At 44.8% G+C, this 61910-nt stretch overlaps 4 protein-coding genes across 14 annotated transcripts; all 4 read right to left on the reverse strand.

Annotated features, from left to right (window-relative positions):
• Positions 1-15829: 15829 nt before the first annotated feature.
• Positions 15830-28964, reverse strand: ZNF621 (zinc finger protein 621). 2 transcript variants are annotated; one of them, XM_088798250.1, is made up of 5 exons: positions 28818-28964; positions 28012-28097; positions 23381-23507; positions 22687-22791; positions 15830-21378 (listed from the first exon to the last, which is right to left on the reverse strand). In XM_088798250.1, exons 2-5 carry the CDS (start codon positions 28033-28035, stop codon positions 20321-20323), a joined length of 1314 nt encoding a protein of 437 aa, XP_088654376.1. In that variant the 5' UTR covers positions 28036-28097; positions 28818-28964; the 3' UTR covers positions 15830-20320. The 2 variants fall into 2 exon arrangements, with proteins under 2 accessions (XP_088654376.1, XP_088654375.1); XM_088798249.1 differs by having other exon boundaries at positions 28577-28936.
• A 3827-nt stretch (positions 28965-32791) lies between these two features.
• LOC109445314 (uncharacterized) lies at positions 32792-39166 on the reverse strand. The gene is made up of 3 exons (XM_088798852.1): positions 38993-39166; positions 38680-38815; positions 32792-34918 (listed from the first exon to the last, which is right to left on the reverse strand). Exons 1-3 carry the CDS (start codon positions 39164-39166, stop codon positions 34143-34145), a joined length of 1086 nt encoding a protein of 361 aa, XP_088654978.1. The 3' UTR covers positions 32792-34142.
• A 2037-nt stretch (positions 39167-41203) lies between these two features.
• On the reverse strand, positions 41204-50100 carry ZNF619 (zinc finger protein 619). Of its 10 annotated transcripts, none has more exons than XR_016021273.1 (6): positions 49897-50100; positions 49274-49359; positions 47282-47432; positions 46573-46689; positions 42437-44054; positions 41204-41875 (listed from the first exon to the last, which is right to left on the reverse strand). XR_016021273.1 is itself a non-coding variant. In XM_088798248.1 (6 exons), exons 2-6 carry the CDS (start codon positions 49295-49297, stop codon positions 41831-41833), a joined length of 1509 nt encoding a protein of 502 aa, XP_088654374.1. In that variant the 5' UTR covers positions 49298-49359; positions 49897-50100; the 3' UTR covers positions 41204-41830. The 10 variants fall into 10 exon arrangements, 9 of the variants coding, with proteins under 9 accessions (XP_088654374.1, XP_088654368.1, XP_088654367.1 ...); XM_088798248.1 differs by having other exon boundaries at positions 42883-44054; XM_088798242.1 differs by having other exon boundaries at positions 41204-44054; positions 46573-46686; positions 47282-47408.
• A 3260-nt stretch (positions 50101-53360) lies between these two features.
• On the reverse strand, positions 53361-59994 carry RPL14 (ribosomal protein L14). Its single transcript, XM_019727574.3, has 8 exons — positions 59988-59994; positions 59206-59404; positions 56665-56836; positions 56090-56191; positions 55369-55463; positions 53991-54090; positions 53856-53909; positions 53361-53691 (listed from the first exon to the last, which is right to left on the reverse strand). Exons 1-8 carry the CDS (start codon positions 59992-59994, stop codon positions 53410-53412), a joined length of 1011 nt encoding a protein of 336 aa, XP_019583133.2. The 3' UTR covers positions 53361-53409.
• Between the last annotated feature and the right edge of the window lie 1916 nt (positions 59995-61910).

The raw sequence follows: 61910 nt of genomic DNA on the forward strand, positions 1-61910 counted from the left end.
CTTGGGTATTCCTTCTTTGTCTGAACCCTCCTCCAGTGGCCCCATCACCTCTCTGACCCCATCTCTCCACAGGGTTCCTTCTACCACAAGGCGAAGCTGTCTGACAACCCAGAGCACGCCCTGCTTTCCCCATCCCGGGGTTTTACACAAGCTGCTCATCTGCCTGGAAGCCCCTTCGTCACTTGCCTGAGTCTGACTTGGCACCAAGCGCTAGCCCTGTACACATGGCTCTTCCCACTTCCTCCCCCTGTCCACACAGGCTGGGTACCCCTGCTTTGAGCTCCACAGCGTCTCCTACCAGCACATTCCTCTGATAACAATGTCACCTGCAGTCACTTGACCACTGCATCTGCCTGCATAGAATCCGGAAAGCACGTAGCAAATATTTGGTTGAGTCCCTAATCTCTTTGTATCTGGACGTGATTGCCCCTTTGTTCAGGGACCACATTTGCTGAATTGGAAACTAGGACTTGGGATCTGACCACAGGACAGTATAATTGCCTTTGGGATTGTCCTGGGAGACGAGGTTTCTTTCTGGCCCCGCTCACCCCACCCAGGGCACCAGGGAGCAGGGAGAGGATCCGACTTTATCATTCTAGTATGAGATGGCCAGCGGTGCCATTGGGCCCAAGGGGGAGTGGTCAACTCAGGGAGCTGTCACTGAGCCACAAATCCAGGTCCACTCCTGGCCTGTCTGACCCACTAGCACCAACTCCTCCTGGAAGGGTTGGCTGAGGTTGAGTCTATGAATACAGCTGGGAGCTGGAGGAAATAGTTCCCATAGCAGTTCAGCTCTTTTTGTTTGCTCCCAGAACTGCTGTCTGGAGAATGTGGCTGAGAGAAGCCTTGATTATAATTCCTGTATAAACTCTAAGGATAGTTGCACAATGTTGCAGTCATTTACACCTTAGTAAAAACAAATTAATGCAATTCGGTCATTGAATCCTAGAATCTTAGGATAAAAGGGGGCCTTCACAACGAGCACCCTTTCTGCTTAGCGGGCTTCCTTCCTTCCAATCAGCGATGGTGCTATAGCTTGACACATTTACAAAATACACCGCCTACCCCTCCTCTTCCCATATCCCTCTGCAATGCAGGGACTCAGCTCCCGCTCCCCACACAAGAAAGCAGGATATGGTGAGGCCAGAAAGGAACAACAACGGAGCCATAAATTCTCGCTGGCCGCCACTATCTTCTAGCTGGCAGCTGGGTTGGAGTCACAGGAAGGAGGAGCCACACGATCCGCAATCCACTATCCGCTTGCTAACTGCACTTGCTAGCCGCAATCCGCCATCCACTTCTCTGCCAACCAACCAAACCCCTAGCATAGCCACGGCAGTTATATTAGTGGCCAATGGCTAACTGGCAACAGCTGATGGCCACGCAGCCACAGCGATGGCCATCTGATTACAGCTGTTCGCTATCTAATAACTGAGCCAGCACCTTTCCGCGTGAGGCTGAGAGCCTGGAAACTGCTCTCCTGGCTCTGTCCCCACACTCCCCCATCTCCTAGATGAAGCCCTGTGACTTAGGAGGTGCCCAGACCCCTTGGGCCTTTGGGAGAGGAGAGGGAGGGAGGGTCCATCACCGGCCGCCTCACTGGTCAGAGGTAGGAGGTGACAGCACTAAGGTGAGGAAGAGGCTGCCAACCCAAGGAAAAAATGTCCTGTTTCCTAATTCTGCATGCCCAGCGTGACGCCAGTCAACAGGGTCCAAATGGGTTAATGACAAATACACCCTGAAAGTGTCACTATATCTAACAGAAGCCAAATGGTGCCTGGGGTGGGGAGACCCCTTACCTCTTTCACCTCCGCAGAGCAGGACACACAGAGAGCAGGGCAGCCCCACGCTGCTTTCCCATCTCCCATCAGCCTCCTCCTCTGTTCCACCCCAGCCCAGGAAGAACAGCTGAGCCCAAAGAGGGGCCTTGAGGCTGCAGGTGTGTGAAGGAGGTAAGAACCACAAGGGGAACGACTTTTAAGCCTTCATCTGAAAATAAATGAAAATGTGGACAATATGACACATGCTTTTTTCCTTTACAACAATTTGTCTTTGATCAGGAGAGGCCACCTGGGGTAGTCGTGAGGGAGGTACGTTTTGCAGCCACGAGCCTGGGTTGGAATCCTCCTCTGCCACTCACGGGCCTGGTGGGAATATCAGTGCCTTATCGGGTGTGGGGAGATTTTTGAATGATGAAGCCCTTAGAGCCATGCTTGGCACCTGATAAACGCTCTCCAGGAGCAGGACAGGAGTAAATAGCACAACAGAAGACTTGGCGCCATGTGGGCAGAGCTACAATTAATATACGTAGGGAGTAACATTACGGTTTGCAAAGCTCCCTTGGTTCTTCTGTGCTTTCATGTGATGTTCACAGCAGCTCTTCTAGGCACGAGCTGTCATTATCCCCACATTGCAGATGAGAAAACTGAGGTTTCAAAGTGCCAAGAGGCTTGCTTGTCAGCCACAAGGATGGCCCAGTGGACAGCAGAACAGAACACCAGAAAAGGAGACTAGGTGTGAGGAGGCCATCTGAAATTTCATCATCAGAGAATCTAGCAAGAGATTCCTTGCCAATTTGCACTGTGCATGTCTGGGGTTTTGTGGATGCAGGACTGAATTTTACACTTGTGGGAGAGGGGATGGGTAATCTTCCCAGAATCCAAATCCAGCTGCCTGTGGACCCTCCCCCCACCCCGGCCCCGCAGTTAAATGCAGACAGGGCACAGAGGAGAGCCTATGCTCCTGCTTCCAGCTTCCCTACTAGTTTCAGGGCCAACCGACCTCCTGAGGACAACAAGGATACACAGCCCTTGCGAATGGACCAAGGCAGATCAGATCTTGGCAGCCCCACAAGTGGAGATTGTCATCTTGCCTGTATCCGAGTCTCCCTGCTTCCATCACGGTTTCCATAAGCGACACCAACACATTCATCCACCCGCTGTGCAAGTGCAGCCCTGCAAAACCCTCAGTTGCCCGTTTGTGCCTGCATCCGAGCGCCACCTAGTGGCAGTTGTTGGGCATAGAGCCCAGGTGCGCTTCCCCACCCCCCCACCCCCCCCCAGAGCTGCCTTCCTACGTTGTTATTTAACGTAAAATGGACACTTTGAACTCATCAGCTCTGTGGCTCTGTCCGTATGAGACCCTGTCCATATAACCCCTGTGCTAGTCCCTTAGCTTTAGCCATGCTGGACAGCGTGAAGACACTAACCTGCTCATTGTAAACTTGGCCCAAGATGGCTTAGAGCATCCTTCCTCTTGCTCTCAAAGCCCACAAAGCTCTGATGTCCCAAAGGCTTGGCCAGGGATGAACTGGCAGCCACCGGGCATGGTGGAAAGAAGACAAAAGTAGGCATCCAAAGACCTGAGCTCCAATTCCCCCATTCCTCCCTGAGAGCTAGGTGGACTTGAGTAAGTCATCCAAGCACTCCAAATCCACCTGTCTGTCCCCACATGTGTAACCAGGATAAGACCCATCCTTAACGTCGCATCATGATGTCAAGGTGACAAACACATGTTATTTCTCTGCAAGAATCCAACAAATGAGCCGAGAGAATGTCTACACGTTTTTAAGAAATGGGTAGCAATCCCTGCTTTTCCTCGCCCTTGTAGATGCTGGCTTCTCTGTGTGGCCAGCTCCTCTCCCCCTCCTCCTGGCTAACCCCGCCCTCATACCGCCATCGCCCCCTCCAGAAAGCCCCTCCCTCACCCCAGCCCCAGGCTGAGCTGGGTCCCCCCACCCCCGGGCTCCCATGACACAGTTATGACTGTTGTCACACTTTGTTGTGAGCATTTGTTCCTGTATCTTCCTCCAACTAAGCAGTGTCCTCTTTGAGGCCAGGGACTGTCTCACTCTGGTATCCCTGCTGCCCAGCTCAGGGCCCAGGACACAGTAGGTTCTCAATCCTGCTCTGGGACGAGGACTGAAAACATGAGCTAAACAAACAAATGCGACTGCAGGGCCAGGAGGATGTTCTCTCTTCTGCCTGCGGCTGCCCTGCTTCAGAACTGCAATCCACCTCGATTCTCGTGTATGTGCAGAGGCAAAGACAGACTTTTTTTCATGTAGATATGCAGTCAGCCCAACACTTTTATTAAAACGACCATCCTGTCCACACTGCACTGCAGTGTCACCTCTGTCATAAATCAGGTGACTGTATATGAGTGGGGCAGTTTCTGAACTCTCTACTCTGTCCCATTGGTCACTTCATCATCCAGCTTCCTGAGGCAAAAACGCTGTTACAGGCGTCCTCTATGCAGATAAATGACAAAATGTAAGCCAACAAGTTTCAGCAGCACCATGCCCACTGGCGAGCCTGAGCCGGGGACAGAGCCAGAGGAAGTGGTGAGGCTGGAGTTGAGGCTGCCGGCAAGGAGCAACAGGTGAGCAGGTGGCCGGGACAGCGCTCCAAGGAAGGGAAGGTCACAGCCACTCTGTGCACCTCATGGGACCGAACGAAAGGTGGGCTGTCCCTGTAACAAGGACAGAAGCAGAAAGGCAAGCCAAGGCACCAAGTCGGGAGGAAACTCTTGTCTGAATCCCTGGCAGCAGCTAAGGGAACGTGTGCACCGTCCAGGGCTGCATTCACTGGTACCTACTGCTAGGGCATCTGGCTCGGGGCCCTGCAGGCAGTTCTCAGGGAAGCTCCCCGACCGAGCAACTCAAGGCTTCTAGAGGCTTCTGCCAGCTGGGACTATGAAGACTGCAGAGACTTGAGGAGACAGAGATGTTGAAAAATGCCCCAGTTCCTCTTTGCCCTCAGCTGGGAAACTCAAATGAATAAAGAGACCTCACATGGGGACAGTGGGGATCCAAACGGCACGTTGCCCTCCTACAGGGGCAGCTACCCCTCAACCAACTGCTGCCATGGGGATCTGGGGCCCAGAGCCACATAAAACACTACATCTACAGCGATATCTGATTGTATCTTAGTATTTGATTGGTATCTTGGAAATCAATAGAAACAAATTATTCTACCCTTGGATTTTGTTCAGATATTAGAAGGAGAATATGGAGGAGGTGTCCCTTTATGCTGAGACAACTTATTGTGAAGATGAGAAGAAATAAACATGGCCCCCCTGCTGGGTTACCTTTCCAAGTATAATTGCATTTTAGTAATCTGGGGCTAATTCTGAAGGTAGTAATTGTTTGGTTCTCACATTGGGTTTGTGTTGATTTTTGGAAAATGTGTTGATGCTTATTTTATTTTCCAATCTTGTACTACTTTAATGAAAATTCATTACCAACAGACCTTCTGAACTGGAAAGGAAGAAATTGAAAATATGCATCTGTATATAAATAAACAGACATGCTAAATAAATAAATTCTTTTTACATGCAGTATCTTGCCCAGCCTGAGGAAATATAAATAAGGGAATATTTCAGCCTTAGGAACACAACAAAAAAATTATGAAGAGTAAGTAAACGAAACACTATTATTTCAAGGACCATTTGGGACAACTGTGGTGTAGGAAGGAAAGCATTAAGTTGAGAATCATAAGATCTGGTTCCAGATTTTGCCCTTGCAGGTAAATTACTTAACCTCTGCCTTGTTGGAGTTATTTCTTTGGCCAAAAAACAAGTGAACAGAAGTGAATATGTCAACAGAAGTGAAGCTTCCAGAGCTGGCACAAGCTTTTTGCTACGCTGTCTTTTCGTGCTGACACGGTGACCAGCAAGCTTCCAGGTGACGGTCACTCTGTCACCCAGAATTCCATAATGAAAGCAACAATGATGCTGATCAGAGTCTCAGAGCAGCATCCACGCATACGGATGTGAGCAAGAAACAAACTGTCGTTTTAAGCCTTCGAAATCGGGTGGGATGCTTGTTACTGCAGCACGGCCAAGCCCATCACACCTGATACCTGTCTGTAAGCCTCATTCCTTACCTTAAAATGAAATTGACAAATTTAGAATGTGGAATGCATGTTACCTCGCCCAGCAATGAATACACTGAATTACTGCTGTTTCTACATATACCACATACCTCATGTCCTGTATTGCTCCTTATGTATTTTACACATAATATGTTAACACTTGCATCTATTATGAGTTTTCTGAAGATAGAAATTATGTGTTTTCATGTATACATCTCAAATAACAATAAAAAATTAAGCCAACAAACAAGGTGTATTTCTCTTAAAAGTAAAACAAAATGTGACCAGGTTGCATAACTGGCTAAAACAGGTTTTTCTCATTAGTCATCAAAGAAACGCAAATTGAAAACCACAATGAGATAATTTTGTGCCTATTAGGATGGAAAATCAAAAAGACTGGCAACGTAAAGCATAGACGAGAATGTGGAGAAAGTGGGATTCCACACGGTGCTCCCGGGAACGTAAGACCATCCAACCACTTGATAAAACAGTTTTAAAGATTCTTCAAAAGTTAAATATACACCTTCCATATGATCTAGTCATTCCACTGACAGAGAGTTATCCAAGAGAAATAAACGCACACGCCCGTGCTACTAGTTACCTACTGCTGTGTAACGTTACCACAAACTTACACAGCACATTATTTATTATCTCACCGTTTCTGTGGGTCTGGAGTCTGGATGTGGCTTAGCTAGTCTCTGCTTCAGCATCTCTCACAAGATTGCCATGAAGCTGTCAGCCAGGGCTGGGGTCTCATTTGGGGCTTGACTGGGGAAGGAACCCCTTCAGCTCACGTGGTTGTTGGCAGGATTCAATTCCTTGTAGGCCCTCCCTACATCAGTTATTTGATGGCTATTGGACAGAGGCTACTCTCTGATCCTTGCCACGCGGGCCTCTCCATAGGGCAGCTTGTTTCATCAAAGCCAGCAAGAAAACTAAGAGAGTCTGCTAGCAAGACGGAAGATACAACCTGATGTAACATAATCACAGGAGTGACATCCCATCACCTTTGCCGTATTCTATAGGTTAGGAGCAAGTCACAGGTCCTGCTCACACTCAAGGGGAGGAGTGTGCAAGGGCGTGAACACCAGGAGACAGGGCTCATCGCTGCCATCTTGCAGCCTCCTGCCACGCTCATGCAAACACTTGTACGGGAATGTTTACAGCGACTTTATTCAAAATAGTCTAGAACTATAAACAACCCACAGACCCATCAACAGGTGAGTGGATCAACAAACTGTGTGAAAAGACAACAGAACAACACTCAGCTATAAAAGGGAATGCACTGGGGCAGCCAGTTTGCTCAGTGGTTAGAGCACGGAGCTCATAACACCAAGGTTACCGGTTCGATTCCCACAGGGCCAGTGAGCTGCGCCCACCCCCACAACTAGATTGAAAACAACGACTTGACATGGAGCTGATGGGTCCTGGAAAAACACACTATGCCCCAATATTCCCCAATAATTTATTTTTTTTTAAAAAAGGGAATGGACTACAGATACACACAGCAACATGAATGGATCTCACAGACATGATAATAACTGTAAAAAAAAAAAAAAAGCCAGACACAAAAGCATTCATACTGTATTTATATAATATTCAAAAAATAGGCAAAACCAATCTATGGGGATAGAAACCAGAATAGTGGCTGCCTCTGGGTAGTGGGTATTGACTAGAAAGGGATAGGAGGGAACATTCTAGAGTGATGGGAATATTCTGTATCTTGTTTCGATGGTGATATACGGGCATATACAATTATCAAACTTCATCAAGTGATTAGGATATGTGCATTTCATTGTATGCTAATTATATTTCAACAAAAACTAGGTTTAGTCTCTTGCCATCAATCATAGTAATTACATTCTTTAGCTTGAAGAATACTTATTCTGGCCATCAACTAGAACAATTCCAATTTTTAAATATTCCCTTTTATTGAGAGGGGAAAATGAGCCAACATATAATAGCAAAGAAAAAAAAACGTTAGAACAGAATCCTCACAAAGATGTAACAATATAATTTATAGCTGTCTTTGAGCATTGAAAGACGATGTACTGCCAAGGGAGGGCCTGTTCAAAGATGGCCCTAAATATGTGGGGTATTTTTCTCTAATCGTTATTATTATTATTATTATTATTATTAAATGCAGAGCACAGACAGTATTTCAAGCTGGCATGGGCTTTTGCACCCAAAGCAATATACATCACTCACGGCACCTAAGAAATACTTCCTAAGCTCACCTCCACGCTCCAGAAAGAGAATGTATTTGGTGGGGGCTGGAAAGAGTCCAATCGCTGAACGGGCCCAACCGCAGTGCTAAACCACAGCCCAGCTTGAAGGGCCAGATGCAAAGGGGAGACCAAAATGAAAGCTATCAACAGAATAAAAGAACACACAGACAGAGAAACAGCAGGAGGGCTGCAGAAATAGAGGCAAGCACAGGGAAATAGACCAAGAACATGAAATGTGCTGTTCCTGATTTGCATGTTGGATTGGGCTGACACACAGCCTTATTTTAAATAGAAAATTTTAACTGAAAGAGTATATGTATTTTTTTTTTAATGAACAAGAAAAGATAGTATGCAGGCAGGTTCACAATAACCAGAGAGTGAGACCAATCTCTTTCAGTGAAAATTAAATTCCAACAAAAAAAGGAAGGGTGGGTATGTGAATAAAGACCCATTTTAAACAAAGAGAAGAAAAGGTATTTGCAGTTGAGAGACAATGTGTGTCCTAAGGCAGACTGGTTGAATCTTTAAGCAAATAAACACACTTGACAATAAATACTTCTTAAGGCATATGGTTCAGTGGCTGAAAATCCGTTAATAAAAGGCAAGCGTAGAAAACAGGGTATGTTGCCACCCACAGTCCCTGACGTTGTCACTCGTTCATTCCATGTACATTTAGCAAGCCCCAAGCCCCGGTGTTCCTGACCCAACCTGGACCGCAGGAGGACGTCATCTTCGTGCTCCCTGCTTCCCTGTGGCTTTCCCTTCCCCAGCACCCTACGAAGGGGTCATACATGCTTCCTTCCCATTCCACAACCCTCTGCCATGGTCAGGCCCTCAATCCCTCAGGTTTCTGTCTCAACGTGGACCACAGCCCCCAACATCGCCACCAGACCGAGGACCAGAACTATGTCAGAGCCTTTGTGATGATTTCTTTTAGATGTAATCATGGAGGGTCTTGTTAGACTACTTATCTTTTAAAGTTGCCTACTGAATATTTACCACTGAAATAATATGTCTGGAATTTGCTTCAAAATAATATTGGGGAATATTACACAGCAATTTTCAAAAGTGGCAACGACAAAGACGAATCTCACAGAAAATGCTGAGTCAAGAAACTAGACCCTCCAAAATTTCATTGTACCTGCTGTATGATTCCCTTCAGGAAGATTAAAAATAGGCAAAACCAACCTTTTGAGCTACAAGTTAGACTAGTGGGTACCTTGCAGGGAAAGGTGGGGATGGAAATCAGAATAGCACCTGCCTCTGGGTGGTGGGCACTGACTGAAAGGGAACAGCAGGGAACTTTCTGGGAAGACTGAAATATTCTATACCTTGTTTTGGTGATGGTACATAAGGGTATATCAAGGCACGCACATTTCATTGTATACTAACTATATTTCAGTAAAGACTGGCCATCATAGTAGTTATTAGCGTAAGGAACACTTATTCTGGCCACCAGATGACTTGATGACTAAGGCAATGGAGACTCCTTGTACATGAATCTTCGTACAAGCCCACGGGCATTAGTCGTCCTTGCCAGTGAAGAAATGAATGAAAATAACTGGACTGTTATTCAGCTGTGAGAATAATTCCGTCCTGGAGCCACAGATACTTAGAAAAGCCCGGCAGGATTTTGTCACAAACAAATCACCCAATGTGGGATCTTTTTTTGGAATCCACATTTTTCATTACAATGTATGTCAAGGAACCGCATCACACAGGATCAATGAATATAAAACAAACATTCTCTTTTGAGAGGAGTAAATGCACCATATGCAGGGAGCCAGAGGAAGCCCACACCCACCTGTGCTGGTGAAGCCAGCGACCTCTCTGTCCTTCAATGCCAGGCGCTGGAGGGACAGACAAATGTGAGCAGGACACATCGTCTGTTACAAGTCTAAGCATTCTTCATGAAGAAGTGAAGCTTCTCCCTAGGAAAGAACCTCAGCCTTGGAAACTAAGTATAGAAAATATGCAGTAACTCACAGAGGGATGAAGGGTCTTCCCGGCCCTAAGAATAATGGCGGACTGCCTGGCGGGTCACCCTCGTCGTGGTTCACCAGGCTCTGAGTAGCAGGAGAAAAGTGACCGAAGGACTCAGAGGCTTCAGTCTCAGCTTGAATTTATTCTTTCTTCCCTGGGCATTGTTTATAGCTCTGTTTAAAAATATCTGGCAGCTTCCACCGGATTGGCTTGTCTGTCAGTCTATTGAATAAACAGTCTGAAGTTTGCTGGCACTCTACAGCCATTTCACCTGCCAAGGATAATTTAATAGAATTATGAAACTTGATTCGGGTTCAAAACTTGATTTAGGGTCTGTCTTATGCTTCACAGATTATGCAGCTGGTATATATCACCAATATTTAAAAATTAGAGTATGATTCAGGCAAGAATATGTGAAAGCTTGATAAGGAACTGAATATTTACATAAGCCCAAAATAACTCCCACAAATGTACTTACCAACCACAAAAGGAAAAACAGTAACTTAACAGTGGAAAAATATGATGGATACCACCTGAACCAAACAGTCAGTGTTCTTATCAGCAATAATGAAATCAACCCACATTGTATGCCTCATAAGATGCACTGAGAACCACACAGTATTAGTTCTGGGATATTCTGGCCAAAATGCATAATCTGAATCTAATAATGAGGAAACATTAGACAAACCCAAGTTAAATAATGCCAAAGTCCTGAAAGGCAAAGGAAGGCTGAGGAAGTGTTCCAAATTAAAGGACCCTAGAAAGACAAGAAAACTAAATGCAATGTGTGATCCTGGATTAGAATGAAAAATAGCTATGCACGACATTAATGGGATCATGGGCGAAATTTGAACACAGGCAGACTATAAAGTAGGAAATAGTATTGGATCAATGTTAAATTTCATGGATTTGATAACTATATTGAGGTTACATAAGAACATGTCCTTCCTCTTGGATATACCCATGAAAGTATTTAGGGGTCAAGGGACAGGATGTCTACAACTTATTCTCAAATGGTTCAGGAAAAAGAAAAATGCGTGTGTGTGTGTGGAGAGAGAGAGAGAGAGAGAGAGAGAGAGAGAGAGAGAGAGAGAGAGGGAGAGAGAGAGAGAGAGAGAGAGAGAGAGAGAGAGAGAGAGAGAGACCAAATGTGGAAACTGTTAACAATTGGTGAATCTGTGTGACTCTTGTGTCAAATGGGGTGAAACTGAGAGTGGAGATGTGAACAGGGCTTAATCCTCTCTCTGCTTTACTAGCACCCCACAAAAGTCAGCAGACATCTCAGACCACAATAGGAACAAACTGAACTATTCTGGGGGTCTATATGTGTCCAGCTAGATGAACCAAAATGACTCAAATCATCTTTGTCTTTTCCCTTTGTTCCCATGGTTAATGCTGTGCTGACATGACAATACCATTTTTCTTAGAAATGGTACTTGCTAAAAATCTAGGCACAGGTAAAGTTGTAAACAATACCTATTTTTTCGCCTTCCTGCATTAACAAGGAAAGACTAAACTTGCTTCTTCTCACATTGTTCACTCCCCTTTTGCTAATGACAAACATTTATCTACCAATATATCATTTGTTTAATGTTTTAAGATCATTTTTGCTGCATGTCCTTAAAGTAATCCTATAATTATGGGAGTAGATTCTTCAATTTATAAACAAACTAGGGCCTGCAGATATTACTTGTCTGTATTTGAATATGTAGTGAGGCCTGTTTTATAATTTATAGCTCATGAATCTCTACATATTTACTGCTTGGCCTTCTGGTGACATTAAGCTACAGCTTGAATTATGATGAAGGCAATGACAATTTATACAAAGATGCTGTGGTTATTTATTCAAAAAGCACTTATTGAAAGCCTTCAACATATCAGGCACTCTGTCAGTTATTTGAAAACCAGATAGCTGTATGAATTAGACATGGCAGTCAAGCATAGATTTATTTACTTTTCTTATAATAAATAAACAAATAATAAAAACCATGATGACTACAAGTTCAAATGAGAACCAACAAGTGATGCCTCATAATCACCATCTTTCAGCACCAAGATCTATTGTGTCACTCAGCTTGGGTTTCCATATGAAGCAAGAGTTCAACAGCCCCACAGCCATGAACTAGACTACAGGTATCAAATCCCAGCCTTGGATAATCCATGTTCAAGATAACACAAGACACCTGGTTCCCAGCTCTTGATTTCTAAATATCATTCCCCACATCAGGGCTCCTGGGAGAAATGGTTGATTCCAGGGCTGGGGCTGGGAAGTCCCAGATAAGCACGGACATCACATTGTGCCAGAAAGCACAAAAATGTTTGTTTTTAATAGGAACTTTTCATGAAAAGGAAATTTATACAGTCAGAAAGTAGATTAGTGGTTTCTTGGGCAGGAGGATGAAAGTATTATCAAACAGATCTCCAGTCATATTTTTTTACCCTTCAGTGAAGTTACTAAAAATCACTGAATTGTATACTTGAAATAGGTGAATCCTATGTATGTAAAATATATCTCATAAAGCAATTTTTAAATAGTATCACTTTTTTTTTTTTTAAGCAGACTATACGAGACTGAACGACCAAATCCATGGAAAACCTTGATTGGATCCTGGATTGAAAAAAAAAAAAACAGTTTAAAAAACACACTCGGGGGATAGGGGAGTTTTTTTTTTAATGGACTGTAAATTAGATACTGCCACCAAATTATTGGTACATTTTCTTGGGTGTGAGAATGGTATTATGACAATAGGGGAGACTTTCCTTAAATTCTCAGGCCATGCAGCTGAAGAAGTTCGGGCTGAAGCATCTGATTGATGCCTGTGACTTACTTTCAAGTGATTTAGGAAAATATACACACGTACATACGAGGATAGAAAATGCAAATGCGAAACAATGTTAATAGTTGTTCAATCTATATGGAAGATAAACAGGTATTCATTGTACCATTCTTTCAACTTTTCTATAGGTTTACCAATATTCAAGATAAAATGTTAGGGTAAAATATTCCAAGGACCACATTTACTTGCTTTAGGGTAAAACTTAAAGAATCGCTGTTTAATGAGGAAGAAGTTGCAGGAGTAAAATGACTCCGGATGACGGTATTTTCTCCATCCCTCACTTATTACCGCAGCCACACTGGTTTCCTTTGGTTTTCAGGTGAGCGTGAGCCTTCGTAAGAACCTTTGCTTTTCGAGCTCAGGCCTTCCTCTGCCCTGGATTCTCTCACAACACCCCATACCTTTCCTGCAAGGGCTTACCAAAATGATAGTAATTTGTTAAATTATCTCTCCCACCATCATCTGTTAAATCATCTGTTCTACTGCTGTTTCCCCTGTCCTCCTACAGTGCCTGGCCTCTTACAATAGGCACCTAATAAATATTTTTAAAAGAATGTATTTGGACTCACCAAGGTGTCGCCAATTGTTATGAATCTCACTGGTGTTAGAGAAGCACCACTTTATCTTAGGTTTGTTTCTAAGGAACAGTTATCATTTTAGATTCAGGTCTACTGATGTTTCCTGGAGGTCTCCGCCAGCATTTCTCGGTATCTCCATAATGGATCCAGGTTTGGGGGGAGATAGAAAATCAAACAGAATGAGCGTGCAGTCATTTAAGGGGGAAATATGTTGTAAAGAATACAGTCAGTGAATCAAGTACAAGACAGAAAACATCATGCAAAGGCTCACTGAAGACTTACCAGAGCTTTCTGCAGTTTCTGGCATACCATGGATGTGGCAGGGTGATGAAGAAAGTGGGTTGTGATTTATTTTCTTGCTGAAATCTTAAGGAATGAACATTATCTTTTGCTCTCGTAGGAGAGTAAGCAGATAGCTCAGATACTAAAATCTGGATTTCTATCTTCCTACAGGGACAATTAATAAGTGTTTGTGTTTCTAAAAAAAAAAACAAAAAACTGCAAATTGGAGTGTCTACTGCCATGAAAACAATCCCTAAAAACAGGCATTTGCTATTAAGTTTATTGAGGGGATTAACTAGATGGGGGAGAATATGCAATGCAGGCTTTTAGTGTATCTGGTTGGGGAGGAGAATCTAGAATGAAGATGGTTGCTCCCCCAGGATTGGGAACAGAAGTGGGAGGCATGGGTCCATGAGTCGTGCATGAGGCTCAAAAGTGGCAGGACTCCAGGTGAGTTTTCCACTAGTCTTGGGAGGACTGAGCTGTAATAGCTGTAGTGTGGCAATCTCCGGGGATGGCACCTAGTAATCTGTGTTTAAGAACTCTTCCAGATAATTCTTAAGCACATGCAAGTTTGAGAAGCACTGGTCTATAGTCTTATCCCATTGGGGGTGTTAAAAAATTGTATGTGCATGTATGTATGTATGTATACACACACACACACACACACACAAAATCGCATTATACATACACACACAAACATGTGCAAAAAGAGCGGAATAATGTACACTCTGTTCATAGAAACGTCTGAAGGATTAAGATGGCAGAGTACAATTGTTTTTTTTAACTTTGTGTTTATCTTTAAAGATATTTCCAAAAGAAAATATAAGGTGTAATGTGAGCGGGGCTCCACTTCTCAGGGACTCTCTCAGCTCCACCCTCTGTCATCTTGTCTGGATCCCCTCTGGTTCACAAAACAGCTGCAGGAACTCTGAATACCACCTCCAGGCATGACAGTGCAAGAGTGAAACCTTTTTTTAATATAATGGACTCCATTTGGGGTTTATCTGGTGCTTCCTCAGTGTTAGATTCAGGATAGTCTTCCCTCACTAGAGTTCTCTTGAGTGACGTGCCTTTCTCGGGTCATCACATAAGGAGGACACACGTTCCATTTGCCCCTCACTGATGGCGTTAGTTTTGATCATCCAATCAAGGTGTTGGACAGTTTCTAGATAATTACTGTGCTTTCTCTTGAAACTAATCAGCTTTCCATGGATAGACAGTTGAAGACTGTACAAATACTCTGATCCTTATTAGATTTCTCCGTATTGAGCATCCATTGATGATTCTTACCTGAACTGATCTTTATAATGGTTGCAAAATGATTTTCCAACTCCAGCACTCCCAGTACGTGTACCAGTTAGCACCTGGCATTCTACTCGTGTCAATTTCCTTTTGGTGGGTTCTTGGGCTAGGAATGAAGTTTTAGGTTGAAAATAATTTTCTTCAGAATTCTGAAGACATTGCTCCACTATCTGAGAGCATCTCCATGTCATCCCATGTTACCATGGAGAAGTCTGATGTCACACTGACTCCAGTTCCTTGGTGTATGACCCATTCCCCATCCCCGGAAGCTCTTAGAATCTTTTTATCTTTGATGTTCAGATATTGTATAATGATGTGCCTGGAATTACAATATTTTTTGTCCTTTTTTTTTTTTCTGGTGGCCTAACTCCACCAGTTTTCCATCTTCCTACTCCAATTCGAACTGGTTGTTGCCCGGGACAGCTACACAACTACACAAATGTTGTCTCATCCCTTCACTATTCTGTGAATATTGGATCCTCCATTTCCCGAACTCTAAATCTCTTTTTTGGTTTACTCCCTCATTTTGCTGAACCACACATCCTCTAGTAATTTCTCTCAAGTGTTATATTAAGAGAAAAAAAGGGAAATTTCGGAATTATGAGAGACGAATAACTCACGGAAACTAATAGAGAATGACTGCACATGGTTGCACATAGCATAATTCTCCAGTTATTATGTATGGATTACCTCTGGAAAAACAATGAAAGAGGGAAATAAGGAGGGGAAGAATAAGAGAACCCTAGTGTATCAGAAATATTCCATTTCTTTTATTTTCAAAATATTTGTAGAAATAAACTTAAAATACAGTAAATCATGGCTGTGTCAATCATGTATGTACCAGGTTCATCAAAGTACTTAAAAGAGGTTCAAAATGGAAATATCCTAAATATTCAATAAAAGACTGGTTATGTAAAGACTATAAATCCATGCAACGTAATATTATGCAGCTATAAAAATATTATATATTACTTGTTGACTAGGACGTGGACATGATAATCTGCTGCCAAAAAAAGGAGTCTGTGATAGAACATGTATATATGTGTGCATGCATGTACATGTGTGTGTAATTGTGTGTGTTTGTGTGTACAGCAAAGTATTAAAAGTGGTGAAATTCAGACCTAGGTACTGATCTAGGTAAAATTTTGCTCTAAGCATGTATTTCTTTTATAAGTAGAAAATTTTTAAATTTTTCAATTTTGAATTTTAAATTTTAAATTTTTAAATTTTAATTAAATTTAAAAGCCACTATGGTCAAGAGGTTAAAAGCAGACAATCTATTCAAATGATGTAGACACCTCAATTGTTTATAAAACAATTAGGCAGCTTATTTATTAAAAAATGAGAGACTTGAAAAGTACAAGAAAATTGCCCTATTGCCAGCAGACAATGGCTGTAAACAGAACCTCCCATCTCAGGAACAAGAACAATTTGGTTTCAGATTCTGCTGCTTTCACATTTGAAACTCATTATTTACACTTTTACAATCTAATGGACATAACTCCTTGTATAATTAACCAATTTGCTAGTAGTCACTGAGGAACAAATTACAACTAAACTGCTAAGATTGCATGCAAAACAACAGCAAGAAAGAAGAAAAATCTACCCCATTGTATGTAATTACATGATACACTGAAAACTCCTGCTATACTTGAGACTGTTTTTCTTAGAAAGTTAACATCAGAGATGAAAGTGGGCATCAACAGACCACCGTGACCTTGAGCAAGGTCATCTACCATCCCTGGAGTTTCTTTCTACACAAACCTTAGACAGAAAAGCTAACTTGCAATGCATTGTGCTTAAATATGGAATGTTAAACAGTACCGGGAACGTATCTATTTTTAGCATTACTAAAATTGACGGGTGTTCTTGTAAAGATAGCAAAGTGGAGTAAATTGAAACTTTTGGGCCAATTAAAATTTCCTGTAATACCACAAATCCATTGTAACTAGTAAGTACATCTGCGGAAATGAAATTGTACCATTGATTACTGATTCATTTAGGAGAAAGATATGAGCCAGCCTTAAAATTGAGCTTCATGTAATAAAACTTTCAAAATATTTTCTTTAGCAATATATTCAATCATCTGGCTTTCAAAACGATAGGATTTTCAGGTTAAAGCAAGTTCCATGATTTCTTTCCGGATAGCCATGAAATAACATGTTAGTACTGATCTACTTACAGGGATGTTAAGAGACCATATTTTATAAAGTACTTTGAGAATCATTAATTCACAATATTTTAAAAACAAAGTATATGACTTCTATTGCTTACTTTCAGACAAGAAATGAGTGGCAAAGGTAGAGAGGGTGTTGAACAGCTGGTGGGCAGCATTTGGGCCTGGGTTCCTGGCATTTGAAAATAGGATGAAAATAGTAGGAAGAGAAGACAGGAGGTAGCAGAGGGACAGAAATCTCTTTCGTATTTTCTCAGCATATGCTACTGATGCTTGATCTCTAATTCACTAATTTTGCATTTTGTAGGTGTATACTTTTGCACAAAATATGTATATTCTTAAACAGTATAGATTTCTTAATTTATACAAATCTAATTCCGGTGTATCCATTTTTTTTATATATAACTTGGATTTTTTGGGTTTTGCTGTTTGTGATGTTCACAATACTTAATGTTTGGCAGCACACAATCTTCCGCCTCTTTCTTCAAAGTTGTCATAGCTAGTCTTTGTTCTTTGCTCATCTATATACATTTTAGAATGAGCTTGTCAGGTCTCTCTCTCTCTCTCTCTCTCTCTCTCTCTCTCTCTCTCTCACACACACACACACACACACACATACACACACCTTGACATTTTGATTGGAATTGCTTTGAATTGATAAATTCATTGGCAAAAACTAATGCTGATATTGACCTCCCGGATCCACGAAGGTCAGAGGGCGAGGGAGAGGACGTAGCATTCATTGCGGTGCCCCTACCTCCTCCAAAATACCTGTCTAACTGCTCTAGAGACTAGTGGGATAAGAGGTGCCCTGAGGCTCTGAGTGTTTCCAAAGACTTTTTAGCCAGTTCTGTTCTTAGCCCCACTGGCACTCCATACTTCCAGAGATACCCAAATCTTCAGTTCCTAAGCCTTTTTGGGGGTTCCACCACACAGGATGGCTGTTCAGCTTCCCCCAGTGTGACGTAGGATGCACCCTTCTCAGGTCTGCCGAGAGGTACAACTCTCACTTGCTTTTGAGCTTCCAAAATACCATCCTTATTGTCCTTGTGAGTTTATGCCTTTACTTTGTAATCTCTTGACTGCTTTAGTGGGATTTCAGGAGGGTGTGAATGCTGACATATTCAACCATCATCTTTACCCAAAACTCTTGGTGTATAACTTATTTCTGCTCAGTTTGTTTTGGATTTTCTTTCGGCCTGTTTGCTTGTGTTAATTTTTTTTCTTACTTTTTTTTGTTTCGCACCACCAAACAACACCCCCAGCTTTCTGAATCGCAAGCCTTCAAATTCATTTTCTAAAGAATGCATCCAAAACTGTAAACACTGCTCTGAACACCACCTTTGGCCACTGCTATGTGCTGTCCTGCTCTCACTGTTCTCAATCATCTGGAACATCCGTTTTGTGCTCTTGAACCCAAGAGCTATTTTCAAGTGTAGTAACTTTACATGAGAAAAAAAGTGCCCTCATTACTTCAGCCAACAAGCAAATAAATAGCAAAAGGTGGCCAATGTGAAACCCACAACCCTCGTAGCAGTGGAGACCTCAGAATTCTTCAGAGGCCAGGGCACACCTCTCTGCACCTTTCTTTCTTTCCCTACAGGCCAATGTTCATTTTTCTCTCTTCTGCCCTGACACCACCCACACTACTTTTAGACGTCTGTCTCCTGGAGATCCATTGTGAAACGAGCCAGTCCCACCTGAACCCTTTATCAATTGGAGGCCTGCAAACAGCCCACGGGCAGTTCCTGCTTCACGCACCTCTCTCAACGCATGGTCCACGCTGAATGTCTGAGCATCCCCACAGATATCCAAAATCAGGATTTCTGAGTTAGGTCAGAAAATTAGTCTTTTTACACAAGGTTATGTGGCACACCAAGTTATTCAAGTTTAAGAAGCACTCATTTAAAGGTTTTTCTGTTAAATGCCATAGACAAACATCTAGATAACAAACACAAAACAAAAAAATGGACGGCCCTTCTCATCAATGCTTGAGGATTTACTTTACATTAATGCTAATAATGAACTTAAATTCTTTTTCCAAGAATTCCTTCACAGTCCTTTGCATAGTTGTAAAAGAGCCTCACCAAGGTCAAAAGCAAGGGCAACCCAAAATTCCACTGCACTAACCTATCACATAAGCGTAACCATTACCCAGCTCACAGCCTCCTTTATTCCTTACAAACAATTTTACAAACTTACTCCGATGTCTCTCAAGTTGGCTTTACACTGTTGCTCCTATTTCTTTAGTAATTTGCCAAATTCATTGCTATAATTCCTACTGTCTAGAGAAAACAAAATGTAGAAGCCAGTGCTTGCAAACGGAAAACCAGAATTCCCACCAAGAAAAACTTACACGACAGAGAGAACAAAGATGAATGCATTGTTATACATTTACTTAGGAAACCAAAGTTAAAAAAAAAAAAAAAATCTAAACATCAAGAGCAAAACTAAAGAAAAACGCTGTGTTAGAGACACGATTGGTATTGATCATGGAAATGAGTATCACTGCACACTGATTATTTTCCACTGGTTGTTTCGCATGATCTTTGGCAGATACACAAAATCCTCCGCAATCCGCGCCCAAGTCAACGCAACTTCATCTGCATTAACACACCACCTCCGTCCACTAAACTGTCTGCTCAGTGTCTAGTCTGTCGTTGGAGGTTTATTCTAATTCTCTAGAGAATGCCTCCTCCGTTTCTCGCGGCTGCTTCTCGCTCATCACAGCGGCCTAGTACGGGGATGTCCTCTGTCCCAAACTTCTCTAACATACCAAAGTGTCCCGCTAGCGCTTCTAACACCAGCAGATACGACGCAGATACAGCCGCTATTGTTCAAGCCTGAAAGGGGCCAATGCAGAGGTCAAGCATTTCCGTTTTCTACCCAGAAGAAAAGAGAATAAATCATATAAGCACAGTCTTTAAATAGACATAGATTACAATGGAGTTTAGGCTTAAACAGTTTAACACATGTAATGTGAGGACAACTACAAACGAAGCTCAAATTAGGTTGGAGATTTGCTGGGTGTGAGGGCCAAGGGGTTGCAAGATAAAACTCAGGAAGGGTGAGAAGGGGTCAGAATAATTGGAGAAGGCTTCGCAGGGGGAGGAAGACCCTGGAGGACTCTCACTATTTGGACAGGTGACGAAGGTATTCCAGACGTGGGCAGCAGCATGAACAGAGGCCCAGAGGCGGGAATGAGCACAGCACGCGGAAAAGTCAGTGAGGGCACAGTCACAGCCGGAGCTGAGCACGGACTCTGGAGAGGCCGCGGAGAAAAGGCTGACGAGGCGCTCTGGGGACTCTTCAGGGACGGCCCGAGAACCTTGACGGGCTTCTTCTCCACGGGGTGCAGCTTCTGATGCTGAACGAAACTGCCATACCATTTGAAGGCCTTCCCACACACCTTACACTCGTACGGCTTCTCTCCGGTGTGAACTCGCTGGTGCTGGATGGAGGCGATCTTCTGCGTGAACGCCTTGCCACACTCCTTACACTGGTAGGGTTTCTCCCCAGTATGAATTCTCTGGTGGACAATAAAGAGAGACCGACAACCGAAGGCTTTCCAACATTCCTTGCACTTGTAGAGTTTCTCCCCCGTGTGCAGCCTCTGGTGCTGGAGATGAGCTGCGCTCCTGCGGAAGGCTTTCCCACAGTCCTTGCATTCGTAGGGTTTCTCTCCAGTGTGGATCCGCTGATGCTGAGTCAGGGCTGTGTTGGAACTCAAACCTTTGCCACACTCCTTACATTCGTAGGGCCCTTCTCCAATGTGGTTCTTCTCGTGTACTATACAGTCATAGCTGGACTTGAAGGCTTTGCCACATTCCTTACATTTGAAGGGCTTCTCCCCCGTGTGACTCATCTGATGCCGGATAAGCTTTGAGTTGTATCTGAAGATTTTCCCACATTCTTTGCATTCATAGAACTTCATCCCTCCTCGAAGTATCAGATTCGGGTTCAGACTGAAAGTCTGCCATGTCGCCTTGCTTCTATAGTCCACGTGGTGAGAAACGTTTCTGAGGAGTCCTCCTGCCGGCACCCCGGGCAACTCTGTTTCTTCAGAGGTTTCCTCCTTTACAGTTGGCTCCTCATTCTTGATCCAGGACTCACCACCTGACCAAAGAAACCATGAGTGTCCCGAGTTACTGAGCTGGATGGAAAAGAGGATCCAGTGGTCCTAATTTTCTCGCATACAATGTGATGTTTTAAATATACCCATAAAATGGCTATAAGCATCCATATAGGAGGATGAGAGAGAAAAAGAAAAATCGTGACATATAACTGGAGAAGTAATGACCCTGGAAACAGACTAGGAAGTGCCTCCCATCCATCGGGAGGACTGGGGGGAAAAGGGCAGGTGAAATGGGCAAACTGAGACATTCAAGAATTGAAAGAAGGCAGGAGGGAGGGAAAAAGAGAAAAAAGAATGGGAAAGATAAGAGAGATCAGCAGAAATGGAAAAAAATTTGTGAGAGAGGGAGAGACCCGGAAGAGGAAAATGACACCAGTGACACTGCTCAGACATCGGAGGCGGGACAGGCTGGAAACACAACTGAGAGCAAACAATGGATCCCAGTGCGCCACCTGGAAGCCAGGAAACCACTCCAAATTCTAAATTCTAAACAATGGCCTAAGGATTCCATTTTTAAATACTCCACATAATATTCTGGAATAAAAGATTATGGCTTTCAGAAAGTCAGCAGGAGCAGAAGTTGAAAAGGAAAGCTCTAGGTCAGGGTGGAATTACTGCTAAAGGAACCACTATTTACAAAATCATAGTACGTGTGAGAAGTGAGGCCTGGCACGTTTTTTCAAAAGGAAAGAAAACCAAGTAATCAAAAGCTCCCAGGACTTATAAATAGTCTTAGGGAAATTTTAGGCTGTGTATATGTGTTAGGTGTGTATGTGGGGGGAATATTCCTTGCCCTCACCTGTATAGCCCCTATAAGACAAATAGAATGTAAACATAAAGACTACGGCATATGGAACTTTAAAATACCAAAAAAAAAAAAAAAAATTTAAAGGTATTTTTTCCATTGCTGAAAGCCTACAACTAAAATGCATAGCTGTGGCACAAATATGTCAGTTTGACCCACAGAATCAAATTTTTCCTAAAATATGGCTGAAATGCTACTTTTCTGCCATGAATTTGGCATAAATGAACTATTTCCACTGGTGAGCAAGAAGTGGTTTAGGAGCCCTCGGTGACAGTCTTCTGTGGGAGGATGGTCACGTGTGTGTGCAGACAGTGTGGCCAAGCACTCCCAGGGACTGGTCTTTCTGGGCTCGGGGCTGGAACTCGGTAGAGGTCAGGGAGTGCACCAAGCACTGCCTTCTGGGAGCTTTGTTCTCCGCTGCAGAAGAAACATTTCCAGGAAACCAGGAAGGCAAAACCAGAGACAGCTATATTCTCGTACTCACCTGGACAGACGCCTCTCAAAACCGCTGCTTCCCAGGGATCTGGGCCCCAAGGTGCTTCCCCTTTCTCCAGCTGGGAGATCAGAACAGGTTTGGACAATGGAAATGCTACTCCAGCAAGAGAAAAAGACAGACAGTTGAGGGAGACATCCAGAGAGCTTCCTGAAATCTCTCTCAGCCCACCCCACAATGGGCTAGTTGGGGAGGACAGAGAAATGGAACCCCCAAGAGACCAAGTGAGCCAGCCAGCCAGGGCTTCTGACGAAGGGCTCCAAACTGCTCCAAGGGAAGGACAGCGAGACAGCCATTCTCCTCAGGAAGAAACTGCACCCTTGCTCTGACTCAGAAGGGAAATCCTCTAGGGAAGGACGCACGTGCTGACATCCTGGGAGACTCCTCCACTAGGGCAGGGCCCACAACCCTAGAACAACGGAAGCAACAACCCGAGGGACACAGGGCTCCCCTAGGGCACCAGGAAGTCCTTCCCATCAGGGCCCAGAGCCACGCTCTTCCCTGGGAGGTAAGGAAGTCCAGTTTCAAAACAAAAGGGCGCCAGGGATTTCCCCACCGGGCACCTTCAGAGGCTGGTGACTGCAGAACTCCCCCTGAGGTCATCAAACCTACGGGCTACCAGAATCCCCAGAGTATCTGAGAAGACGCCCAACTATCACAAAAGGCCACTGACAAGAGACCTTACCCAGGGAAGCCACATTTGCATAATTCTCCAGCATCACCTCCCTGTACAGGGCCCTCTGCACAGGCTCCAGGCTGGCCCACTGATTCTGGGTGAAGTACACGGCCACATCCTCAAAGGTCACTGACTCCTGAAACAACAGGTTCCTGCTCAAGTGCTGAGTGAGGAGAAGGGGGCAGCCTGAGCTCCAGATGGGCCTGCCACAAGAGATGGACCTGCCGGGGTCCCCAACTCTGAGCCTTGTGGAAGGTCTGTTTTATCAAGAACACCACCCTGTACCCCAGCCCTCAGCCAGTGTTCCCAATTCCGAATGCAGCACCCCAACACTCTCCCATCTGCTCAGCTCTGGGGCCCCAACTGTCATCCCAAACTCAGAGCCTGGCATCTGGGGCTCTCTGCCTGGTAACTGCATCAACCCCTATGTCTCCAACTCACCAGCTGTCCCTCTGGCATCTCCTACCCTCATGTACTCCATCATCTCTGATGATGGTCACCTCATTTTCTATACACTAACCACTGAAGGCAGCTGCCACTCATCCTGTCTCCACCCCTCTAAAGTATACACACACAGCCCTCTTCTCCTTCCCCACCATCTTCCACTGTGAGCAAAGGAGCCACACCTCAAAAAGCTTCCCCGCATTTTGCAAATTTCTTTTTATACCGTCTTACTTTATCAGAAAGCCAGCTCTGCTGAAGGAAACCTACAGCCTGCCTATTCAAGCCTTCAAAGAAGGTTGGCAGTGTCCTGTCTCTGGGCACAGATCCATCCCACCTGCCGAGGTGTGCCCCTCTCGGCTTCCCCGTGGGACCATCTTCATCTTTCCCAAGAGTGAAGGGAACTAATACTTGTTATTGTCGCTCTCCCCCCACCAGAATGTAAGTCCACGAGGCAAGAATTCTGTGTTGCTCATAACTGGCTCACAAGCACACAGACAGTGCCTGGTAGAGTCGATGCTTCATCTCAATTTGCTGAAAGAATTAATTTCAAAAACGGTTTGGCCACAAATAAAATGTTTTTCAATTTATGACAAGAATCAGAGAACAACAGCAAACACCACCCTAACAGTAAAATGCCAGAGCATATCCATTAAAATTGATGGCTGGTAATTTACCAAGAGCTGAGGTTCTACTTCCTGTGAAATGGAAAAGGAGCATAAATATAGGAAAGCAATAAACATAAACACCTTTGCTTTGTGGATGAAATAACTATAGCCATCCCTAGTATCCAGGGGGATTGGTTCTAGGACTCCCTGCAGATGCCAAAATCCATGGCTGCTCAAATCCCTTTTATAAAAGGGCATAGTATTCCCGTATCATCTACATACATCCTCCCATATACTTTAAATCATCGCTTGATTACTTACGATACCTAACACAATGTAAATGCTATGTAAATAGTTGTTACATTATATTGTTCAGAGAACAATGATAAGAAAAAAAAGTGCATGTTCGGTACAGACACCACCATTAGTGGTCTAACTACAGAGTACGTGTCAGCTACAATGTAACTTTTTTTCAAATATTTTCGAACCACAGTTGGTTGACTATGTGGATGTAGAACCAGCAAATACAGAGGGCTGACTGTATCTGCCTAAAAATATCCAAGCATCCAGAGAATAAATGGAAAACATTTAAAATTGACAAAATCATTCGTTAGCTAGATGTTTATAGAATAAGTAAACCAAAATCATTAACTTTCCTAAATACCATCATAAACAATTAGAAGATAAAATGAGAGAAAAGTAAGACCTCATTCATATAAAAATAGCTAAGAATAGACCTAACAAAAATGTGCAAGAGCAAGATGAAGAAAATTGAACGTTTGTTAAAATAAACCAAAGAAGAACTGAATACATTGGAACATGTAGTGTTTCTGAATGGGAAGAATCAAATTTGTAAAAAGTCAATTATCTCCAATTTTGTCTATGAATTCAATAAAATCCATTCCCCCACCAAAACAAAACAACAAGAAAAAAAACCAATAAGATTTATGCAGGAATAGGGGATTATTTAAAGTTATCTGAAAAAGTAAGTGTGAAAGACTAGCCAAGAATGTTTTTGAAGAAAACAATTTTTTTGGAAAGAAAAGATGAGGGGAAATTAAACCCTACCTTAAAAGGACAACATTTTGAGAAAATTAGAAGACAAGCCACAGACAGGGAGAAAATATTTGAAAAGACAGGTGTCATAAAGGACTGTCATCGAAAGTAAACAAAGAACTCTTAAAACTCAACAATAAGAAAGCAAACAACCCCATTAAAAAATGGGCAAAATACCTCGTCAAAGAAGACATACAGATGGCAAACAGGCATATGAGAACGATGGTCTGTATCATGTCACCAGTAATACGCAAATTAAAACAATAACACACCTGCTAGAATGGCCAAAATCTACAACACTGACACCACCAAATGCTGGTGAGGATGAGGAGCAACAGGAACTTTCATTCGTTGCAGGTGGGAGTGCAAAATAGCACAGCCACTTTGGAAGACAGTTTGGCAGTTTCTTACAAAACTAAATATACTATTACCATATGATCCAGTAATCACTCTCCTTGGTATCTTCCCAAATGAGCTGAAAATTCAAGTCCACACAAAAACCTGTTCACAGATGTTTACATCAGCTTTATTCATAACTGATGAATAATGTGGTACCATGATGTGGTCCATCTAGACAATGCAATATTATTCAGCATTGAAAAGAAGCTGGGCCGGCCTGGTGGCTCAGGCAGTTAGAGCTCCGTGCTCCTAACTCTGAAGGCTGCCAGTTCGATTCCCACATGGGCCAGTGGGCTCTCAACCACAAGGTTGCCAGTTCAATTCCTCGAGTCCTGCAAGGGATGGTGGGCTCCGTCCCCTGAAACTAAGATTGAACACAGCACCTTGAGCTGAGCTGCCGCTGAGCTCCCAGATGGTTCAGTTGGTTGGAGCGCGTCCTCTCAACCACAAGGTTGCTGGTTCGACTCCCGCAAGGGATGGTGGGCTATGCCCCCGGCAACTAGCAACAGCAACTGGACCTGGAGCTGAGCTGCGCCCTCCACAACTAAGACTGAAAGGACAACTTGAAGCTGAATGACACCCTCCACAACTAAGATTGAAAGGACAACAACTTGACTTGGAAAAAAGTCCTGGAAGTACATACTGTTCCCCAATAAAGTCCTGTTCCCCTTCCCCAATAAAACAAATCTTAAAAAAAAAAAAAAAAAGGAAGAAGCTATCAAGCCATGAAAAGTCATAGGCGACCCTTAAATGAAAAGTCAAAGAAACCAGCCTGAAAAGGTTACATACTGTATAGTTCCAACTATATGACATTCTAGAAAAGGCAAAACTATGTGTCTAGTTAAAAAGATCACTACTATAATGGTAGGTACACATCATTACGCACTTGTAACCCGCAGACTGCACAATACCAACAGTGAACCCTAATGCAAACTATGAACTGTGGGTGATTATGACATGTCAATGTAGGTTCATCAGTTGTAACTAACGGCCCCCTCTAATAGGGAATGTTGATAATGGGGAAGGCTGTGCACGTGTAGGGGCAGGAAGCACAGGGGAACTCCGTTTATCTGCTCACTTTTGCCATGAACCTACAACTTCTCTAAAAACTAGTCTACCTGAAAAAAGGACAATGCTTAATCTCTTCGCTGATCTGCAATGTGCAACTAATTAACCAACACCCTTCCATAACCAACTTCCAGCCAAGGGCTGGAAACCCTTTTTAATACATACATCCCACCACGTCACCTCCCCTGCTTAAAGTCTGCTAGTGCTTCCCGGTGAGGCCAGAAGAGAAACCAAGTCTTCACAGTAACCTACAAGTCACGTACCTACTTCCCCTGCCTCCCACGGACCCACGTTCTCTGGCCTCTCCCCATTTCTGGAGCACACCCAGCTTTTCCCCACTCCAGGGCCTTCTCCGTCCTTTTCTCTGGACCATCTCCACAGTAGTTTCCAAGACTGTTCCAACCTCATCCTCGAGGTCTCAACCTCACGTTACCCTCCATGAGGGTAACATGGAGGCAGCTTCTTCAGTTCTTCTCAAATTTGAGAAGGCACATAAGAATCACCTGCAGAGCTGGTGACAACAGAGTCCTAAACCCATGTATCCTCCTCCCCAGTCTGATTCTGAGTCCAAGGTGAGGCCCAAGAATTTGCAGGTCTAAGGGGCTTCCAGGTGATATGCACGCTGGCTGTGGACCACACTCCTGCATGAGAAAAGGGCACTTGTGTGCATTATTCAACGCTATGCACCTAGCATTTAGAAAGTACGTACGCAAAGAACCCTGCTGGTCTCTCTGGGACACAGCTCCAATTTGTGGGGCAACCTCTTCAATGAAGAATTTCTCTGATCTCAGTAAGTGACTTTCTGTGTAGAAGAAGATCTGGATTTCCACCTTCAGGGAGAATTTCTTGGCTTGGGTCCCCCTTTTTCCACTTAAACATACACACCCAAATTCATCACTCTCTATACACAAAACTCTCATTTCCTCCACCATGTATTTACAAGGCATAGCCCTAAAGATAGACTCAAAGAGGAAACCAGAGCCTGGCCAAGTGAGGCCTTCTTGGTCCTTTCCTGATTCCCTGATAGCTCACGTGATTTTCAAAACACTGAAAGGAAGCTCAGCTCACCTGAGGCCAAGTTGTTTGGAGCATGGCTGATGTCCCCTGGCTTCATGCACTGTCTTCTGGGTTTGGAAAAACAAGGACCTTAGAAGCTAAGAGAAGAAAAGCCATGAGTGCAACGGGCCCTGTCCTGCATCACCCACTTCACACGGGGCGGACTGAGAGATCCACGCCGCCTATGGCCTTCCCAGTCTCCTCATTTCCAGCACTGGCAGGAGACTCTATCAGGCCCCCTTCTGGCTGATCGCCCGCAACCTCTTGGTGAACTGCTCTGCCTGGTCCTCCAATCCATCTGCCTGCTCAGTTCGAAGGCGGTCCTAAGCCCATTCGCACGGGGCGCACTGAGGGATCCAAGACAAACCCTGTCCCTACAGTGTTGGGTCTGAACAAACTTACAAAAGAGCTTATAGAGACCATGACACTGACCCCAAAAAAGGTGCCCCTGGAGCGCAGGGACCGGGAAGGCTGGATGCGGGTGAAGAGTAAAAACTCAGTGTTGCAGGGAGTGATGCTGACCGAGACCCCCTCCAGGACCTCCACCCAGGGAGACCCCAAACAGAAACGTCAGTACCGGGCGCAGGAACCTGTTGGGCCAAATTCTTTAGGGTAGAAAGGAGGACCAGGCCTCGGTGGACAGGGGGCTGGCTGGACTAAGGCTCTAGAAGGCCGTGCAGCCACCTCGGGCGGCTTCTGCAAGGCCCAGACGCTGGAGCTCTGGGTCACGGGGGAGGGAGCCAGCACTGAGACCGAGTGCAGGGGCAGGGATGCTGACGAGCCGCCAGGGAAAGCGAGGAGGCCGGCACCGGCCGGACCTGGCACGTAGAACTCGCAGGAACCCACACTCTCCCTTCCGGAACACGAACACCGAGAAGCGGCGGCTAAAAGCCGACGCGGAAGTGAGCGCGCGCGCCCAGCACCCCTCTAGGCCGCCCGGAGGCTGCCCATCTCAGTGGTCTCCGCGGCCTGGCCCCACGTGACCCGGCCAGCCGCGGAAGGGGCGGGGTTGCGGGGCTTCTGCCTGCGTCCTCACTGGCTATTGGTTGGTGCCTCCGCCGGGACCGCTGGAATTTGCTTGTGGGACTGTGGTGTCACGGCACTGATGCAGCCTCGCTCTATTCAGACCTCGGCCTCTAGGCTCAGGTGGGGCCCCGTTAAGGGGCTGTCCCATCAGCTGTCGACCGCCTTTATCCCGTGGGTCACCTGGGCTGTGCAGGTGTGGGGAGAATGGCTCCTGTTGTGTCATCTCTTAGATGCCCAGGCCAAGACTCCAGCTTGGGTCCCAGGCTGGGCAGCTCTTAGGAAAACCATGATTTCCTCCTGCCTTTTTAAATCCCTCTCCTACCTAGGACCTAGATGTGGGACCTTTGGAGGCAGATCTATTTAACAACCAAAATAACGGTGACTAAGTTTGCTAGGCATCCTGTATATACTGGATGTGATTCTGTCCTGTACTAAATGATTTTGTCCTGTCTTTGGCAGGATGCCCTAAATGTCCTGTGTTTAGCTTTTTCCAATAACTTACAAAAATTCTGTAGTTTAGAGCTTTTTTTGTTCTTGTTGCCCGGTCACTGGCACTTAAATAACTTAAATGTAAACATTGGCTGAATCATAGCTCCACAAATAAAGATCTGGATAATCTCTTACAGTCTCTACTGCAGGTTTGGCTGATGGAAGAAAAGAGAGAAAACACTTGTTTTCCATATTCAAGAATGGAAAAAACTGTTCTTTGACCGAAATCCCAAGTCACAAACAAGTAACTGCAGTTAATTGACGTTAATTGATGCAACTTTGGGTGAATATGCATATTCTGGAAATCAGCTAATAAGTGACAGCCTCACTTTGGTGACTCCCAGTAACTATGCTTCTTAAGTTAGCAATTCAATGGCAGCCCCAAGTTTCTGAACATGAGCCAACCAGTGACAAATGCCCTAGAAAGTCGGCTAATCAATGATAGTCCCACCCACTAGATCCAATTAGCAAGAGACATACCACCATGCTTCTGAAAATCACTGGGTCAACAGTAATCTTACTCCAGTGACCCCTTCTTGCCAGAGTGGTTGCCAACATGGACACACTTTTACTTTGGCCAGTCTGATGTGTCTGCTGGACACAGTTCCAGATATACGGCTCCGACTCACCAAGCACTTCAGAGTTATAATAGGAAATTGGCCTCCCACTGCTAGAAGATAGAATGACCCTGGATATCTGGGTCTAGCAAAGGAGTTTTGTTACTCCTTTCACAGGAATCAGACATAGTTACTGAGAAACTATAGCATAAAGTGCTATCAAGAGTACATTAGGTATCTATGGCTGCATAACAAATCACCCCAAAACTTTATGGCTGAGAACAATACACATTTATTATCGCTCAAAGTTTCTGTGCATTAGGAATCCAGGAGTGGCTTGGCTGGATGCTACTGGCTTGGGATCTCTTATGAGCTTTCTGTCAGGCGTCACGTGGAGCTGCACTCATCTGAAAGCTTGCCTGAGGCTGGAGGACCTCTCCCTCCAAGGTAGCTCACTCACTGGCTGGCAAGTTGGTACTGGTTATTGGTGTGAAACCTCAGTCCCTTCACACATGGGTATCTGCACGTGCCTGAGTGTCCTCACAACATGGTAACAGGCATCCACCCAAGGTAAGTGACCCAAGAAGCCAAGGCTAGCTGCAGTGTTCTTTATGATCTAGCTTTGGAAGTCATGTACCTCAATATACTCTCATCAAAGGCCAGTCATGATTCAGTGCTGGACACAATGCACTAGGGCACGAATGCCAGGATGAGAATCATCGGGACCACTGTGGAGGCTGCCTAACCCCAAGACTTTACCTACCACAGAAACAGTCCATTTGATAAGACCTATGGTATTTTTATTGTAACATTGATGCAAAGTGATTGCTTTAGAGGAGAATTAGATTTCCAAAAACAATAGCATAACAACTTCCACTTGCATACTGCCCTTTCTCTAAACTTATCAAATACCTACCATGAATCTATAGAGATGGGTGCACATCTATGGGGATATATATATAGCAGAGGGTGCCAAAAAAATGTATATACATTTTAAGAATGGAAAAAACTGTATTACAATTACACTGATGGTAACCACTTTGAGCATCTCTTGTAATTGCAGAAGTCAAACGTGACTTGTATTCATCTTTTGTTATCAGTATATGTTATTATAATTTTAATAGTTTTTTCCTTTCTTAAAATGTGTATACATTTTTTTTTTTTTTTGGCACATTCTCTATATATAGACAACTGATTTAAAACAATGGCGCAAAGGTAAATCAGTGGAGAAGAAATAATGTTTTCAAAAAATGGTGCTACAATATGTTACCCATTTTAAAAGGAGGGAGAAAAGGAAAGAGGGAGGAAGGAACTTAGATCCATACCTCATACCTTATACAAAATGTAACTCAAAACAGATGATAGATCTAAATGTAAAATTTAAAACTATAAAACTTTTAGAAAGAAAAATAAGAAAAAGCCTTTGTAAACTTGGTTAAGATTTTTTAAATATGACACTAAAAGCACAATCCATAAAAGGACAAACTGATAAACTGGACTTCATCGATATTAGAATCTGCTCTTCAAAAGATACTCTTAAGAGAGTGAAGACAAACCACAAGACGGGAGAGAATATTTGGAAATCACATATATGAAAAAGGACTTGTATCTATAATACATAAAGACCTCTCAAAGATCAATAAAAAGAAAACCCAATTAAAACATAGGCAGAAAATATGAACACTTTACCAACGATATAGTGGAAGGCAATTAGGCACATGAAAATATGCTCAGCATTAGTCATTAGGGAAATGCAAATTAAAACCTCAATAAGCTAGCATTACACGCTTATTAGAATAGCTGAAATTAAAGACGGACATCAAGTGTAGACAGAGCTGTATGAACAGTGGAACTCTCATACAATGCCGGTGGGAATGGAAAATGGCACAACTACATAGACCAGTTTTGGAGATTCTTAAAAAGTTAAATATACACCTCCCTGATGACCTAGCCATTCCACTGCTGGTGTTTACCAAGACCAATACAAGCATACACATTTACAAAGGCTTGGACACAAATGTTCGCAGCAGTTCTATCTGTAATAACCAGAACCTGGAAAGAACCCAATGACCATCAGAAGGAGAATGGACAAACAAGTTGTGATATATCTATAGTGGAATACTACTCAGCAAGAAAAGGAATGACCCATTAATGTATGAATCTCAAAATAATTATGCTGGGCCGGCCTGGTGGCTCAGGCAGTTAGAGCTCCATGCTCCTAACTCCGAAGGCTGCCGGTTCGATTCCCACATGGGCCAGTGGGCTCTCAGCCACAAGGTTGCCAGTTCAACTCCTCAGAGTCCCGCAAGGGATGGTAGGCTCCACCCCCTGCAACTAGGATTGAACACGGCACCTTGAGCTGAGCTGCCACTGAGCTCCCGGATGGCTCAGTTGGTTGGAGCGCATCCTCTCAACCACAAGGTTGCCGGTTCGACTCCCGCAAGGGATGGTGGGCTGTGCCCCCTGCAACTAGAAACGGCAACTAGAAACGGCAACTGGACCTGGAGCTGAGCTGCGCCCTCCACAACTAAGACTGAAAGGACAACAACTTGAAGCTGAATGGCACCCTCCACAACTAAAATCGAAAGGACAACAACTTGACTTGGAAAAAAGGCCTGGAAGTACACACTGTTCCCCAATAAAGTCCTGTTCCCCTTCCCCAATAAAATCTTTAAAAAAAAAAAGTTATGCTGAGTGAAAGATACCAGACCAAAGAGAAGGACATACAGTGTGATAACATTTATTACACAAAATCCTAGAAAAGGAAATCTAATCCAAAGTAACAGAAAGCAGATTAATGGTTGCCTTTGGGGAGCCAGGAGGGGGTATTACAAAGGTGCAGCAGCCAAGTTTTGGGGGTTATGGCTCTGTTTATTATCTTGATTGTGGTGATTGTTTCACTGGTATACACATAGGTCAAAACTTATCAATGGCACTATAATAATAAATAACACTTTTATTAAGTTCGTCACTGCTCTAAGCACTTCTCCATGTATTAGTGCAGTTAATCCTCTACACAGACCTAGGAGGTAGATCGTCATCTCTATTTTACAGATATAAGGAAATTAGTAGTTTCTGTAACCTAACCAGTCACACACCTGGGTACATGCCAGTCGGCCTGGCTCTGAATCATTAACCACCACCCTCTTCCTGCAGTGGGCAGTCAAGCTGTCTGCAAAAGTGGATGCTAAAACAGAACATATTTACATCTTCCCTCTTTTCTACAGGTAACAGAAAATAATGGCAGCTTCTTTCATGATTATAAAAAATAATTAGATGAACTTGCAAGGAAATGGTTCCTGCTGTGAGGTCAGGTACAGCAATGATGGATGAATTTAAGACAAACAGGGCTTTTCATCTGACTCAGAGTACATACACCCCAGCTTCTGCAAAGGCATAGATTACAAATGAGTAGTGAAGAGTTAACTGTAGAGTAACAAGTAGTGTGGGTGGGTACTGCACCCGAGGTAGGTCTCTCAAAGTTTGCATCCTGTTAGCAATGTCCTTCAAGATGCAGATGGCTCCACATGGACCAGGTCCCTCCATTTTGGGGTTTAGGAGACGTCTATCTAATATTGAGATTGCAATAAGGTGTCCATGTGTCTTTTTCTTTCCTGGTTTACCCCTTGTTTAGTATTGTGTATCTGAGAAAGGATGCATGAGAGATAAAGTTTTAAGATCCAAAGGGTGTGCAATGCCCTTATTCTATACTTACACTTGAGGGTATTGAATTCTGGGTAGAAACCATTTTCCCTTAGAAGGCATACACCATCGTCATCTAATTTCCAAGACTACTGTTGAGAAATCTAATGCCATTCTTATTCCTGACCTTTTGTTTTCTCTCTCTAGAAACTTTTTATGATTTCTTCGTCAAACCTGGTGTTTTGATCACTTGCATCTCTTTGATGTCGGTTTTCTCCAAATCCATCTTTGCTGGGCACTCAGTGGATCCTTCCAATCTGGAAACTTACGTTTTCTTTCATGTTTGAAAGTTTTGGGGTTTATCTTTTGTTTTTTCTAACTGTAAAGAGAGTTCATGTTGGGGAAACGCGGGCTTAGAGAAATAGGGTTTCATGATGTAAGCTGAGAGTCTGAATCATCACAGGGTTTCTCCCCAGTCTGCATCCGCTGATGGACAATAAAGCTTGAGCTACAACTGAAAGTTTTCCAACACTCGTTACATTCATAGAGTTTCTCCCCAGTGTGGAACCTTTGGTGCTGGAGGAAGACAGAGCTGCTGCTGAAGGCCTTGCCACACTCCTTACATTTATAGGGCTTTTCTCCAGTGTGGATTCTCTGATGCTGAATCAAGGCCGTGTCTGAACTTAAGCCTTTCCCACACTCTTTACATTTAAACAGTTTCTTTCCAGTGTGAATGATCTGACGCCAAATAAGTACTGAGTTATATCTGAAGTCTTTTCCACATTCTTTGCAGTCAAAAGAATTTCCACTAGTGTGACATGTCTGGTGTCGGTGGAAATCTGCCATTCGACTGAAGTGTGTATCACATTTTCCACAGTCATAAGACATCTGACCACCAGGAATTGTCTGATTCATAGTGAGTTGTGTGCTGACACTGACGTTTTTTCCTAATTTCTCACACCTCTCCCTGCTCTCAACGGTGCAGGCCTCACGATGCCAGGCTGACCCATCTGAGAAATCTTTCCTCTTCGGCTCTATCTCCTTAACTATCCATTGACTGTGCTGCTGCTCTAGGCTGCTCCCAAGGTCATGGTGCTGGGGAACGCTCCCCGGCAGCCCTTCCGATGTCAGTCTGTGGGACTCTGATTCTTTGGAAATGTGTTTCTTTGGAGTTGATTCTTCCTTCTCAGTTCTGGTCTCACCCCCTGATATTGCCAAAAGAAAACACAAGTGTTAGCCCCTGATCCTGTGATAAGAAAATCCTCGTGCTAAAGGCAAAACAGGATCAAGTGGCCCTGATTCGCCGAGTATGTGGATATTTCCAATATGTCCACAGAATGGATCACTCGACAACAGAGCCCCACAGGTGAAATGAAGACTCTATGGGAGAGAGGCAAGTGAGGCCAGGACGCATTCCCATAAGGAGTGAAGACTGGGAAACAGCAGACTGTTAACTAGAGCAAAAGACCGAGAGCTGTCTCCCAAGTCAATGGGATGGATAAAAGCCTAGACATACAGAAGTGTGGAACAGACACCCTAGGTGAGAGGAAGACCACTGAGACTGGAGAAGAAGGGGAAGGTCAAGCAGCTCAAGCGCTGCAAAGGGTCCCACAGGCTGAAATTCCTTAAGAGCTGTTTATTTTTAAACATTATCTACGTAATAGTCTTTGAAAAGAGACCTGATCTGTCATCAGGTTGGCTCTACTAAAGCAGCAGGCTCCCAGGCGGCTGGCCCAGGGGACCAGGCAGAGCAAACAGCACAGAATCCAGAAGGAAAGGGGAAGACGTGGAGGCTTGTCTGTAAGGTAAAGGGCACTGGACATGAGAAGAACCCTCCCAAGAAGGGACATAGTCCCAGAGAGGACCAGGTAAGATTCTGGACTTTTTCCCTAAAACACCACACAGGATGTGTATACAGTTTAACAGGACACTATGGAATGTGAAATCCTAAACTAAAAAGGGAAAACTGAAGACTATTCTGCCTTCACTGTTGAGGCCTTCTGCAGGCAAATATAATCTTCAGCGCTGGGCCAGGGCAAAACCTCATGTATTTACAAGCAAACTGCTTCAAAATTTTTTTTTGCCCAGATAGCCTGAAGTCCTGGGGTCATATCCAGAAGGGCAGAGCTCTAACACAAGGCGGGGGCGGAGATGGGGAGAGAACTGTGCATGGCCATTCTCTGTAAAGTCTGAAGCGCACAGGAAATTTTGCCAGGCAGAGAGGGAATGAAGCAGAATAACAAAGGCAAAAAAATACACTATGTTGTTATTTTCAATTCTCATAGCAATACTTTCAAAATGAGGGAGCCATTCACCTTTCATTTACACCAAGTTTTGCTTTGAAAGTTCATCTTTTAAAAAAAACTATTAAGTGTCCATGAAACAAGAAGGGCAGGAGACAGGTGGCTGGAGAGATGAGGGACCATGGGCTGTGTTGTGCTAGTGTCTGCATATGTGTGAAAATTCCTATTATAAAAATGAAAATTTTTTTTATTTCTTAAATCAGTGCTTAGGAACTTGCGATTCCATTTTCCACACAAACAATGTACTATACGAGTAAGTGGATGGCTGGACAGGCCCCCAGAAGCCTATTTTCTTCGTAAGGTGGTTGGCGTCTTCATCTTTGCAAAAACAAACTGATGCAAAAATGTTTCCAAATGACAGAGATGAAAAGAATTGTCATGCTTTAAGAGCTGCAAGTCAGCAGTGTCCCTTGGCAGGTGGTGAGGTGGAAAGGCACAGAGGAACATGCAAAGAAACCTTGCAGCCATGCCTTTCTTGGAAGAGACTGCCCCTTCTTCATTTGAGGGAGACTACCCCCGTGAACTCAAGAGAATCACATGTAATGATTCCACAGGAATGAAAAGAGTCTCACAAGAGAAGACACACTTCTTACACATTGAAATGTGAACACAAACAAGCAGGCTCAGCAGAAAAGGCAGCTGACAGGGTCTCGTGCTCACCTGGACAGACACCTCTGAGGGTATCCCTGCCCAGAGGTTTGCAGGGATCGAGACGCCATGGCAGATCCCCCTGTTACGGCTGAGAGACCAGAACAGGTGTGGTGAATGGAAACGCTGCCCATAGAGAAAGAAACAGGAACAAAAAGGTAAAGGGACTCATGAAGCAGGGTCCCCTCTCAGTCCTCTTTATCTTTCTCTGCTAAGCAAGGTAGGGAGAGACGAAGTGAAGTCAGCCTGTGCCATGTTAGAAGACAGAAAATTCCGACAGGGGGAGAATCCTGGAATAATCCCTCACTCACGTGAAAGAGTCCCAAATCTTCTTCAGAGAACTTGGAAGACGGGGGCACAAAGGGCGCTGCTGAGCTCATAAGAGCTCTTCATTTCCCTGCACGCGTGGGGCAGAGCCCCTCCCACGGCTGGAGGGACAGCTGATTTCAAAATCTGGGAAACCAGGGCTCTCTGCACCCAGGAGTCTTCAGGGAGCTCAGCTTTCAGAGTGACTGCCCATGAGGATTATTAGAGACCGCACAAGGTCTTGGGAAGAAAGCAAGGATGCTCAAAGGGCACACGCAGACAACAGCAGGGAGAAGACGTCTTACCCAGGGAAGCCACATTTGCATAATTCTCCAGCATCACTTCCCTGAACAGGGCCCTCTGCACAGGGTCCAGGATGACCCATTCATTCTGAGTGAAGTACACGGCCACGTCCTCAAGGGTCACTGACTCCTGATACAGCTTCCTGCTCATGCCTGTGTGAGGGCAGTGGAGCCTAACTATCGGGGCAGAGGCCTACTGGGTCTGGTGGTATTGCTAAGGACAGCTACCCAGTGCCTTCCCCCAGCTCAGGGGCCAGACCTCAGTCAGCACTGCCCTCATCAACAGGGGAGCCCAAGACTCACTGCACCCGTTTGTGGTCATCCCCAGCAAACAGCCCTTCCTTCTCCTGAGGATCTCTGCGTCGACTCCGCCGTGCCCTCTGGCTCCTTTCCCCTACCTGGGTCTTGTGTGCACATGCACAGGGGGCATCTGTATAAACATGGCCCACGGCACTTTTATACTGATCTCCACTCCCTCCCTGACCCCACTAAAATGACAGTAACATAATGGCCCAAGAGAAGAGTCAGAGCAGATTAGAGGAGTTAACAGAATCTTAGAAGGCAGGAAAAGGATGGATGGTAACTAAAAGAGCAGAGAAAGCGGCGTCTTTATTTATTTTCCATTACAACTGACACTGAGAAAGCTGAATCTTATCTGCTGGCAGAGGGAGAAGCACCCCAGAAGAAGGCCAATTCACACCACAGAACCAAGGATGAGCTCAGGATTTTTTAAGTGTGCACTGCTTTTCAGAACTTGGTAAAATATTCCATCTATTTAAAAGCACCAGGGAGGAGGGAGGATCCACAAAGTACTTAGGACAATGAATGAAAAATACTTTACACAAAAGTACATCACTGGTACGTCTCAGAAAAACGAGAACATAAAAAAGACCCTAAAGTCTTTCCAAGAAGGAAAAACAACACACACATGAAAACTGGGAAGTCCAGATGGCAGCAGACTACGCAACAAAAGTAAAAGGAGAAACGTTCTTCAAATGCTGAGGGGAAACCCATTTCTCATCGACATGGTGTCACAGGAATCAGACTTTTCCTCCTGCCTGAATCAGAATAAGACAAAATTACATAAAACAAGGCACTGGAGCAGTCTTTCCTTGAATAAAGCAATTCTAGTAATTTTTTTTTCAATGGCACACTTTATCCAAGGAAAGACTCCTCCAATCTTGTGGACGGGCTGAAAGGGGCCTTCATTTGTACGCAGTGATGCAGATTTCTACTTTTCAGCCTCAATCGCCAAATCTATCCCCATCAATACCCCCGCACTCGCTCACTTTGTCCCCCACCCGGATTATCTTCCTTTAGGCCTTCTCATCTCTCCACTCCCCGCTCATCGCCTCCCCTTCCCCAAACACACCCAACAGTGTCAGATTCACGATGGGCGTCACTGGCCTGGACAAGTCGGGGTCTGGATGCAGAGCCGACACCGGCTCTCTCTGGGCAGCAAAAGGCTGGCGGCCAACAGAAGCTGGGAGGACGCTGGCTCACCGGGCGCCGAGTGGCCTGGAGCATGGCTGGCGTCCCCGCTTCACACACTGCTCTTGGGGTTCTGAGAAGTGACACTGCAGAGAAAATAAAGAGGCATGAGTAAGACTGATGCCGCCGGGCACTGTACAAACGTCTTCGGCCCGCCCTGGACCCCTCTCCGTCCCGCCACAAAGGGTAGAAAACCCGGCACTGTGCCCCGGGAGAGCAAATCTGTTACCCGGGCCCGGGAGCTCCCACCCGAGGCCACCGCGAAGCGCGCGCGGCGTAGGCGCGTCGCAAGCGTGGGAACAGGCGGTTCTCGCCTGAGAAAGCGCCGCGCCGGCTCGGCCGGAAGTGCGTCATTTCCCCGCCCCAGCAACCTGGGACGCCGCCCGTCTCTATGGTTCCGCATCCCAGCCGCAGCCGCCCCTCCTTGCGCAGACAGGTGGTTCCCGGCCTTTCCCCTGCGTCATGCAGGGCTCGCACCTGGTAACGCCTCTGGGGGATGTCGGCCGGCCATCTTAGGCCACAGGATGGTTCCGGTCCTAGGAAATATCCGGGGTTCTCCGGCGTTTGCCTCTACGGGCTGCCCTTCCAGGGACTGGGGAAGAGGGACAGTTCCTTCACAGCCACGGCTGCGTGGGTCCTGTGTCTGCCCCGCAGTGGGAGGATTAGAAGCGGAGGGACCATCACTTCAGCGGCCGAATGGGTACCGGTGGAGAGTACCGACTACCGAGGTCCAGAAACCCGGCTGTGCACCCCTTATTAGCTGTGTGGCCAGCACAAGTTTGCCTGTTTCCTTGTATGTTAAATGGGTTTGATGGTGGTACCAACCTCAAAGGGTTAATTAAATGAGTTAATAGCCTGGCAAAGTATTTACAGTGATGTCTGGCATATAAGTGCTTGCGAGTTTGTTTTGTCTTCTGATTGTTATTTGCTTTTGAAGATACAGCAGGAGCTCCCATAAGTTTAGGGAATTATTAACAGCCATTAACATTTAGCCTTATGGGCCCTTTCCCACCCTGTACCGGTGCGTGTGTAGTTACACAAGATCATTTCTTTAATTACAATATGGCTGAGTAATCATCTTCATTCAGTGTTTTCTTAGGAAGATGTTATATACAACACACTTAGATCCTACAAACATACACACCGGCAGTGCCAAAAATTTGTATATAACTGGACACTTTGGTCAACCTTGCTCAAGCAGTAGTTTGTTGTAAGTAGAAGTATCTATCTGGACGCCAATGGTAACCACTTTGAGCACCTCTTGTAATTGCAAAAGTCAAACATGTATTCGAGTATTACAATTTTAATAGTTTTTTCTTTTCTTAAAATATGTATACATTTTGTTGGCACCCTCTCTATATTTAATGTCCATTTATCTGAACCTTTATGCAAAAAAAGACAAAAGAAATATGAAACTAATGCACACAATGCAGAATTTCCCCTGCTATAAATGACAAATGACCTGAGAAAACTTAATGCAACACTTACATATGGTTGGGTAAGATTTAGTGAAGTTTTACAAAATCGTATTGGAAATGAGACAACCACAGAGAGCAGGAGCAAACGCAGCCTCTCAGCAGTTTACTTGGTGCCAGCACACGAGACAGCAGCTGCTCATGTTGCCCACATAGGATACTGCAGTGGGTCCTCTGTATGGGAGCTCATCTTTGTGAACCAAGCTCTTATACTCAAGGTGAGCTAATAAGAACTTACACATATACACACACAAATGTATACTTCTGTGTAAAGGGATGTTTAAATTCTGGGCCCTTTTGGTCCCTGACATAAACCCAGGATCAGTTAGGTGACAGCAGTGATCGTGGTGGTGGGCACCAGGGGAAAGCGAGTCAGTGCCCAGATGTCTCTGAACAATATCCCTACCTCCAGTTTTTCTAACAACCTGGAAAGACCTTTTCCTATATGGTATAAACACTGCTCACTGCAGAGCCAAATGCTATACTAAGATTGCATTCCCTTTATTGTACAACTTCAAAAAAAAATTCCTAGTTGCCTTTCTGTTTTCCACTACTTGACTTTATGATAGCCTAAATTCTTCACAAACTCTCCTTGGTATGAGGACACGAGATTCCAGCCCTGCTACACTACACAACCATTGTCCTGAGTCTGCACTGTTTCCCACAATGAACCCATGTTTTTCTGGACACAGTGTCTTCCTCATTCTTCTTTCACTGGAGCACACCCTCACATAAAGATGTTCAGTCATGTGTGTAGATGTGTGTGTCAGAAATATGACAAAGAAACCACGGTCATTGTGATTTTCCATATTTGACCGCTTTTCTTAGCATGATTCTGGCTGAGGGATCTTCATATATTCTGGAAGCTAAGTAAATAAGTTTTATTTTTGCCTTTTATTCTCCTGAATTCTGTGTATTGCACAAACCTTATCAAGAAATTAAGATAAAGAAAAATCCCCAACATCTCACGGATTTAAATTTCTCGCTGTATTGAGGGAAATTTTGGGGGTAATGCAAATTTTCTATATCTTAGTTACACAACTGTATTCATTGTCAAAACTCACCAAACTATTCTTTAATAGGGTAAATTTTACTGTTTATATAGTATATTTCACTAACCCTGACCAAACCAAAACCAAAATATCTTTCTATGCCCTCACTTGCAGATACAATTTTATGGTGTTATAACAGTGTACATATCATTTTCTGAGTACTGTATCCCCACATCGTTATTTAAATACTTCCCCATGTTGCTACACTGTCCTGAAACTGATTTCAAGAAAGGTCAGAGTCTGTAACCACTAGACGGAAAGTACGGCCAAACCAATGAGATCATAACATCTGGTACAATTAGCGTCCTTTAAACCCTTCTTGGTGTTGCCTAAGTAGTTCATTATATAAAGTTAATGAAAAGGTTCCACCACTCATAAATTCAGATTTAATCACAGGGGACACGAAACAGTTGTGAAGACGTGTCCACGGGCATGCATGGTACCTGATCAGGAATGAACTCTTCTGAGGCAGGGGCTCCATGAGTCGTTGTTGGGTTTCTCTTCTTCCCTCTGGTGCTCACCAGTGTGAGGGCAGCATGTTCACCCCGTGTAGAATTTGTAGGTTTCTGCACCCAGGCACCTATCCTAAAGTGCACAAGCCCAAGTCACTTTTTGTACCTACTTATTTGAGTGGGCACTAAAATTAAACAACGATATGGGTGGAAATAGCAAAGGAACCCAAACAGAAAAACCACATTCCCTTCCAATCATATTCTTTTCACTGATTATTTTCTTGGTCTATTGCTTAGTTACATAGGATCCTCCGAATGGTCATTATCAAGGTAATAAAAAATTCAAGGCTCAGATTTCTCACAGGGAGCTTCACTCTTAGCCCACCAAATGGCCCTCCTTAAATCCTGAAAACAAACATTGGATATTTTCTCTGATTTCTTCCTCCCATGGGCTTTGTATTCCCTCTATTTCTCAAATTACAATAGCCTATCTCATTATAATGCCATACTCGTAAAATCCAAATTTCTAACTCTAGTAGCCCCAGAAGGCAGGAACAGACTGATGGTTAGTTCAAAACTGGACACTGTAAAGGAAAAATACTATCATTTCCTACCCAGGGGATAGAAGAGAGTAACCAACGTGGTCCTTAAGTGGGAGAACTGAAGATGGACTTGAGAAACAAGGATGACTTACACAAGACCAGAGGAGTCTCGATAAAGACATGATCAGGAGCCAGTGGAAACTGGTAACTGTAGATGCACTGGGAGTTGAGAACACGAGGGAGCTCACGGGGAGTGAGACAAAGGGGTCAGGCTACGAGGGGATGACTTCCCAGGAGAAGCAAGATCCTGAAAGAAATGCACTATTTGGCCAGGTGAAGACCCGGCCATTTCAGAGGAGGGGAACAGCATGAAGACAGGCACAGAGAGAGGACACAGCACTGCATGTGGAGAAGACGGGGGAGACCCGGGCATGGCTGGAGCAGGGCACACATGCTGGGGAGGCAGAAAGGAGGGGACTGAAGGAGGAGAGTGGGGCTTAACTGCTGATGGCCTGGTGACTTGGGCAGGTTTCTTCCCGGTATGCAACTTCTGATGCTGAATGAAACTTGCACTCCATTTGAAGATTTTCCCACACACCTTGCACTCATAAGGTTTCTCCCCAGTGTGAACTCGCTGATGCTGAACCAGGGTGATTTTCTGATTGAACGCCTTCCCACACTCCTGGCATTCATAAGGCTTCTCCCCGGTGTGGATCCTCTGATGTACGATAAAGCGGGAGCTACAGCTGAATGTTTTCCAACATTCGTTGCATTTATAGAGTTTTTCCCCGGTGTGAAACCGCTGGTGCTGGAGAAATACTGAACTCCGGCGGAAGGCCTTGCCGCACTCCTTACATTCATAAGGTTTCTCCCCAGTGTGAACTCGCTGATGCTGAACCAGGGTGATTTTCTGATTGAACGCCTTCCCACACTCCTGGCATTCATAAGGCTTCTCCCCTGTGTGGATCCTCTGATGCTGAGTCAGGACTGAATTCGAACTGAAACTTTTCCCACAGTCCTTGCATTCGTAGGGCTTCTCCCCAGTGTGAATTCGCTCATGGATGATGCAGTCATAACTACACCTGAAAGCCTTCCCACAGTCCTTACATTTAAAGGGTTTCTCCCCAGTGTGGATTCGCTGGTGCTGAATAAGTTTTGAGTTGTAGCTGAAGGTTTTTCCACAGTCCTTACAGTCATAGGGCTTCTCCCCACCATGGAGTTTCTGATGCTGAAGGAGGTGGGAGTTTTGACTGAAGGCTTGTCCGCATTCCTCACACAAGTACGGTTTCTCCCCGGTGTGGATTTTCTGGTGCCGCGACAGTTTGGAGTTATACCTGAAGGCTTTCCCACATTCTTTGCATTTGTAGGGCTTCTCACCAGTGTGAATTCCCTGATGCTGATGAAGGTCTGAATGTTGGTTGAAATACCTGCCACACTCACCGCATTTATAACGCACCTGTTCTCTAGGGAGGCCCTGCTTTGTAATGAGACGTGTGCCGACACCACTGCTGCCTTCCAACTTCCTGGCTATCCCTTCTCTTTCGATGGTAGAGCGTTTATGATCCTGGACTGTCGAGTCTGTGAAATCTCCTTTCTTTGAGTTTCTCTTCCCCGTGTCACACAGCAGTGGCTTCTCGAAGCTGCCTTTCAAGTGAGGGTGCTGGGCAGCCTCCATCAGCAGCATCTCTGCTGTCAGCCTGGCACACTCTGGTTCTTTAGGAATGTTCAGCTTCAGCATTGGCTCCTCATTCTCAGTCTTGGTTTTACCCCCTAGCACAATAAAAAGAAAACATCAGAGGCACTTACTTACATTAGAAGGGGCAAGGGAAGAAGCAGTATTAGCTTGCCCGGGACAGTTTTTGGAGCGAGTAAGAGCCACGTGAGGGTGCCCTGAAGGGAAAGTAAAAATATTGGAGGTGGAGAAGGCAAGCAATGCCATAGGATGACACAAACAGTGCAGACAGCAGAAGCTGTTAACTGAGACAAATAGATACAGAAAAATGGAAATGGGGTGGAAAAGTCATCAGAGGGGGCAGTGATGAAGAAAAGCTGAGGGAGCTGAAGGTGAGGCAGGAGGTCTCTAAACTGGAGGAGAGAGAGCTGGGTCAGCAGTGTCCAGAGGGCTGGGAGACGCTGTCTGCAACCGTGGATCCCAAGCCCAGTCAAGGCAGGAAATGGTCCAACTACTTCACAACAGTCTGTAACCTCCAAAGAAATGTTACAGAAGCCCAACTGGGGAGAAAATCGTTTGTTACACTGCTGGTTGTGAAGGGTTCATAAAAGGACCCCTATGTTAAACCCATGAACTACTCTGGGAGAGACAGTTACCTCTGAAAGGAAAAAAGACATGCCTGGTGAAGACCCAGGACTGGAGACGGCAATTGGGGGGTTTGGAGGGAGATTTGTGCTCTCACTTGGTGGCACTACGACACAGAAACCTTTTTTGCCTTTTCAAGCATCTGACAAATGAAACTTCTAGCTTAGTGTTTCTCAAGCTTTTTGACTGTGACTTACATAGATCCTGACCCAATACACACAATCTTACATACACACTCATACACATAAACCTGAAACAGTAACAGAAGTTTCACAAAACTGCCCCTAATAAGAGTGATGCATTTAAGACAGATTTTATACTATTTTGGTCTATTTCACTTAAGTCTACAGTCTACAGTCTAGTCTAATTTTTAAAGGCTGAGCACAACTCACTGAAGAGCTGCAACCCAGGGTTGAAGATTCTCCAGAACAATGGTCCTCAAAGTGTGGTCCCAGGACCATTATTACCTGGGAACTTGTCAGAAATGCAGATGCTTGGGCCCCGCCCCAGTGCTGCTGAGTTAGCCTCTCTGGAGGTGGTGCCCAGCAGTCTGCTTTCCCCAGCCTCGCAAGTGACTAATGATCCTAGAGTTTGAAATCACTGCTCTAGAAACTAAAAAAGGCAGTTAGAGGCTGTTCTTTTAATTGTGCAAAGCCGCACTGTTGCATAGGTGGCCACTAGCTACATGTAGCTATTTAATTAAAATGGAACAAATTTCAAAACTCAGTTCCTCAGTAGCACTGGCCACATTTCAAGTGCACCTGTGGCTACAGGCTACCACATTGGACAGTGCAGTTGTATAACACTTCCATCACCGTAGAAAGTTCTATTGGACAATGCTGGTTTGAAGTTTTCGTAAGGCTAACTAGACAATGTGCAGCTGTAGCAAAGGGAAACACAACTGCAGGCAGACTGCCAGGAAAGGCTTTTCATCCAGGAGACCTAAGGGGCTGGCGTCAACCTAAAGGCACTAATTCAGATAGAAGTGGGGGTGAGTGAGAAACGAGCCATTAGTTAACAGAAGTTCTGAATAGCATTAGGGATTGGGAAAGTATGAGAACAGGCCACTGAATGAGAAAGGCTATATGCCAAATCTCTGGATGGTTCTTCACATTTATCTCAATTCAGTATCTTTCAAAAAAGGAAACCATTCATTCCCAATAAAGAAGCAGGCTTTATTCTAAAAGCTAATTTAAAATTCACTGTTTAGAAATACACAAAAATTCCATTCTTGTAGGGAGCCGGAGCATTAAGGGTTAAGAAAATGTAACTTCAAGCAGAGTTTGGGAGGATCGCTAAGGGGAACTCCGATAAGCATAAAGAACAAACAGACACCTGCTGCCCTGGGAATGGGAAAATATCTAAAGGTCTAAGAACAGTCAGGGCCAAACTTTGAGAAAACATAACTAATCTGTACTTGCTGCCTCAGCTGCTTTATGTAACCTTCTTGTTTCTGTGTGTATAAAAGAAAGCTGAAAAATAAAGTAGGCGCTGCAGTCTAATTAGAACTGCTCGCCCTCCCGATCCCATCTTTGTCTCTTGTCTATTTTTTTCTCAATCCTCACTCCCCACTTCAGGAACCGTTCGTCTCGTCGGCAGGCTCCGACAGATTCTCATACACAGTTTCATACACACACACACACACACACACACACACACACACACACGCAATGTTCTTATGGAAACGACTTCTTACTATATTGTCATTTTATTCCTAAACTGACCAACAGAAGCCTGTTTTCACTACAGTGTTTGAAATCCTTTAGCTTTACAAAAAATGACAGAAAATGAAATATTTGGACTGCTCTTCTACAGTTTGGAGTTGAAGCTCTAGCGAGAGACACTTTTCTGAATGAGAGAGACCATTTTCGTCCCCACAACCGCAGTATGACAGAAGAAAAGGCTTTTTCATGTTAAATCATTAAAAGACAGGCCGAGCTGGAGAGGACGACGGTGGGTTCTCCTGCTTACCTGTGCAGACACTTCTCAGGGCCTCCGCTTCCCCGGGTGTCCAGGGATCCAGGTCCCGGGGTGCTTCCCCTCGCTCTAGCTGGAATATCAGGTCTGGTTTGGAGAATGGAAATGCTGCTGAAGGAGAAAAAGGAACAGGAAGCTGAGGAGAGGCCATCCTGACCGTTCTCAGTCCACCCTCTGTTTTGCCAGGTGAAAAAAGAAGTGGCCGTCCCAAGAGATTAAATGAGGTCAGTGTGGAGAGAATCTGGGGAGCTAAGGAAGGCTCAAATTGTTTTGCTCAGGAGGGAGCTTGTTCAAGCTCCATCTGAGAGGACGGGAAGCGGCCACCGTCGTTGGAGGTGTATACATGGGGGTCCTAGGAGATGCTCACACAGAGGAGATGGGACCAAGGTCTCCTCTAGGAAACCGGAAGAGCAGAAGAATGAAAGTGGGCCACTGGGAACCTTCTTAGCTCTCTGTGCCCAGAGCAAAGTCTCTCTCAGGAGAGTCCCCACCAGGAAACAGGGGAGCAGGACGTCTTGTTTAAACCAAAGTGAACCCAGATCTTTCTCTGTCAGCTACTCTTGCAACTGGGGATTACTGGGGATTACATAGCTCAGCTCATAGAGCACCAATCCTACTGGTATTAGAGGTTCCAGATCTGCTAAGGAGGAAGCCATGAGCTCAGAGGGCAGAAGCTGAGTTTCAGAGAGGAAGGAGGGCTTACCCAGGGAAGCCACATTTGCATAATTCTCCAGCATCACCTCCCTGTACAGGGCCCTCTGCACAGGGTCCAGGCTGGCCCACTGATTCTGGGTGAAGTACACGGCCACGTCCTCAAAGGTCACTGACTCCTGAAACAGATTCTTGCTCAAGCCCTGTGCAAGGTCAGAGAAGGGGCCTGAACTCAGGAAAAGGGACGAACCTAGGAAGGTTTGTACTAGCAAGGAGAGCCACACGGCATCCGTCAGGGGCAGCCCTCAGCCAGCACTCCCATTTCCAATGTGCCGACCTCTGGGGGCCGGTTGTGTCATCCCAAGCACACAGCCCAGAACCTGCTTTTGTCCGCTTGGTGGTCACGTCAACCCGTCTGACTCCAGGTCTAGCTTCCTGGCGTGTTTTCTAAAGTGACCACAGCAAGTTATCTGCCTTTCACCCTGCCTCCATTCAACCTGAAGCCCCATCAGGGCCCTCCCCTCAGCGTCTCTCTGGTCTTCCCTCCACATCTTTTACTAGAGACAGAGGGACAGTTCCATGGCCACAGAGCTCCTTTCACTCTGGATGATTCTTCCTCCTTCTGCCATCTGGCCTTATCAGAAAGCTGGTTGTCCCTTGAAGGCAACGTGCAGTGTCACCTCCTCCTTTCCTAACATACATGACCCCAGGAACAGGATGGCAGCCTCTGACCTTGAGCCTGGACCCACCCCCGATCAGCTAAGCTCAGTCCGGCTGCCACTGCTGCCCTCCTCACCAGGTGTGTTCCTTTCTGCCTCCTGCTGGGGCCATGTCCACGTTCCCCAGGGAGAAGGAAACCATCACAGGCTATTTAGACTTCTTTATATATGAATTTACTCAATCATTAGAACACACCTGTGAAGTCAGAATTAATATCCCCCTTTTTAGATGGGAATCAGTAATATTAAGCTTTTTAGATGGGAATCTGCAATATTAAGCACTTTCAAATAGACAAAAGGGAGTCCTCTTTGTCTGAGTATTTATTACAATGTTGTATAAGGAAGCAAAAATTTCAAATGAACTCACCACATACATAACGCGGTCCTCTGTAACATCGCTCCCTGACTCACACTGTTCCCTAGCCCCCTCTCTCAGTCTGTCATGTCAATTACCTGCTCTTTGTGATTGTGGCTCAAGTGCAGAAACAGAAGTGGATGGTCCAATGTTTGCAACAGCCAAATACATATTGCTCATGTCTGGGATGGAGCTTTCTCATGACATGACACATCCATTACATGATACACCCAGCTTTCTCATTACATGAACTGGGGCACTGGGGAGAAATTCGGGGAAATCCTCTACCACTAAGAAAACTCTGGAGGGACAACTGCTGCCAGTGCTGCGTGAATTTGTGCCAACAAAGGATACAGGCTCTTACAGAGGTTACGCCGCAGTCTTTGCAATGGGCTCGAGGCACAGGTTTCAGCCCCACTCAGCATCCCTCCAAGAACCCACCTCCCTCCTCAACCCACATCCTCTGCATGCTCCATTTTGGCCTCACTGAACCCTAATTTCATGGTCTGCAGGGGAAACCCCTCCTGTGGGAGTTGCCTGTTTAATCTCAGAAGGTGGTCTTCCTCTGTGTATTGTCATGCAGACTAGCACACCCAAATTTTAACTTGTCCATTAACTCCCCAGATATTGTACACCTGTAGACTCCGGAGATCTGGGGTGGGGCCTGAGCTTGTGCCTTTCTAACAAGCCCCCTGGTGAGGCCGAAGCTGCTCATCTGTGCACCATACTTGCACTTTGCACGTAGTCTCACTTTCTAGAATTTCTTAGCTGGTACGTCCCTCTTTCTCAACCAACCTGATCCTCCCAAGTTTACTTACTCTCCCCCATCAACTGCCCTAATGTACTCCCTTGCCACAGCTATTGATGGATGCCAAGCTAAGCCCGGGACTGGCCAGGTCAGGCCACTGGTCCTGTAATGACCTTTCCTATCTGCTCTGAATATGGAAAGCTGGAAGAGAGCTCAGCTCACCTGGAGCCACACTGTCTGGAGCATGGCTGATGACCCCTGGCTTCATGCACTGCCCTTTCTCTTTGCAAAAGCAAGAACCTGCAGAGCTAAGAGGAAAGAGAACCATAGGGTGAGACCCGCCCTGTCTTGTTTCCCACACTTGCCGCCTCTTGCGCCCTCAGTCTTCTTGCCACACTCATTGGAAAAATTTTACGACATTCTGGTTGTTGTCAATGCACCCTCTCTAGTGATTCATGGGATGCTGCAATTGCTCCCTTTGTACACGCCACAGATTTGCCTGGTGAGGCTGGAAATTCCTAGAAAGTTCTTGAATCAAGTCAAGAACTGCAGTGAATTCGTGGCGTTTAAGAAAATCCCTGGCCCACTCTGAATGTGTTACTAAGCAGTTTGCACTGAATGCTTCCAGGGATCAAGGCCAAGACCCAGCGCGAGTTCCTGGAGATAGTAGGGTGACAGGTGGCCCTGGACCAACCGCCGGCTGCGGGACAAAATGCAAGTGGCGTTCTGGCCCCAGTGGTAAAGGGTAAGACGCCCAACGTCCAGTTGGCGACACTGACGGAGACTTGACACTCCTCCCCGGGATGCAGGCCACTCGCAACGTCACCGGCCCCCACCCCGAGTACCGCGAGCCGGGGATGTCAGGCCAGCTCTTCGCGGCAGGAAGGTCGATCGCGCCTCGGCCGGCAGGAGGTGGGCGCTGGCTCCTCGCGGCGTCTGCGGCCCCGACGCCCGAGCTCCGGGACCGGGAGGGCCAGGCCACCCGGGGGAGCGGGGTCACCTAATCCCTGCCGCTCACTCCGGAGCGATGGCAGCACTGGGAACGCAGCCAAGGCGGAAGCACGAGCGGAGGGAGCTCTCAGCGCCTCTCTAGGAAGCTGGGAGGCTGGCCATCTCCATGGTTCTACCAAGCCAGACCCCATCGACGGGGCTCTTCTCAGTCATTCACTCCATGGCTTACCAACCCAAGTTGACGACCAGGTCCTCAAAGACAGAGTCCACATCACACTCCTTGTGATGCTCTGACTCGGAGGCTTACTAGCGGTTACCTAACCTAATGAATTTATAACCCGTCTCCAGCTGATTCCACCGCGATGTGACCTAGAATCATGAAGTCTGGGGTCTGGCTTCAACTCCTGACTCCATCATTTATCCTCTGTATGGCCTTGCACAAGTTACTTAAACTCTGTGATCATTTTCTGAGTTGAGAATGGTAATAGTTTTAAACTCATAAATTCAACGGATTAACCATCAGTCAATTCATGTAAAAAGCACTTGTCATTACTTCTGGTTCTGTATTCTAAGTCACAATAAGTGTTGTTATTGCTGACATTACTATTGCAGTCATGCACCACTTAATGATGGGGGTATGTTCTGAGAAAGGCACTGTAGGTGATTTTGTCATCATGCAAACATCAGAATGACTTACGCAAACCGAGGTGGTCCAGCCTGCTCCACCCTGGGGCTGTATGGAACCGCTCGGAGGCTACAAGCCTGTACAGCATGTTACTGCACTGAATACTGTGGCATTGTAACGCAACAGTATTTGTGTTATCTAAACATCCAAACAAAAGGTATAGTGAAAATACGGTATGAGATAAAGAACGTACGCCTGTCCAGGGCACTTGCCACGAAAGGAGCTTGCAGGACAGGACGTTGCTCCGCGTGACTGAGTGGTGAGTGGATGTGAAGGCCGAGGACACTGCTGTCACTACTGAGACTTTATAGTCATGTACCCTCAGGCTACACGTAATTCATCAAAACACAAGAGTAAATGAAGCACAAGATGGTACAAAGATGTATGAGGCTACAGGAAATACTGTTTTACAGTAAACTTTTTTTTAAGTGGAAATACACTGTAAAAGAACAATGGAAAGTATAGCAAATAAGTAGCAAGTTATTTATTATCAAACACTATGTACTGCATGTAATTACTCGTATGTGCTAGTTTCATGACTGGCAGCACAGTTTGTCTACACCAGCATCAACACTAACACATAATGCAGAGCTGCAATGTACAGTTAGGACAGTTAGGGTGCCACTAGGTGAGGAATTTTTCAGATCCATTAAAATCTTATGGACCACACAGTCCTATGTGCTGTGTCGTTCACCAAAACGTTGCTTTGCAGTGCATGACACCACTCTAGTAACACTGTATCTTTCTCCAGTCGACATAATAATCATGGCAATAGCGCTTCCTTTGGGCCAGGCATTGTGCAGATAGCTTTGAGCTAGAGGCCTGTATATTATTGGCTATCCCACCAGTTCCTAAAACTCAAAATATTCCAGACTAATCTCAACCTTTCCTCACCCTCCTGTTCCTGGATGAATGGCTGTTGGCTGGAACAAACTCCACAAATTCTGGTTCCAGTCCCTGCATTTTCCCACAGTCCAGACTTAAGAGCAAGTAAGGGTGCTAGAGGATATCTTACAGTTCTAAAGGAAAATAATTTTGATTCTAGAATTCCAGAGCTAAAACATCACAGATACAAGGTGTAATAGACATATAAGAAATATGTCTTTTTGGTCTTTGTCCCCATTTCCTGACAGGAATCTTCTAAAACCCTTGGAATCTCGGAGTATTGAGTGTCTTTCTGTATGTGCATGACTGTTGGCTGGGGACTCCTAGATAGCTTCAGGGTGGGACAGTCACCAGAGGAACCATGGGATTGGAACTTTCACCCCCACCACTGCTGAGGGGCTGGAGATTGAGCTTATCACCAATGGCCAGTGATTTAATCAATTATGCCTATATAATGGACCTCCAAAAAATCCCCTAAAGACATAGGGCATTCAGAGAGCTTCCAGGTTAGTGAACAAATTGGGTTCAGCAGGTGGCAAGCTGGAGGACATGGAAGTTCCCTGCCCCTTCCCTAACACCTTGCCCTATGCATCTCTTCTATTTGGCTGTTGCTAAATTTTATCCTTTGTAATAAACTGGTTAATAGTCCCATTTTCCCCAGTTCTGTGATGAGCTTTCCTAATAAATTATCAAACCTGAGGAGGTAGTCCAATTTATAGCTGGTCAGTCAGAAGTACGGGAGGCCTGAGACTTGCATCTGAAGTGAGGTCCGATGCTAACTCTGGGTAGTCGTATCAGAATTAAATTGGTTGGTGTGGGGGAAAAAATCATACGTTTGCTATCAGAAATGCTGTTAAGAAATAGTTCATAAAAGGGCAAAATACTTTCAGACAAGTAAGCCAAGTTTATCATTCATAAATGCTAACTGGAGGAAAAACTAGATGTAGTCAGTGAAAATCAAAAATTAATGAATCCAAGAGTAAAAGGGGACAGAAGCAGCAGCAGTAAAGCAAGAAACCGGTAAGACATCGCTTTAGGTTATCTACCAAGGCCTACTAAACGGCATCACCACTGCCACTTAACCAGTTGGGACCTTTGTCAAGGTGAGGAATACTGCCAAGCTTGATACCACCTCTAACCTTCCCATTCCGTCTTGTTCGGTAAGATTCAGTCCAAAAGCACAATGATCTCAATCTGATGTTCACTCCATTTCAACACTAAATGGCTTAAGTACCCCCATAGCTAACATCTGCTTCCTTGTTCCGTTGTGTCTAGTCCTGTGTTCTTGAGAGATTCATACCAGCCTTCCCCTTAGTCTTTTAGGTTGCCGCCTAAGATCCCAATTTCTCTAGACGACTCCCCACCCCACACACAAGGGCAGGCACCCCCCATAAATTTCCTCTGCCACAAAAGCTATTAATTATACTGTTATCACTTGCCTAGTAATACCACCAGCAAAAGGAGCTCTCCCTGTTATTCCACTGAGGTTCAACAAACCAGCTTTTGTATACTTGTCTTTTCCTAGTATATTTTTACAAGAAAATTTACTCAACTCTCAAGCATCAAAAGCTGTTAGAATTGTAAATTTATGGGAAACATGTGTATAAGAAAAAAAAAAAAACACTTCGTGTTCTAAATATGATTCCCAACGAGAACGTTAGTTATGACGTTGTGTGATGGCTTTACACTACGTGAGAATGGGCAATGTGGGACAAATGAACATCAACAATCCCACAATCAATCTGCTTCATAATCCAGGCCCCAGCAAGACTTTAATCCACAATTAAGTAAATTTGTCAAAAAGAACCTTTATTACTTTTATAACAGCCTTTTGTTCTTATGCTTTCTTGCCAGATGCTTTTGGAGCAGGTGCTTTCTGGGCTGGAGCTTTCGGACCCTTCTGAGCTTTAGGAGGTGCTGCCTTCTGGCCTGCAGCTTTCTGGGCAGGAACCTTCTGGGCTGGAGCCTTCTTGCCTGCAGCAGCCATCTTTTTTGCTGGAACCTTTGCAGCAGCAGCTGCTGCAGCTGTACCTTTAGCAGCAGGTGCTTTTTTGGGAGAAGCCTTCAGGAGTGCTGCCTTTTGAAGCTTCTTAACTTCAAGCTTGATTATTCGGTTCCTCTGAAAAATTTCAATACATATTTGTAATGTACATGTACAGAAGACAACCCTTATGTCCAAGACCCCTATAAAGTCAACTTTGGTATACCAAGCTTGGGTAAACAGAATTACCAAACAAGTTGAGGGTTAAAATATAACAATCCCATAATAATTTTAAAACTTACCATTTTCTTTGCCTTCATGACTTTGTAACGATCAAAATCTGTCATCTTGGCTTTCTGTTTAAAAAAAAAAAACTCATGTCACCTTCTAACCTCCAGAAAAAAAAAAGTCAGAATTCAAAGACTGTAAGTTATTACCTTTTCTCTGGCTTCAATCTTCTTGGCCCATCTTGTGGCTGTCCATTTTTTATTGATATCTGCCTTCTCCCAGGCTTTTCGGACATACTTCTGGCGGGCACTAGAAAGAGCCAAGACCATCAATTAAGGAATCAGCTTTGAAGCCTCAGACATCCAAGGACAGCTTTGCGTCCTCTGAAAAGCACACTTTATATCCCTCAAGTTAAAAAGCATAAACAAAATGATGCCCAAAGTACCCTTCCCAATGATTATACTTCTAGCTCTAGTTGTCTCTAGAGAACACATACCACCTGGCACACTACAGTTTTACTCATTTGAATAGTATTCACTAAACCAATGTCTCTTACTATCTCAAACACAATTTTAATAAAAAATGTAAAACAGCCAATGTTCAGGATTTTAAAATCAACTTTCATGTATAGAATATCACCCCAGAGTAGTGAATATGTACAAAGCAATTTCCTTTTCATCAAAAATGAGGTTAAGTTAATCCTTAGACCTAATGTTTTTATTTTGTACAAAAACGCTTAAAGATTTGATCATAAAATCCAATTATAATCATTTTGAAATTTATCAAAACCCAGTGTGCTTAAAAAAATAAACAAATAGTTACAGCATGTATGCCACTGCAACTGCATTTGCAGCTGGTAATGACAGCAACACACCACAGGGTTTAACTTTCACAATCTACATGTCAAGAAAAAAATTACTACTGATCGCCTCAATTCCATATAAGCAGCTGGGAATAGAACCTCTGTGGTGGCTGCCTGCCGTATGAGATGATGAATGTTAAATACTTATAACTAACACGTTAAAAGTTCAACTAACGACAGCTAGTATTGGAAAAGACAAGCTAGAATTTTTGTTTTGAAGCTGTAAATGACTAAAATGTGAACAGGAAACCAGAATTCCTTAGGGAGGTCTTTGGAGTGTAAATCCTGAAAGAGGGTAAAAAAGATGATAGCAAATCTGGATAAAAGCAAAGCCAGAGAACTACCAGATCACAGAACACTTAAAAAGTAACTAACGCAGAGGGTAAGGGGGATTAAATATATGGTGATGGAAGGAGAACTGACTCTGGGTGGTGAACACACAATGGGATTTATAGATGATGTAATACAGCATTGTACATCTATGTACATATGAAAGCCATGTAATTTTACTAACAATTGTCACCCCAATAAATTAAAAAAAAAAAAGTAATTAACGCCCATCTATTTCTACACTGTAAATTCCTCTTCTGAATTGCTTTCACCTTTCAACTGTTTACCATATTCTCAAGGGAAAAACAACAAAATAACAAAAACATTTTTTGAATTAAACTTTTTTCTAGTATAAACAAAGCTGGGGGAGGGTGTGATGGTTGGTAGACAGTTACCTGTGTGGGAACTTGAGGATGAAGTCAGTGAGCTGCATGCATTTGAAAGGCATAGCCTGCCTCCTTACTCGAGTGCAAGGTCCATCAACCAAAGCCTAGAACACACAAATAAGATGAAGAACTCAGTATAGAACTGAATATTCAAAATGGACAGATATTCTGTAACAGTCATCCTTTCAGAATTATCAAATCCCCACTATCTGCATTGGTGGTATAGCGATGATTATAGCTGCCTTCCAAATCCTCACTATTTAGATGCTGTTTAAAAATATTAGACTATTAATAGTACAGCATATAACCCAAGTAAATATAACTTACTTGACAATTTTAAGTCTTTAATTCTTACATTTTAAATAACTTCATGTTCATTCACAGCCTTTGGTCAATCCCTTAGTTCGTGGTTCTCAAATATTGACAAGAGCAAACAACAGCTTTCTATGTGCTTGGCTTTGTTCTAAGTTCACTTTACATACAGTAACTCATTTAAACTTCACAATGTATTACCCATTAGTTAAACGCTCTGGCTAGTTTCAGCAGCAGGGGTAATACTTAAACCCAGCAGTGCTGACCAACTCAAGTCTGTACTTGAAACCCCTACTGTGCCTGCTTCTTCAAGGGTAAAATAAAGCCACCATCCAGACTACTCCCCCGTTGGGACCATTACCATTTACACTGCTGCATACCATGCACTGCCATGTGATGTGACTTTCCTTACACTTACCCTGTTCTGGTCAATAACATCTACAATCGCGACCAGCTTCCCGGCGTGAGGCCCAAAGGAGATGTAGGCCACCCGGCCAACCTCCACGAAGCGCCTGAACACCTAAAATGCGGGTAAAAAAAAGGGGGGGAGAACAGCGAAACTAATTAAAAGTGTGCAGTTTATCAAGCTTTGCCGCTTACAGGAAACATGGGTAAGAACGAAGAGGGGACACGTCCAAGTGCCCTGGGACGACCTGGATGGACAAAATCCGCAGACTGCGGCAACAGCCGGGTTCCCGCAGGTCTCCACGCCCCCGCCCACTGGCCCCAACTCCGCAAGGTCCCGGCGGCCCCAGCCATATGCCTTTGGCGGCGGAGGCGCGCACGCGTGGCCCAGGCGCGCCGGGCGCTCCACGCGCTCGTAGGCCGCGCGTCGGAGAAGCTCCCAAACTCATTGCTCCACCCGATCGGGGGGATCTTCACCACACGCTACCTAAGACCCGCCGAGCGCCGTTCCGCGCCCCCGCTCCCAGGCCCAGACAGTGGTGGAGCTGCAGGGCCGCCAGACCCGGAGCCGGTAAGAGCGATACTCACCATGCTGGCGGCGTTCGGCGAGAAGGAAGAAGGCCCGCCCAACACTGCGCAAGTGTAGAGAGCCGCCCCGCCCCCACGGTAAACGAGACGCCGACGTGGGCACCGATTGGCTGGGATCGGGGCGTGCGCGCTTACTCTCACTCGTGCGCCCTCGAAGATATGGCGGAGCTGGCTTCAGTGTGTCTGCTCTGTGGCGAGCGCGAGCTGCGTGATTGGCTTCGGTCATCTGGCGCTGGAGTTGCAGGAAGTTCTTCTCTTAGTATTTTAGGGTGAAGAAGAGCACAGAAGCTATGACTCCAATGTAACTCTACACATTCCATTTTACTTTCTTTTTTAACATTCTTCCAACTTTGAATTACTCAGTACTCTCCCTATTTTTGTCTAAATGTTATTTATGGCTTAGTACTAGACTTTTTTTCTCCCACTAAGTGACCCCGGTAGTATTGTTAACATTTCATTTCAAAGTAATTAAGACTTACAGAAAAGTTGCAAAGCTAGTACAAATGATTCCTATAAACATTTCTCTTTACATTCCCCAAATATTAACGTCTTATGTTTGCATTATCATTTTATCTTTTCTTCCTGAACCACTTAAGAAATTGCAGACATGATGTTTCTTTATCTCTACACACTTAAATGTGTAAAAACAAGGACACTGTTTTACATAATCAGCTGGATCAAAATCAGGAAATGAGTACTATGTAATATGGTCTGTTGTTTAATTTGCAGTCCTATTTAAATGTTACCAATTGTCCCACTTACAGTTTTTAGAGCAAATGAAAAAATTAATTTTTGTCCATGATCTAACGGAGGATTTACAAATTGCATTTAGTTATTCCAGATGTTTAAATCTGCAACAGTTCCTAAGCTTTACCTTGTCTTTCAGAATACTGACATTGTGAAATACAGGCTAGGTGTTTTATAGAACAGCTCTCAATATGGATTTATAGTAGTTTTCCTCATGATTACATTCAGATTATGCATTTTTGTAGAAATGCTGTGTCCTTAATGCATCATATTGGAACACGTTTAGGATAGGTTTGTCCTAATAGGACTTTATTAAGGTGGTGATAATTGTGCTGACAATTCCCAAATCTATTTCAGTCTTTTCCTCTAAACTGTATGCCACCATTGCTCCATTTAATCTATTTTCTTTTCATTAGTCGAGGGCTCGTTTAAAAAAAATAGATCACATCTTCCTATATAAAACACTTCAATGGCTTTCTACAGTATTTAGAATAAAACCTAAACTCCTTACTCTCTCTACATACAAGGCCTTGCGTCATATATCCAAACACACCTTATAACATCCCTTGTTCCCCTTCTTCGCTGTGCTTCAGCCACACTGGTTTTGAACAGGCCAAGCTCTCTCCTGCTCTATGACTTGCACTTGGTGTCTCTTCCGTCAAGACTGCTCTTCTCTCTGTTTATACTCATCGCATGGCAGTGCCAATTCATCTCTTGTATTGTTTTCTAGAAACAGCTCTTCTCAGAAACTTAAGCCGGACTGCCACATTAAGAAAAAAAAAAAAGACGTCTTGCCCGTTTTTTAGCTCAGCTTTTTGTTTTCCTCAGACCTGTTATTACAATTGCAATTGTTTGACTCAGTTTTCTGTCCACTTAGGTTGTAGTTTTGCATCAGTTGGAGTAAGTTCCATGAGAGCAGGATCTTGGCCATCTTTTCTTAGCACAATACCTGATAAAGGGCTCAGTAAGTGCGTAGTGAATGAATTAGTCTTTAGGCTCTGGTGTCTGCTTTATAATTTACAAAGCAAAAGACATGAATGACGTTCGTAGCAGTACTTTTGTAGTAATAGCCCCAAACTAGAAACTACCCCAAGGCGCATAAACGAGAGAATGGATATACTGAGGAAGTCTAGCAATGGAGTCAACAACTACATGGAACATGGATGATTTTATACACAGCAGTGAAATCAGACACAAAGACTATGTGCTATGTGGTTTCATTTATATCAAGTTGAAAACAGGTAAACTAATCTGTGGGTGTTGCATGTAATGATCATGTATACCCTTGGCGCAGGCAACAGTGGGCTGGAGGGGAAAAGGGCCTTCTGAGATGCTGCTGTTGTTTCTTCTTTAGGGGTTGGTTATGTGATGTGTTCAGCTGGTGACAATTCAAAGCTCTACCGTTATGATTTGTGCATTTATTTTTCCCAAATATACGTTAACTTAAAAATGTTCATCTTTATCCCGTTCTACAGAATCAAGTCCAAACTCCACAACCTAGCATTCACGGTCCTGCACAATCTCACCCTGCTGCCCCCGTAACTACAGGTCTCTCGGCTTTTCATGCAGTTGGGCTCCCTCTCCTAGAAAGTGCTGCTCCCCTCTCCAGAGAAAGACAGCGCGTCTTTGAGGAAGCATCTCAAGACCCTTTCCCAAGCGGCCCCAGGCGGTTTCCAGATTTCTCCGAAGCTCCAATATAAGGGCAAGGTAACTCTACGTCAGCCTGATCTACCTCGCGAGTTCGCGGGCATTCAGAAAATAGCAAGATAATTATTAGCAGCTAGTGACAGAAACCGCACAGCCAGACCGAGCACACGCAGCGCTTCGGCGGGCCGGCCACGCCTTTTCCGGGACACGCAACCGTGTCGTCCAATCACGAGGAGGAAGGGCAACTGGTGAGCGACGCCAGCATCCAAGATGGCGTCCTGGGCCCTCTCGGACCTTTGTACGGCCTCTCGCTGCGTCGCCAGACCCTTGCGGTAGGTCAACCCCGCTAGGCAATCACCGAGAGGAAGGGTGGAACAGACGTGGCGTACGGGGGTCACTGTTAAGCTTGGAAGTTTTCCGCAGGTCCTTCGCGGGATTTGTTTTGGGAGCTGTGTCCCCTTAAAGCCGATCCCCTCCGCGATTGCTCGTGGCAAGAGGTGGATGTGAGGGTCCGGGCGGGGACTCGGCTTCGGGTTCCTGCCATGAGGCACCGAGCGGAGAGGTAGCCCGTTCCTGGTCCCGACTGAAGGACGCCCACTTCCCCGAAGCATTTCCAGAGTTTCTGGGGGTGTCAAACTGGCCAGGGCTCTCCACCTGGCACCAGCTGAACCCCAGTATTCTTGTCAGCTTCAGCTGAGTGGATGTGTCTCGTGTTTCTTTTTTCTTTTTCTTTCTTTCCCTCAGTCACAGGGGATGGAGGTGTCAGTTTAGCAGACAAAATGTCTGGATCCCAAAATCTAAGCCTTTTCACGAAGTGAACCCAAAGCTACCTAGAACCCTGACTTCTATTCTGGCTCCTGTAACCTTTGCGAGATGTGAACCAATCCCAGTTATGACCAAACTGGCATGGCAGTCATATGCATGCCTACTTGACATGGTGAACAGGTGCATGTATATTTAGGAGTGAAAAAAATGTGTGTTACGTCTGTTTTCAAAATTTGCGTCTTTGGAACCCTGAAGCTGAGCCCAGTCAACCTAAGATCACCAGGAATAAACCTGTAGTCCAACAAAAGCAGGTGCATTTGATTCATTGTAAGGGAGACTACATATCGGAGACACCATGGAGCAGTTAACCAAAGGAAAGGAAAAAGTGGGAGGTTTCATTCTTGCTGATAACATTTCAGACCCCAAATTTTCTGCGTGTTTGATTTTAGAGAACAAAGTTTCTCAGTGAGTAAGAAAGCAGTAGTCATTCAAAGAATAGGGTTATTATGACATTCAACAGATGTAGCATGTTAGCAGAAATGTTGTTTCCTGTTAACTTTACAGCTATCTTTATTTGTATCTGCTTTTCCTGCCTGATGAATGGCCATGCAGACTTGACTTTCTTAATCAGCTCAGTACCTGGTCCCAAGCACTTTGCATTTACTGAAGAATAAGTCTGAGGTAGCACTGTATGAGGCATTCAAGGGAGAAATTGCCTACCTGCACAGGTGTAGAGCAGAGCTGCAGAGATGGATGGATGTTCCCAGGTGAGAGCAGCCAAATAACATCTTTGCTGTCCTCAACACTTGAGCCTCATTTCTTTCCCCAGCATGAATACAGCGCTCTCTGTCCTGGCCACTGTGCCTGTCCATGTCCCACCTGGGGGCTGGAGACAATCAGAATCTGACAGAGACACCCTGGAGAGGAACAAGAGCTTGCCTGGGCTGGCCCTCAGGACATCAGGTATGTGTCAGGTCTTGGGTGACTGTGAGCCTTACATGTATTGACAGAGTGGCTGGAATGCTCTCTGAGTTACTCAGCTTATATAGCAGTACTCGGAACTTGCCCCAGGGAAATGTGTCTGCTGAACATATTTTTGGGTTTTGCTCTCTGTTTTATGTGATTGTTTTAAAAAGGCTTTCTCGTGTAAGTGGAGCTTGTACCTGTACTAGGGGAAGTGGATCCTAGGAACCTTTAATGCAGTGAGAGGTGGATGGGGTAAGGGATATGACTGCTAATGGACATAGGGTTTCTTTCTGTGAATATATTAAAAACCACTGAACTGTATAGTTTAAATGGCTGAATTATATTGTATGTGAATGTATCTCAATAAAGCTGTTAAATTTTTTTTTAAATGTGCATAGCTCTGACCTTTTGGTATTTGGTGTGAATGTCTGAAAAATGGTGAATGTGTTTATGTGTGAGCAGTGGTGTTGGAAAGTACAAGTGTGTGTGTGTGTGTGTGTGTGTGTGTGTGTGTAAGGGTGGGTGGTACAGAGCTATCAGGGTATGGTGTGTAGGAGAGGCACAGGTGTGTGTGGTATGGGTGGGGGTAGCTGAGAAGGTGTGTGTGTGGGGGGGGAGTGGGCGTGGCTTGTGAGTGTGTGTGTGTGTAATCAGGAAGGGGGCAGACGTATCTGTGGTGGGACATGTCAGTGTGTTGCTGTGGTGTGTGTAGTGTTCCAAAGTGGAAGCCAATTGAGGAAGAGTTGCCATGACAGTTAACCAGAGGCAGTTATTTCTAAGGATTATAGCCTCTGGGACTAATGGCTTCTTATTTAACCATCATCCTGAACACTTGTTTGTTTGTTTTCCTGTAAGCAGAAGAAATGTGTTTTTTGCTACATATTTTGCTCAGTGGGCTGTGAAGCCAGGAACCAAGATAAACAAACAAAATCGAGATCTTTGACACTCTTCACAACATCGACAATAGGCTGGTAATTTATGATGGGCCCAGAAACCCGGAAAGTTGACATCGATGTACGCTCCCATTAGGAGTGTGTGATGGAGCCCATATCACCCCCATAGAGTGTAGTTTCATCCCTGACCATGGTTCTGAAATCCATAGAAAGGCGATGAAACTTGAC

Source organism: Rhinolophus sinicus, chromosome 5 (assembly GCF_057876585.1).
Source record: "Rhinolophus sinicus isolate RSI-liver-muscle chromosome 5, RSI-T2T, whole genome shotgun sequence".
NCBI lineage: Eukaryota > Metazoa > Chordata > Mammalia > Chiroptera > Rhinolophidae > Rhinolophus > Rhinolophus sinicus.

What these genes read in the sequence shown, in the direction of transcription:
- ZNF621 (XM_088798250.1), bottom strand. Translation starts at nt 28,035, where the DNA reads ATGCTCCAAACAACTTGGCCTCAG. An exon ending in TCCAAACAACTTGGCCTCAG is followed by an intron (nt 23,508 to 28,011) that starts GTGAGCTGAGCT and finishes CTGTTGTTTCAG; the next exon opens with GAGTCAGTGACCTTTGAGGA. An exon ending in TGCAAATGTGGCTTCCCTGG is followed by an intron (nt 22,792 to 23,380) that starts GTAAGGTCTCTT and finishes TTGCTGGAGTAG; the next exon opens with CATTTCCATTGTCCAAACCT.
- LOC109445314 (XM_088798852.1), bottom strand. Translation starts at nt 39,166, where the DNA reads ATGCGGAACCATAGAGACGGGCGGCGTCCCAGGTTGCTGGGGCGGGGA. An exon ending in GTGGGAGCTCCCGGGCCCGG is followed by an intron (nt 38,816 to 38,992) that starts GTAACAGATTTG and finishes AGCAGTGTGTGA; the next exon opens with AGCGGGGACGCCAGCCATGC. An exon ending in CCAGACCCCGACTTGTCCAG is followed by an intron (nt 34,919 to 38,679) that starts GCCAGTGACGCC and finishes TGGCAATATCAG; the next exon opens with GGGGTGAGACCAGAACTGAG.
- ZNF619 (XM_088798239.1), bottom strand. Translation starts at nt 49,297, where the DNA reads ATGCTCCAGACAGTGTGGCTCCAG. An exon ending in TGCAAATGTGGCTTCCCTGG is followed by an intron (nt 46,690 to 47,281) that starts GTAAGCCCTCCT and finishes TTTCTCCTTCAG; the next exon opens with CAGCATTTCCATTCTCCAAA. An exon ending in CCTGAGAAGTGTCTGCACAG is followed by an intron (nt 44,055 to 46,572) that starts GTAAGCAGGAGA and finishes TTATTGTGCTAG; the next exon opens with GGGGTAAAACCAAGACTGAG.
- RPL14 (XM_019727574.3), bottom strand. An exon ending in GTGCTCGGTCTGGCTGTGCG is followed by an intron (nt 56,837 to 59,205) that starts GTTTCTGTCACT and finishes GACACACTGAAG; the next exon opens with CCAGCTCCGCCATATCTTCG. An exon ending in ATGTTATTGACCAGAACAGG is followed by an intron (nt 55,464 to 56,089) that starts GTAAGTGTAAGG and finishes TGTGTGTTCTAG; the next exon opens with GCTTTGGTTGATGGACCTTG.